Source organism: Miscanthus floridulus, chromosome 1 (assembly GCF_019320115.1).
Source record: "Miscanthus floridulus cultivar M001 chromosome 1, ASM1932011v1, whole genome shotgun sequence".
NCBI lineage: Eukaryota > Viridiplantae > Streptophyta > Magnoliopsida > Poales > Poaceae > Miscanthus > Miscanthus floridulus.
The window spans coordinates 58,682,962-58,754,806 of NC_089580.1; the positions used below are offsets into that span (position 1 = coordinate 58,682,962).

General features: G+C 49.0%; 4 protein-coding genes across 10 annotated transcripts; 3 read left to right on the top strand and 1 right to left on the bottom strand.

Annotated features, from left to right (window-relative positions):
* The first annotated feature begins 22,429 nt into the window (after positions 1 to 22,429).
* Positions 22,430 to 33,012, top strand: LOC136526386 (uncharacterized). Of its 7 annotated transcripts, none has more exons than XR_010776551.1 (6): positions 22,430 to 22,616; positions 22,734 to 22,795; positions 23,426 to 24,368; positions 24,438 to 24,636; positions 25,276 to 32,480; positions 32,621 to 33,012. XR_010776551.1 is itself a non-coding variant. In XM_066519304.1 (6 exons), the coding sequence occupies exon 6, from the start codon at positions 27,980 to 27,982 to the stop codon at positions 28,778 to 28,780; it is 801 nt and encodes a 266-aa protein (XP_066375401.1). In that variant the 5' UTR covers positions 22,430 to 22,616; positions 22,734 to 22,795; positions 23,426 to 24,368; positions 24,438 to 24,479; positions 24,542 to 24,636; positions 25,276 to 27,979; the 3' UTR covers positions 28,781 to 33,012. The 7 variants fall into 7 exon arrangements, 6 of the variants coding, with proteins under 6 accessions (XP_066375401.1, XP_066375224.1, XP_066375319.1 ...); XM_066519304.1 differs by having other exon boundaries at positions 24,438 to 24,479; positions 24,542 to 24,636; positions 25,276 to 33,012; XM_066519127.1 differs by having other exon boundaries at positions 23,426 to 23,641; positions 24,184 to 24,368; positions 25,276 to 33,012.
* Positions 30,617 to 30,949, top strand: LOC136457360 (uncharacterized mitochondrial protein AtMg00810-like). Its single transcript, XM_066457389.1, has one exon. It carries the CDS (start codon positions 30,617 to 30,619, stop codon positions 30,947 to 30,949), a length of 333 nt encoding a protein of 110 aa, XP_066313486.1.
* A 4,961-nt stretch (positions 33,013 to 37,973) lies between the features above and the next one.
* On the bottom strand, positions 37,974 to 39,827 carry LOC136484761 (uncharacterized). The gene has a single exon (XM_066481721.1). The coding sequence runs from the start codon at positions 39,738 to 39,740 to the stop codon at positions 38,400 to 38,402; it is 1,341 nt and encodes a 446-aa protein (XP_066337818.1). The 5' UTR covers positions 39,741 to 39,827; the 3' UTR covers positions 37,974 to 38,399.
* A 2,138-nt stretch (positions 39,828 to 41,965) lies between these two features.
* Positions 41,966 to 43,138, top strand: LOC136457369 (putative F-box protein At3g51171). Its single transcript, XM_066457399.1, has one exon. The coding sequence runs from the start codon at positions 41,966 to 41,968 to the stop codon at positions 43,136 to 43,138; it is 1,173 nt and encodes a 390-aa protein (XP_066313496.1).
* The last annotated feature ends 28,707 nt before the right edge of the window (positions 43,139 to 71,845 follow it).

Below are 71,845 nucleotides of genomic sequence, written 5' to 3' on the forward strand. Positions count from 1 at the left end.
CAGGGCTTTGGAAGGAGGATTACCAGACAAAAAAATAGAATCCAAATAGAGATCAGAGTTGGATAAAAAAATTGTGGCAGAAATTTTTCGTCTTTATTATTAGGTATAGATATAAATATAGATTAAAAGTCAGACATTGAAACTAAAACCTCAAGTTCTCATCTTTAAAATCTAGTGAAATTGATTAAAATTTGTTGAAAATAATTTTAGGTGATGTAAAGCTACTTGTGCCAATTTACGCGGCAAAGTCAATATGTGGACCTCACTAAAATTGAACATTAAAAGTAAAAATCATGTTCACATTTTACAATTTTAGCTAAATGGACTAAAATTTGCTAGAAATAGTTTAATGTAACACGAGTACATCGTGCTAATTAGCACCTCCATATGAGCATGTGGGTTCACATAAAAAACCGGACTTAATTTTGGAAATAAAAGCTCATTCACATCTCAAATTTTAGCCAAACTGACTCAAATTTGTTGCAATCGATTTAATGTAATAGGAAGCTACGTTGTGACAATTAGCACCTCCAAAATGAATATGTGGGTCTTGCAAAAAAAAACCCTCGAAGTAAAAGCTTGCATTCACTCTTTACAATTTTAGCAAAATTGGCTGAAATTTATTAGATATGATTTTATGTAATACTACCTTCGTTCCAAATTATAAATTATTTTGGCTTTTCTAGATATATAGTAGAAACTATATATATTTAGACATAGTGTATATTTAGATGTGTAATGAAAATTATGTACGAAGAAAAAGCCTAAATGACTTATAATTTAGAACGAAGAGAGTAAAAGGCTATATCGCGCCATTAACATGTACAGACGAATATGAGGATCCTACTTCAAATTAACCTACTGTCTATACATCGATACCAAACCAGTTTTAAACAAGTAGCAATATATACCCATACAATATACGTAAACCTAACATTAACCCATAAGTTCAACCCCATTCAAATAAAAAAGAACCTACTCCAACTCTATCAAATTTAAATCTCGGATGAAACCTACTGGCAGTTCATCTTCTATCCATTTACATGACGAGATATATAGCCTATATAAAATACTAAAAGACAGATTTCCAATCACCTCAACTGGCAAAATCTCCATCTCTATCTCTACAACTAAAACATTTATAATTATTCCGTCCACAGGTGCGACACCAAAGCCGCTCCATGCGATCAGATCAAGAAGGCATCGCACACTCACTCCATGCTATCAGCTCAATCCCCATAACAACCGTAGCAAATTAGGAAGGCAAAAATCAATATTCTCTTGATTGCTCCATCTAAAAATACGTATGGGTTTCATCCAACGACAGTTTGGTGTGCGTGCCCGACGTTCCACCCTGACGTAAATACCACACGGTCATCGCCCCTCCATATCGCTCCGCTCGTTCCCCGGTAAAATTCCGTGTCCTACGTGATCCCGTCGCCCCCTCCAACCCAACGAAAGCGACACAAAAGGAAGCCCGTAGATCACGCCTCCCCTTCCCCTTCCTTTACTTTTCCTTCCTGTATGTATCCACGAATCACGCTGGACAAGGAAACGGATCGTTCATCAGCCAACTTCTCTCTGTAGATACGAGGCCCAACGCTTCGTCTGCAAGGACCTACCGCTGCTCCGCCAGAGACACGCGGCTCTTCGTCGGAAGGACCTACCGCTACTCCGCAGAGATCCGCACCTCCCCGAAGGGAGAAGGAGCCACAGAAGGAGGATAGAGACATTACCGGGAAGCCATGGAGAAGCGGGAGTTCTTAACCTCTTGAACGCCACCGATGAGGTGTTCTTGCCTGCCTCATGGACCCTATGAAGGGAAAGGTGGACTTCTCGGCTGATAAGCAGGGAGGAGGATGGAGCCATGGCAGCATGCAACAACCTCAGGTGTTGCATCATTGGGCGCCGGCGGTGGGAACAACTTTGAGCTGAACCTAGGTGTCGGGTTCATAAATCCGGTGTCCCTCATGGACCTGCTTCCCAACAAAAGCTCGGCCCAACAGACGATGTTGCGAATAACACGCAACTTCTAGGCCAGCCTAAAAACCTAACGACAGGCCAGAAGGGCGATCCAATCTCCGACCGGAAGGCCTGGCCAAGGAGGAACATCGCCCACTTCCTACTCTGGCCTGCCTCTTCGACCGGAAGGCTTCGCTTCCGATTCCAGCCCGCCTCTCCGACCGAAAGACCTAGCCAAGGAAAACAATGTTCGTTCATCGACTCCATCCTACCTCTTCGACCGGAAGGCCTGGCCGAGGAGGAATAACGTTCGTTCACCGATTCTGGCCTGCCTCTCCAAACGAAAGGCCTGGCCAACAATGCTTCTGACTCCGGCCCACGTCTTCGACTAGGGATACACCGAACCTCTGCTTATAGCTCTTCTCCAACTGGCGCAGTCGGAGTCGACTGGGACCAACCGACCAGGGATGCCGGCTCGATGAGGACCAGGTAACGGGTGGAGTAGGTAAAATAGGACACTCAAGTCAACCGCAATACCGAGGACCATACCCTGTACACCTATAGTACCGACAGGACATGTCAGAAAGGGTGCCCTGCAACCTTCCAGGCATGTTAGAACCCAAGCAGTGTTGTGGGCGTTGACATTTGTTGTGGGCGCCATCAACTCCCATACCATGACAAGAACGGTAAGGCTCCCACCACATGCCTCTGGACACCAACGGTGTTGTAGGCGCCATCATTTGCCTACATGGAGAACACGGTAAAAACCTCCCACATGCGTTTGACATCAACAGTGTTATGGGTGTCTACCATCATCTTGTACCCGATGGCGTGGGCAACAAGACTTAGTAGCATACATACTCTCACTCTCTCTCTCTCTCACTTGTAAAGGCCGTCCCCTTCATCTATAAAAGGAGATGTGCTCTCTCCCAACAAAAGGAGAATCAGTTCACAACTCAAACAACACACACATGATCCGAACGACCAAGGATCCCAACGAACAACAGACGTTCGAACACTTAGCGCACAACGAAGCTCCCATCACTCTCGGCCCTTCAGACCAGAGTCCAACAGAACTTCTTCCACCCCCCATCTTTCTCCCTTCCTTTTGTAGCCCCACAGCAAACTTTGAGCACCTAGGCTCAGGAATAAAGTCACCGACCGACACAAACTGGATGTAGGGCATATTGCCTGAACCAATATAAACCCTGTGTCATTGAGTGCTAGGCCACATCTGATCATAACGTACGCAAAACTACAAATATTTGCATGTTGGTCACTTTCTGCACCAATAGTTGGCGCCGTCCGTGGGGAAGACGCTATACGTTCACACTTTTGGTCATCGGGTGGCCCACTTTTCCGCCATCTCTGCCGTGGCGGGCTCAAGCGATATGACTCGCTTCGGCTCACTAGAGTTTCTCATGCTCCCACTTGTTGGGATATGGGTTCCACCCATCTTCAAGTCGTCCTAGGCCTTCGTCTTCGGAAGCCTAGACTTCGTCGCCGATCGCATGATGTGCTGCACCTCCGTGAGGAGGCACTTGTTTCAGCGCCCGTTGGAGGTGGCGCGTCCTCCATCGGCTTCGGGACACTCGATGACTTCAACGGCGAGGCGCCTGCGCTTTGTTCTGAGCATACGCTCTGCTCAAACCCCACTGTGAGTAATGTACGCTTTGTTATTTACTCGCTATTTACTCTCTTTCGTCGATTCTCTAGAGGGACCCCGTTGTCCCTGTCGTGACCACCATGCAACCGGTTCCCCTATTGATGAGGACATCACTCCTTTGGATGTACCAGCTGATCCTCCAACCGTCATGCAAGGTCCAATGACCCGGGCTTGAATGCGTCAACTCAATTTACAGGTGAGCTCGTTCTTAAGCGATCCTTTTCATACTTTTGAGAATAGATTACTACCTAATGATGTTATCTTGCTTAGGAACATTGGAGAGGGTCAAGAGGGACTAAGAGGACGTGGAGGAGGTGATGATGACCAGCAAGGACGTCCAACACAAGCCGGAGGCCCAGTCCAACACGAATTCGAGTCTGCCTCGGCCTCCAGGACCAGTCTGCCTTAAACTGGTCGCCCAGGACGCATCCGGACTCCGTTTTCGATGATCCACATATGGATGGAAAGCTAATTTGATAAGGAAGCCAATCCAAGTGGTTTCACGTCAAAAGCTGTTCGGAATCAACAGGAATCGTCGAAACAAGTCAGCGTCCAGAATCTACCAGGGTGCTGCGACACCGTCTTTTGGTCCGTTGGACCGTGTATCGAGTTTGGGCCCATTAGGGGCGCGTCCAGGGGTCTTGCACGACCCTAGAGTCTTCATAAACAGCCGCCGCCCCTCCATTAGGGTTTGGGTTTTTGCTTAGATTATTCTGTTAAGAAACAGTTTCGCCGTTCTTCGGTTTGTGAGACCCCAACTCGTGAGATTAATCTTTCATCTGCAATTTGGTTGCGTTCTTTCTTGTTCTTGCTTGTGTTCTTCGTTGCGCAGGCAGGGATTAGCCTTCTTGGCGAGGTCAACCTGGTCCGTGACTTGGTTGATAACCAGAGGAGCTATGGTGCTAAGATTGCAGGGTTTGATCTTTCGATCTGAAGCCGGATCGGTGTGTCATTCTCCGCCACAACGATAGTTACCATCACCTGACGGAAGATCGGGACCCCGTCTCCATTACCTATGGCCTCATGTCCCCCATGGACATGTATGCCCAGGGGCTCCAAAGGATGCTGGCGCCGCCCCATCTCACATCCGAATTGGTGCTGATGGCGAGCTACGCTCCCACCTCTTTTCATGACCTCCTAGATGACGATGTCGAGAGCGACGGCTCCAACATCGGTGACATCGAGCCACCTTGCCACCGTTTGTCCCAGGAGTGCGCTATGGCGGACGCCCCGGGACAGCCGCCGGTGGTAGTGTAGTCTCTTCAGCCCACACCCCTCTGGACCTTCACGCGCATGGGGTCGTGCCTCGTGCCCGCAAGGTCCAGCGCAACATCATGGATGCGCCTCGTGCACGTAACTCAGTGAGCGGCGCCTGGGGTCATGCCCGCCAGGTCCAGCGCAACATCATGGATGGGGGGAACGATCCCCCATAGTTCACTCGAGCTGGCCAAAACATCGTCGCGATGATGATGCTTCTGCATGGCCTTCCCAAGCCAGACAACCCCAGGAATAGGTAATCCACCAGAATCTCTAGGCACTGGTGGAAACTGCCACCGTTCAACAGGTGGAGAGCTCTGCGTCGTGACACCGACTCACGGCCTCTCTCCCCACCAGGGGAGCTAGGATGCACCAGATGAATCGCTCCATCCGCTCGCCACTATAGCCACCAGACATGGAACATGAGGGTGCAGCTGCGCCACAGCCTGACCCAGCACCCGCTCCACACCGATTGCCTATGCATGAACGTCTTAGGCCGAACCAAGACGCTCGTAGCATCATCAGCAACAGGCGTCAGGCCCACCGTGATGATGACGTCCATCGGGCGACAGTGAGAGTAGATGACATAGGCTTTGACTAGACCATCGAGGAGACTGAGGAGATAGACCCCAGGTGTGGTCGCCTACCGAACGATTGGAGTCCTAGCCTAGGTGGCCTGGGACCACGGGCCTTTGGCCGGCGCATCTAGAGAGCATCGTTCCCATAGTGCTTCCGACCACCTACCAACATCACCAAGTATATCGGGGGAGACAAACCCCGGAATATGGCTCGAAGACTTTTGGCTCGCCTATCGAGCCGGAGGAGTGGATGATGATCACTTCAACATTTAGTACCTCCCCATCTATGTGGGGGAACATGTTTGAGCGTGGCTCGATTTCCTCCCGCACGACAGCATCTGCAACTGGGCGGATCTCAAGAGGATCTTCGTCAGGAATTTCTAGGGGACATATGTCCGCCATGGAAACTCCTAGGACCTCAAGAGCTGCCAACAGGAGCCCAACGAGACCCTATAGGATTACATCTGTAGGTTCTCAAAGTAGTGCAACTCCCTACCTGATGTCGTCGACATGGACGTCATCAGCGCATTCCTCTTAGGGACAACGTATGAGTCCCAAATCCACAAGCTTGGCTGCCTGAAGCCCCATACCACCCATGACCTGCTCGATGTCGCCATGAACCATGCCTTCGACGAGGAGGCGATCGGAGCGGTCTTAAACGGAGGCTAGGACAAAGGCAAGGCCAAGCACAAGGACTAGGATGAGGGCCCCTCCACACAGAGGGACAAGAAGAACACGAAGGATCGGCGCTGACCGGCCAACTCCATGTTGGTCACCGCAGCTGATCGTGTGGGCAAGCAGCCCCAGCAGGGCCTACCTGACCACTTCGACACGCTCGTGGATAGCCCCTGCACCAACCATGCTTACCCTATCAAACACCTATATAAGGACTACGAGCTCCTCAAGCGCTTCCTACAACAGGCCGACGGGCCAAAAGAAGGAAAGGGCAAGGAGGCAGCAACCAAGAAGGGAGGCATGGTGGGCAAGGATGGGGACGGCTTCCCCAACCCCGAGGAATGCATCATGATCTTCAGGGGATCCAATGCTATCTACTCTAAGCGCCAGCACAAAGTGCGCTACCGAGAGGCATGCATCATTGAAACAATCGTCCCCTCCTTTCTTCGTTGGTCAGAATCTCTGATCACTTTTGATCAGAGGGACCATCCATCCCACGTCACCTGACCAGGATGCTATCCACTCGTCGTCGACCCCATCGTCCATAAGAAGCGCCTAACCAAGGTGCTGATGGATGGAGGCAGCAGCCTAAACATCCTCTATGTCGACACCCTCGACGCCATGTGCATCCCCTAGTTGGAGCTCTGTCCGGCGAGCTCTCCCTTCCATAGCATAATCCCAGGAGCGCAGGCGTACCCACTTGGGCATATCGACCTGCCCGTCACATTTGGCGACCGAGCCAACTTCCGCTAGGAGGTGCTCACCTTCGAGGTGGTGGACTTCCTGGGGTCTTACCACACCATCTTGGGATGGCCATGCTACGCCAAGTTCATGGCGGTCCCCAACTACACCTACCTAAAGCTAATGATGCTGGGACCAAACGGTGTCATCACTGTGGGTAGCACCTTCTTGCATGCCTTCACGTGCGACTGTGAGCGTTACGAGCTTGCCACTGCCATCATCAACTCTTCTGAGCTCCCATGGCTCGAGGAGCTATCGACCCTAGTAGTCCCGGACTGCAACAAACCAACCTCCTCGACGGCTTTCCGCCCACTCGAGGAAACTAAGGCGGCGGGGATCGACCCTATACGGCGGCCAAAGTAATCCGATCGGGCGCCTACCGACAGAAGGATGACAACGGCGATGTTCTCACCGACACTTGGAACATCGAACAGTTACATCGTTTCTTCCGTTAAAAATTTGGTATTACCGTTTTTTCATTCAACGTTCGCTCCTACAGAGCACCCCGGCCTGAACACTTTCAGCCTGGGTCACTTGGGGGCTCCACGGAGGTGTGGCACCACCTCTCTTCTTGTTTACTATCATATGGTAAATACATTTTTACCCGAATGAAAGGGTAGTCCATTCCTTTAATTATCTTACGTAACTTTGCTTCAACATTCCGACCGATCACACCCCACCTCTACCTACGGTTACGAGTAGCTCAGCCTCACGGGCCACACTCGGGCTCTTAAGGTTGCAACCTATGGGATGAACAGGTAGGTGTGAAAAAGAAAGAATAAAAACAAAGCTATGCTAAGGTAAAAATAAGGAACGAACGGGACAAGCTTCCCTGAACAAAGTAAATTCATCACAAAATGAAAATTGATGTATTTGTCAATATGAACTGTTCACACGGAGGCTCCCCCAAAAACTTAACTTTTACATCTGCTAAACTACTTTTACTCTAAATTCCTACTGTGGCTACCTGACAGCATCGATTGACGGCGCGACCAGCGATGGTAGGGGCTGCTCACTCTCCGGCTGGACGACACTCAGCTTAGTCGGAGGCGGGGCGCCATACGCTTCTGACCCGGGCTCCACTCTATCCACAAGCTAGGTGATGTCCTCCTGGTGTGCGCCTTCGGCCGTGTTTGCACGACAGGCATCCATCACCCACTGCGTAGAGACTTGCTCGGCCACCAACTGTGCGTAAGGCAGCAAGCTTTCCCCGAGCGAATGGATGGCCTCCGGGCTCTAGCCATCGGCATATCCACTGTAGATGGCGGCGAAGTCTAGCTCTGGGTGGTGCATCACCATAGATGTCAGCAACCCTAACGTTTGATAGAACATCCTATTGGTGATGAGCGTCGTACTTTGTCCGGGACCTCCGCCAGTTGGACGGCGGGCGTGCTGGTGCTCGGCGTCGACCCAAAGACCTCCGAGATGATGACCTAGGTGATGTTGTGAAGCTAGTTGAGCTCCCCCTCAAGAGCACGTTGCTCTTCAAGGGACTTGGCCAGTGCCTCTGCATTCTGGCCAATCATCGCCCTAGCTGTCTCCAGGTCCTACTCCAGCGACCCAACCTTTCTACCTACCTCTAGAAGAAGGATGACAAGCTTAGAACCTGGCTAAAGGAAAAACCAAGACACCAAAAGCACAAAGGGTACATACCAAGGTGGGTGTTCTAAAAAATGGAGAGTCCCTCCTCCTGTCGAGTCACCTGCTCGCACAACCGAGAGTTCAACTCCTCAGTCCCAAGCACTCGGCCCCGGAGCACAAGCACCTCCTTGTCGGCCTCCAACCGGGCCTTCCGCTCTGAGTCTAGGGCCTTCTGCTCTGTCTCTAGGGTCTCCAAGGTACTTTTGAGTGCCACCTTGGTCTCCACCAGGGACTTTTACAGCACCGCCTTGGTCTCCGCCTAGCAGACCTTCGCCACATCAAGCCCCTACTTGGCGGCGGTCACCCGCTCCGCCACGAGCAGCTCCACCGCCCCTGCCATGGTCACCTCCTTCATCCGGTCTTGGGACTCACGACGGGTGAACTCCAGCTCACGCTTGAGCTCGATGACCCAGGCGTGCTCCATCTAGAGGAAACGAGACTTGCGGCTCGATATCTCCTCTAGACCCTACAAAACAAGAAGCAAGCGTGCTGAGGCAACCGACAAAAGACTAGGAGTCAAGGACGAACATAGAAAACTCACCTCTGTGACATGGGGCAGGTCGATCGTGACCGCCTACTGGATGGACTTGGCCCGCTCTAGGGCCTCCTCTAGCTTCACCCTAGTTTGGGCGAGATCAGACTCCATCGCAAGTCCTCTCTCCCCAAGCACATCCTAGAGCTGACACTCCTGCTCATCCCGAAGGATGAATCGAACCTTCCTCGGGTCCTCAGGGCAGGGCCACACTAGGTCGGTAGCCCCCACCCCGCTAGAAGGCCCAGCTGATGATCTGACCACTGCCAGCTCCTACGATAGTGCCGATGGCTCCACCCTATCACCTACCTCGCCATCGAAGGAGACCTCCACTATCTCAATCACACGGCCCACTGGCGGACCTTTTGCCTCCTGCCTGGCTGCATCTCCCCCAACACCTTCGGCTCTAACCGAGAGGGTGAGCCATGCGGCCCTCTGCTAGGCGAGGCAGGGAGCTCGGTCTCCATCCCCTCTTCCACCGCATCCGATGCAGGAGGGGCCGCAAGGGTCACCTCTGACATGGCCTCCATCATCACCACTAGGATCGCCACCAACACCATCACCGCCGCTGCCACCGTACTAGCGACTGACCCAAGGGGCGCCGCCCCTAGAAGAGAAGGACCCGCTACCACCATCCTGCTCTCCCCGCCACTCGTCATGGCACGGTGCAAGGTGGGCCTCCACTCCTCCCAAATAGAAGTTGGGGCGACGCTCAGTCCCATCAAAATCTAGCCGTTATCGAAAAGAACAGGTCAGTCACACTCCCAAAAACTCAAACTATGAAATCAAATAGTGCATATCAGGACGTAAGCGGTAGGGCTCTGAAGCCCCGACCCACCGGCAATGGGCCCACTGGGCGAGGACCGCTCCCGGGCCACGACCGACGCCCCCTCACTTCTATCGGGGGGAGTCGACCAGACCGGCTCTCGCTCGACCCGTATGTCACCACGACCGACGGCTCGAGACGCATCGGCCAGAGCAGCTGGTGTCGACGAAATATGGTCGGCAGTCCATCTAGGGGTATGCCCATGATGGTAGATTGTTGGTAGACGGTGCATGTAATCAGGAACCAGATGGTTACAGAGGCACAAGACACAAGATTTATATAGGTTCGGCCACCGTGTTGGCGTAATACCTACGTCCTATGTCTTATTATTCTGTATTGATTGAAGTGTTGGAGATCTGTTATGATCTGTATGATCTTGTCCGTTAGGGGACCCTTGCCCCTCCTTATATATTCCGAAGGGACAAGGTTACAAGTAAAGTATCCAATTTGGTACAATTACAATATAATGTCGTGCTCCGCACGTCTTCACCTTGCGGGCTGGGCCACTTCTAGTGGTGCGGCCCATGTATACCCATGAGGGTATAGGGGATCTATTCCCCCATAGCTAGTCCCCGAGCGCCTTGTATCCTTCGAGTAGCGCCGTTTTGAGCTTGCTAGAAGGATGTAAGGGGCTCAAGATAAAATTTGAAAAATATTTCCACCGAAGTGTGCCCACTTTGACTCTGAGTCGAGAAGAGACACCATCGTCCTTGTAGAATCAGAGGCGTTTGATCCATCAGATCGAGCACATTCACCGCAAGGTGAAGTGTGCCCACTTAGTCCCCGAGCCTGGTAGTAGGTGACGTAGGCACGTGGTGCCAGGGTCTAAAAAGAATTCCTAGTTAAGTTGAGAATCCAATCATCGTACAGGCGATACAAGATGCACTGATAGGTGCATCATACCGATGTAGTCCCCGAGCTTGCTAGAAGGTGAGGTATGAGCCTTGTAGCAAGGTCTAAACAAGAAAGAATATCCCAATTGTATGCGAGTCGCCAGTCGCATGTAGTTGAGATGCAAAGTCCCTGAGCTGTGGTTGGAGAGTGGTCGAGGCAGTCCCCGACCATAGGTTGAGGGGCGAGCAGCGAAGTCCCTGAGCTATGGTCGGAGAGTCATCAAGGCAGTCCCCGAGCACAGGTTGAGGGGCAAGCAGCGAAGTCCTCGAGCTGTGGTCGGAGAGTGGACGAGGCAGTCCCCAAGCACAGGTCGAGGAGCGAGCAACGAAGTTCCCATGCGTAGCTCGAAATTCCTGCAATATAAATATGTAGAATGGTAGTACATGATGTATAAAGTAATAAATTATGGAGAAAAAATCAGCGGTGAAGAAATAGCATATGATGCTCAGTAGTCATTTGCAAATGAGCATAATGTGATAAAGCAGTTGGTGCTTTGTAAACATCAGTGTTAATGTGAAGTTTGTGTTTATACTTAATATAAACTGCCTGGCCAGTTAGTGTGTAGCTAAGTCTCCAGCCCTAGCTAGCCCATAGTCCATAACGTCGAGCACGGAGCCCATGCACGTGTAGGAGAAATAGGCATCGCTAAGGAGCCACTGCCGACCACCCATAACGCAAAGGGTAGATGCTCGTGCACGTGTAGGGAGGAGCCAGAGACAGGGTTGTCTCTAGAGGCATCGAGCGTCAACATGGCTGGTCGAGGATTTGCATTAAGTATAGTTGTATGTTATATTTAAGATGGTATACATGGACAAACGTTATTTGAAGAATAATCATGACGAGGACGTTTGTGGAGAAACATCGTAATGAAAATTTATATTAAATATAAATATTAGAAGTGTACTTATCTTTGGATAGAAATCTGGCCGATGGCCATAAAGTTGTCCAATCCTCGTATTTTTTGGCCTGTTGTGACGGTGGTCGCGGTTGTCATAGCGTCGTTCTTCGTGGCGATCATCATTGCGACGTGGTCTGGTGGTCAAGGTGGTCGAAGCTCAGTGGAGCCGCTCAGGACGTGGTCTGGTGGTCGAGGTGGTCGGAGCTCGGCGGAGCCGCTCGGGACGTGGTCGACGTGGTCTGGGTGGTCGGAGCTCGACGGAGCCACTCGGGACGTGGTCTGGGTGGTCGGATCTCGGCGGAGCCACTCGGGACATGGTCGACGTGGTCTGGTGGTCGAGGTGAGCATTGAGTAGAAGCGACTGGCGACGAAGTCCATGAACCTAGCGGTCCGACTAGTTGATCGGTAGAGAAGTCCGAGCACTAGGTGGTCCGATCACCTGCACGATGATCCTATAATACAAACATGTAGAACGGGTAGTACATGATGTAAAAATAAATGAACTCTAGAGAAAAGTCAGCAATGGTGATGAAACAGCGTATGTAGTTTGGTGATCAGTTGGCGTGAAAATATATTTATGTTTAATATAAACCGTCCGAACAATTAGTGTGTAGCTGAGTCTCTAGCCCTAGCTAGCCCATAGTCCATAACATCGAGCGCGGAGCCCGTGCACACGTAGGAGGAACAGGCGTGACCAAGGAGCCGCTGCCGACCACCCATAACGCAGAGGGCAGACGCTCGTGCACATGTAGGGAGGAGTCGGAGACAGGGCCGTCTCTAGAGGCGTCCGAGCATCAACGTGACTGTTCGAGGGTTCGCCTTAGACTTAGTTGTATGTCATCTTTAAGATGGTATACATGAAAGAAAAACATTTGGAGAGCAAACATAGAGAAAACAGCTCAGAGAAACATTATGGTGATATACGGAGATTAGAGAATATTTAGAAGAATATTAAAGCGTGACTTAGCTTTAGACAGAATGTCTGGTCGGTGGCGTATGGCATTGTCTGGTCGGCGTTGACGGTGAGCACCCGGCGAGCGGTGAGTTTTTTATCTAGGCTGTTGATCTTCGCACGACGACTTGAGTTCGGCAACAAATCTCCATGTCGATGTCGCAGGCAAGATGGAAGTCGATCTCGCCAGGACGTAAGTCTTGAGATCCCATCTGGTTCGCCATGGATCAGCATGCATAGCCCCTACCTGGCACGCCAACTGTCGACAGAATATCGTCGGCAGTCCTCTGAGGGGTATCCCACGAAGGTAGATTGATCGGTGGAGGTGCACGTAATTAGGAACCAGATGGTGACACAAGGCGCAGAGACAGCAATTTAGACAAGTTTGGACCGTCTGATCGACGTAATATCCTACGTCCTGTGTCTTTGGTGTATTGTATTGAGTATGAGATGTATGTAGATCTGATGACTAGGGGACCCCTGCCTCTCCTTATATACTCGGGAGGGGTAGGGTTATAAGAAAAGTATCCTATTTGGTATTATACAATATCTTGCGATACACATCGACCAGTGCCGTGCACGCCTTTATCTACAAGCTCAAGACGACGCTACTTGAAGGATACAAGATGCTCGGGGACTAGCTGTGGGGGAATAGACCCCTTATACCCTCATGGGTATACATGGGCCCCACCACCGGAGGTGGCCCAGTCCACAAGATGAAGCGTGCAGAGCACGCTATATTGTAATTGTACCAAATTGGATACTTTACTTGTAACCTTGTCCCTTCGGAGTATATAAGGAGGGGCAAGGGTCCCCCTAGAGGACAGATCATCTAGATTATACAGATCATAACAGATCTCACCTCAATCAATATAGAATAATGAGACATAGGACGTAGGTATTATGCCAACACGGCGGCCGAACCTATATAAATCTTGTGTCTTGTGCCTCTGTAACCATCTGGTTCCTGATTACACGCACCGTCTACCGATAATCTACCACCACGGGCACCCCCCTCGGTGGACTACTGACCATATTTTGTCGACAGCTAGTGGGGCGTCCCCCAGTTGCAAGTCATGCGCCGGTGCTGGCCCCAAAGATGCGTAGGTGTGAGCCCGCTCCTCCGACAACCTTGTCGGCCACACCTCCGAAGGGCGCAGTGACCGCATCGGCTTCCCCTCCCGCTCACCGACGGTGTCCAAGCTTGTGGCACGCTTCCTCAGCATGAGCACATTGTTGCACCTCTCTGCCTCCCGCCCACCGATGCTAGACGCGGCCTCAGGCTCACAATGCTCCACTGAGGTTTTGACGACCTCCCGACCCCTCTCATCCTCGGAGGAGATCACGTCATCACCCATCTCCGTGGGATCCTCCAACTCGAGCTCTGACTTGATGTTGCTCCTATTTTCCCTAGCCTGCACACGTCGGGCGATCTCCATCTCCTTCTCATGCTTCCATCGAGCCTTCTCGGCTTTCTTCTTCCTCTTAGTCGTCGCCTACTTTAGGGCAGCCTGCCGGGCCACGCCGTCCGTCCCCTTTGAAAGATGCGGCCGGGACTTGTAGACTCTGAGTCCCTACAAAATGGATGACTTGAAGTCAAGATACAGGGGAGCAAAAGGGGAAAAGAACACATAAGTAAAGAGAGGGGAGCATACCACATTGGACTGCTTCACGGCGTTGAGAGCTTTGGGCTTTCCATCAAGGGTCTCTTTTGCCCTCAACTGCAGCACCTAGTCAAGATGACTCCAGACCTCGTCATTCGCTAGCTCCTCTAGCAATGCACGGTCAGGGTCCATTGGGCCGCTGTACATCCACATCAGCCGCGTCTTCTCCGCCAACAGAGCGACCCGATGGCGGAAGAAGGTATGGAACACCTGCACCCTATCAAGGCTGTGTTGCACTAGCTTCTAGAGCTCCGCCCCGGTAATCTCCAGCTTCTTCTTCTACCGACTGGCAGGGCCCCATGACCAGCTCTCCTGCCTCTTCGGCCTCCTACGGTAAAAGGTGGGAATGGCGCCTCCGTTAGGTTCTTGATGTATAACCATTCCCTATGCCACCCCCAATTGGAATCGTAGGGGGTGTACAAGGGGTACGAGCCAGGCGCGCTTGGTTTCTTCTACAGCATGAAGGCCCCCACCGGTGTGACCCTAAGAGGCTTCCCCTTCGATAATGCTCACCTAGGGAACATCTACCAGAAGAAATCCACATGCGGCTCCATCCCGTGGAAGGCTTCACACACGGTGATGAATCCGACGATGTGCAGCAACCCAGTCAGATTGAGGTGCTGCAACTCTAGGCCCCACTCATTGAGGAGCCCATGCAGGAACCAGTGTGTGGGGTATCCTAACCCACGCTCATGGAAGGCGAGGAAGGAGACAACCTCGCCATCCCAAGGTCGCAGGAAATCCTCCCCCACAGGAGCCCTCTAGTGCGCCACCTCCTTTGGTGACAGCATCCCCTTCTCAGTGAAGGCGGCCAGCACCGACTCCCTCACAACGAATGACCTCTAGCTCAACATTATGCTCTAGATTCGTGAATGGATCTATGAGCTTTCTCCTCTCCCTCGCTCTCCCCTTTTCTCTCCTAGGAACCACCGCGGCACTCAAACGCTCCTGGCGAGAAGGAAGAAGGAGAAGAGGCGGTAGATGAGGAATAGGCGAAGGAATGGAATGAAAGCCCTCTCCCTTCCCCTATTTAAAGAAGAAGCAGACCAGTTGAGGAAAGGCAAAAGGATTGGGGCGAAAAACCCTCTCCCTTCCCACATTCAATTCGGATGGGAAATGACGGGACGCGCCCTGACCGATGGGATGCACCCTACCCGATAGAACGGTGCCTAGTCAGACGGGACGTGGCCTAGGTATGGCCCACCACTACCACACACCGAGCACGAGAAACAAGGTGCCACTGCATGTAGGTAGCCCTCTACCTTCCCAGGCGGGACTTGGAAAGGCCCAACTACGGGATTTCTGCCCAGGAGAGACCAATAGGCTTCCTGAGTTGATCGAATGGCTCAGGCAAACGCCGGGAGATAGGTAAGGAGTAGAGGAATGCCCCATGTGGGCCATGTAGACTCCATCACGAACGACGAGCGTAGATCTAAGTCGAACATATCTGATAGGAACTCCTCAAACCCTATCACTCGAGTCATCAAGGTAACATTATGAACCCCCACTATTTCTTTATATTTTCATTTCATTCATTTGCTGTCATTCATACATTCATGCACGCATTCCTCCCATATATCTGAAGCATCGCATATGTAGTTAAATGCATCATAACGCTCTATGTTGCGTCACGAAGCGACAGTTGTCTCATTCAACATGAGCAACGACCGATCGGGGTTCAAAGGCTGGCCCACGAAGGGCTCGAGGCCGCCTCGCGTCAAATAGAGCTAGGATAGAAAACACAGATGAGCCCCAAGCGGCCCTCGCTCAGTTTGCCCCGAAGCAGATAGGATCCTAAGCGTGAGCCATCCCATAGAATCTCCATCGAGGGGAGGCCAACGGGCCACCTGGGTCGATCTCTAGAATGACCCAAGCATCTGCCCGGACGGGGGTTAAGGAGCAGTGGAATGCCACATGAGGGCTATGCCAACCCTGTCACGAATGATGGACCCGGATTTCACTCGAACGTGCCCATTAGCGAGCTCACCGAGCGTGTCACTCGAGCCATCTAGGCAAGCGACGTTAGCTCAGCCCCTCCTGTTGCGAAAAACCATGGACGGGGTAACGCACAAAACTCAATCGACCCCTACCAAGCCCAATAGGGCTTAGGGGCTCAAGACGCCTAATGCCTCGGCTGAGCCTGGGTCTGTGACTCTAACTCACCTGATCCCATGGTGCGCCCAATGCCTAGATCTGCGACTCTGACTCTCTCAATCCCACGGCACACCTGACGACTAGATCCATGACTCCGACTCACCCGATCCCTCAGCACACCCAATGCCTGGATCCACGACTCTGACTCACCTGATCCCTCGGCGCGCCCGATGCCTAGATCTACATCTCTGACTCACCTGATCCCTTGGCGCACCCGACGCCTAGATCCACGACTCGCTTTGATCCACGACTCCGACTCACCCGATCCCTCGGCATGTCCGATGCCTGGATCTATGACTCTGACTCGCCTGATCCCTCGGCACATCCGACACCTAGATCTGTGACTCTGATTCACCCGATTCCTCGTTGCGCCCAGCGCCTGGATCCATGACTCTGACTCACCCGATTCCTCGGTAGTCCCTCAGCTGCGCCCAACACCTAGGTCCATGAGCCCATCTCGCCCAATCCCTCGGCTGTCCCTCGGCCTAAACCAAACGCCTAGAACCATGCTCCTAGAAATGATGGGTCAGAAACTAGAAAGAAGAAGTTGCGCCCACCAAGATGTACGCACACGCGCCCGCTGACAAAAACCCCCCAAGCGATTCTGCCCGAATCACCTAGGAGCTCGGGGGTGCGCTCGTGTGCACCTGCTGTCAAAACAAAAAAAATCCCCCACTAGCAACATGGAAACCCCCTGGACGATTCTACCCAAATCACCCGAGGGCTCGGGGACTACACCCATGGGTGCGCTCACGTGCACCTGCTGTTAAGACAAAAATCCCCCAGACAATTCTACCCGAATCACCCGGGGGCTCGGGAGCTCCTATCGGGTTCATAAACCTAGGGTCCCTCATGGACCTGCTTCCCAGCAAAAGCTCGGCCCAACAGACAATGTTGCGAACAACACGCAACTCCAGGGCCGGCCTAGAAACCTAACGATAGGCCAGAAGGGCGATCCAATCTTCGACCGAAAGGCCTAGCCAAGAAGGAATAGCGCCCATTTCCTACTCTGGCCTGCCTCTCCGACTGGAAGGCTTTGCTTTCGATTTCGGTCTGCCTCTCCGATCGGAAGGCCTGGCCGAGGAGGAACAACGTTCGTTCACCGACTCCGTTCTGCCTCTCCGACCGGAAGGCCTGGCCGAGGAGGAACAACGTTCTTTCACCAACTTCGGCCCGCCACTCCGACCAGAAGGCCTGGCCAACAATGCTTCTGACTTTGACCCGCGTCTCTGACCTGGGATACATCGAACCTCTACTTACAGCTCTTCTCCGACTGGAGCAGTCGGAGCTGACTGGGACCAACTGACTTGGGACGCCCGCTCGATGAGGACCTAGTAATGGCAGAGCAGGTAAAAAAGGACACTCAAGTCAACCGCAATACTGAGGACCATACCCTGTACACCAATAGTACCAACAGGACATGTTAGAAGGGTGCCCTGTAATCTTCCAGGCATGTCAGAACCCAAGTAGTGTTGTGGGCGCCAACATTTGACCTATAGTGTTGTGGGCGTCATCAACTCCCATACCAAGACAAGCATGGTAAGGCTCCCCTATAAATGTCCATGCAGCCTGAGGCACGACGGCACGACACGAAGCCCGCTTTTTTAGCCCAACACGAGCCCGGCCCAACCCGATGACGTGCGGGCGTGGGCTGGCCCGGCCTAAGGGAGCAGGCCATGCCTAGGCCGCTGCTCAGGCTCGTGGGCTAGCATGGCATGGCTCGGCCTGCGTAGGCCGGCCCGATGGCCGCCCGGCCTCCCTCCTCCCCCTCCTCACTCCTCCTCCCCTCCCCGCGGCCCAACATGGCCTTGTCCCCTATGGCCCACTAAAGGCCCATCGGCCATCGCCCCTAACCCTAACTCCCCCTCCCGACACCGACAGACGGTCGTGCCTCGCTCCTCTCACCTTCGCCTTGCTCCCTCTCTTCCACACGGCCGCGCCACATCACCTCTCTCCCTCGCCCCCTCTCCGTGACCTGCCGGTGGGATGCGCCACTGCAGGCTCCTCTCCTCCGTGAGGACGCGCCTCGGGAGCGAGCGCGGCATGCTCGAGTTCCATCCCGCCACTGTCTCAAGCTCGGCCCACCGAATCCCCTATGCCTGCCTACTCTATTCGCTAGATCTAACATCGAGGGCCCTAAGGGAGAGTGCTCTGGCGGCCGACGCCACCTCCTCGCCCCCCACACCAATGGCCACATGCTCCTCCTCCGTGGTCAAAGCCTCCCGTAGTCCCGCGTGGCCGGACCGCAGGCGTCGGCCTCGAGCGCGACAGCCTCAAGCTGCCGATCTAAGGCTGCTGCCGCCATTGGAGCACGCGGCCAATCTGAGGCCGCCGCCGACCATGCCCGGTGCCTCTACATCGCCTCATCATCACGCCTCTGCATCGCCTCCCTAGCCTCCTCCACACGGTCACGTGCCTCGACGCCATCACCGCCTCCGCGTTGTCCTCCACGTCGTCGCCTCGAGCGCCACCATGGCCTTAGGACAGCGCCTCAACCTCGTCCACCATCCTCTGTCCCTTCCCCTGCTAATGCGGGCCTTGGGCTGGCCTAGCCTGCTAAAAAGGTCGTGCTTTCTAGGCTGGCTCGGCACGGAAAGTGGCCCAACGGGCCATGCCTAGGCTGTCGGCTAGGCATAGTGGACTGGGGCGGCACGGCCCATCGTGCTCTACCGTGTCGTGCCCTACAGGGCCGGGCAGCCTGAATGGACATTTATAGGCTCCCCCACATGCCTCTAGACACCAACAATGTTATAGGCACCATTATTTGCCCTACATGGAGAATACGGTAAAAACCTCCCACATGTGTCTGACATCAATAATGTTATGGGCACATACCATCATCTTGTACCCGACGGCGTGGGCAACAAGACTTAAGCCCCCTTTGGCACGGCTCATCCAAAACGGCTTCACCGGTGAAGCCAAAGCCGGTGAAGCCAGAAAAACTGGCTTTTCCCGGCTTCTAGTTTATTTTAACCCCGGCTTACAAAATGGCTTCACGCTACAGTGCCTCGATTTGTGCAAAATAGATGAAGTCGAAGCCGGCATAAGCTGTGCCAAAGAGGCCCTTAGTAGCATACGTACTCTCACTCTCTCTCTCTTACTCGTAAAGGCTGCCCCCTTCATCTATAAAAGGGGATGCGCTCTCTCCCAACAAAAGGAGAATCAGTTCACAACTCAAACAACACACACGATCCAAACGACCAAGGATCCCAATGAATAACAGACGTTCGAACACTTAGCGCACATCGGAGCTCCCGTCACTCTTGGCCCTTCAGACCAGAGTCCGACCAGACTTCTTACACCCTCATCTTTCTCCCTTCCGTTTGCAACCCTACAGCAAACTTCGAGCACCTAGGCTCAGGAATAAAGTCACCGACCGACTAAAACTGGACGTAGGGCACGTTGTCTGAACCAATATAAACCCTATGTTATTGAGTGCTAAACCACATCCGATCACAACGTACGACAAAACTATAAATATTTATGTGTTGGTTACTTTCTGCACCGATACTTACTATATTTCCTATATGGTGGGAGGACTCAGAAGAGAGCAAGAATTAAAGCAATACGAGATAGGGAAGAGATGGAGGCACCGAGCAAGCAGGCGAGCTCGCGTAGGAGCAGGTTGTCAAGCAGCAGCAATTCCAGATTTTGATGCCCATCTGCTACATAACAAGAGCAGCAGCCAGCAGAAGGGGAAAGTGGAACGACCGAAGGAGACAGACGCCAGGCGAGCAGGATAAAAAATTTCATCACGTACGCCACCAGCAGTTGATTCTTTTGGTGCTATTTCTTTTAGTGTTGGCCCTGGTTAGTTTTTTTACTGTATTGCTTCTAATTTTAGTTGATTTATTCGTGCATCTAGCGCAGTTGCAGCAGGAACTACTTTTGCTGCTTAGCAGCAGGTCCTTGTGTTCCTCTGAGCTTCTAGCAGCTCTGCCGCTTTGGTGCTTATTTTCTATTGTATCTTCAAGCGATTCATCAGCTTTTCATCAACGCAGTGTAGGATGAGGAGGACGCGAGTGTAGGTGTACCGGCTCGGTTGGCATGCGGTGTAGGTGAGCACGCTGTCCACCAGCGTTCAAACCTCGGGTTCGGCGCTGGTGTTCTCACTGGGATTTATTCCTATAATAATTTTCAGTGAAGCCTCTCAACGCGTGGTGCCATAAAGGGACTGTAACGTTTCCATCGCCTACAGAGTTTATTGGTTTCTGGTGATCTCTCTAGGACGCGTCTTCATATCTGTGTATAGTTGTAGGTCTGCTCGTGTACAAGTGTGGTGTTCATATGTATGTGGTGTAGGTGTGTGTCTGTATGCGAACAGATGCTACAGCTATATCCAAATGAGAGGTAACAAAAAAAAGTTCTGATGCTTCTTTTCAGCATGCAGGTGAAGCGTGACTAACAACGTTAGTTTTTAAAAAAAACAATATTGGTTATTTTTTAGCCTAAAGATTCGTGAAAGCTATAAGCATGTGCAGGGCTGAGCATGTGCGTCGTTATAGGCATGGCAAAATTTATATCGCCCTTATATTATATACAATTAAAACATTCATAACTATTCTGTTCATAGATGTGACACCAAAAAGCTCTATGTGATCGGATCAGGAAGGCAACGCGCACTCGCTCCATACGATTAGCTCAACCCCATAACAGTCACAGCAAATCAGGAAGGCAAAAATCAATTCCCTGCGATAGACAATTTTTTGGTGCCACAATCACCACTTCGGGTCGTCGGTCTGCCCTTGCGATCCCCGCCTGCTTTCACCGTGCTTCCCCCGCGCGATATAAAAGGAAACCGCCATCCGCGTCGCTCCCCCGCGATTCGTCCGCCACCATCCGCGTCGCTCCCCGTGATTCATCTGTGAGAAAAGGAATCGCCATCCAGCTCGCGCCCTAAGATTCGACCGCAGCATACAATTGCTCTCCACGCATGGCTGCTGTCGTCCTCATTCGCCGCCCCATCGTCGTCGTCACCCGCCAGGATCTTGCGTCGTCATCACCGTCGTGCGCAGTCCTCGCAATCATCGCCCTCGCCTTTGACGTCCTCCATCTTCCTCACCAGTCGATCCATCCACTGCCGGCTGTCACGGGAGGGACTAGAGGACCTCGTGGAATATGCCTCCTACCCGTGCTGCTCCGTGCCGCCTGGAGGACGTGCGGTTCCGATCCTGTTGGCTACAACTACCGCTTGCACGGCGCCTGCACATGCTGCTCCGGCCCCAAGACGGCGGGGTCGGCCACCAAAGAACCCTGCCCCCGACCAGCCGTCGGACAGCCCGGCGTCCCCGCTGGCGATGGCCGAGGCAAAGGTGATTGGGGACTACAAGCGCGAGTGGGCCGCAAGGATCCAGGAGAACATGGAGCGGATGCAGGAACTCGGCATCCTTGACCTCGCGCAGACCCTCAGCTACTCTGCCGCCGCCTCAGGTCGCGGTACTGGCAGCGTGCGGTGGCGTCGGAAGCCCGTGGAGCCAGGGTTCGCTGGTAGGGCCAGGGTGAGGTCTGCATCGCCGGTGCCCTCGCAGAGGTCGCTCAGGTATTACTTTCTTTGATGTGGGTTATCAGCCACCATGGTATTCGTGCAAAGCACGTTCTCTTGGTCGAACTATTGAGAGATTAGATTCTTAATTGTAGAATAGATTCTAAAACATGTATTGTGAAACACAAACTTGTTATGATTATTTTTTCATAGCACTTGATTTCTAAAGAAGTGTAAGCTTATATTTCGTGTATCATAGGCATGAAGTGATGCGACAATTGAAGTTGATATTTTAGTTTTGCATTCAAATTTAGAGTTATATTTTAACTATCTATCTTTTGTGAAGACTTTTGTAATATTGATTGGAACATTATGATTACGGTATATATTTTAGATAACCGTATAACACACGCTCATATATATATATATATATATATATATATATATATATATATATATATATTATCGTGGTATTATGTGTTCTCGTTGTAACGCACGGTAGTTTAACCAAGAGAGTGGCAAATACTAAAATACCCCTGCACGTGCAGACCTCCAATCCTCCGGCCGGCAGCATCGCGCCGGTGCGCAGCCCGCTGCCTGATCGACCCTCTGTCTTCTGCAACCTGCAGCGCAGCGGCCACCGGAGACGGCACCTCCACCACCTGCAGGCGGCGAGTGGTCGGCGAGCTGCGCGGTGCGTTCCCCCCGCTTTCTTCCTGCCTCTGCTCTTCTTTCTTCTCCTCAAGTCCGGCCTCCTCGCCGCGTTCCGCAACCACCTTCTCCGCTCATCGTAGCTTAGCCCACCTTGCAGATCCAGTGGCGGCTACCTTTCTCTCCGTGATCTCGAGGAACATTCCGCTTCTCGAAGCCATGGTTAGCCTCTCGTGCTTCTCCTCCCCCTTCTCTCCAGATCGTTTCCTTCCTTGCTGAGACCACCTGTCATCTGTTTTTAGAACGCAGAGGAGGACGAATTGCTCGATTCAAATGCAAGTATTTTTGCCGGTAGTACAATGGAATCTACGCTAGGGCTGAATCTTATTTGCTTCAAATATCGAAGTTTGGAATTAAAGCGAGCCCACATGTGACAGCACCTATCCTTCGATAACTTCGAAGTGAAGGAAACGACTAAAAAAACTTTAGGTGGAGGATGAACCAGAGTGCAGGCTGTGCTACTAGTTAACAGCTTCTTGCTAGTTATCATGGCTTTTAATATGTCATAAATTCGAGACTTGCACTATATTATATAATAAAAAACTTAAATAGAACACATGAGCAACATATTACTGTTTTTCAAAATAGTGAAGCGTATCTGTGTACTGTTTTTTCAGGGAAAATAGCATAACCCTGATATCCTTATCTTTCTGATACAGTGTATCGGTATTGCATAGCTGCATACAGATATTTCTGCTTAATGGGTGAACTGCTCTCGATATTTTTTTCGTACTGTCACTGTGGATCCGATTACATTTACATACATATAATTAATCACTTCATTTTCTGCAGTTCAAGCTTGGATTCTGGATCTATGGCTTTATTCGTTTGGAGATTGTAGTTCAGCAAGTGCTGAATTGAATTGTTATGAAAATAAAGATGAGTTCTCTAAAGAAATCCGACAAGAAAGCTGTCCTTGATTTGCAGCATGGAGTTTCAATGTTACTACATCAGTTGGAATCATCATGGTCAACAAATCTTTAATGGCTACTCATGGATTTAGTTTTGGTATACTAGTGTTTTTGTGAAGATTTATCTATAATTTTATAACTATTTTTTTTAAAAGAAAAATCATTCCTACGTCAATAATCAATATGAGTGATGTATTCTTGTGTCAATAAAACTTTAACTGCAAATACCAATTTGCACGAAACCTCTGAGGGCCTGTTTGGAACGCAGGAATTTCATAGGGTTCGCACAGGAATTTCACAGCAATCAGTTCACATTTGTGGTTGTAAATGAGCGAACAATAATTATAGAACAGGTTTATAAAACTTCAAGTAGTGGAGGTTTCTGTGAAACCTAAAACAGTGAAACCTATTCTGTTCTATGTGCTAACATTAAACTTCCTTGGCATAACATGGTAATCCTTCTTTTGAGGGTTAGTGGCCTCTATGGAAGCAATAGAAACTTCTGGTCGAATTATTTAATTTCTTGCCATATGTTAGGTAGTTGCAAATTCGACCAGATTTCTACACCTCAAACAAATGTGAATGGGAACTTGGATATGTCTCTTTCCAGGCCATTAATTGCATTTTTTTTATCTGCAGCCACAACATTAACCGGGCTTCATTTTGTGACTACCACCTTGATGACTATTGTATTTTGATGGTTAGGCCTGAGCCAGCCCTCCCACTTACCGCTAGCAGATCTGATTAAATTTGTTACATTTTCAAACTTGTCAATTGTTGGGATGAATGTGAGCTTGATGTGGAACTCTGTGGGCTTTTATCAGGTTAGTGAACTTTTATTAGCTAAACTCTTTAAATTGTTAACAACTAAATTTATTCTGTTACCTTGTCAGATAGCAAAGCTGTGCATGATACCTGCATCCTGTCTTCTAGAGGTTGTCTTTGATCATGTACATTATTCCCGAGACAAAGCTGAGCATAATGGTTGTGCTTATAGGAGTTGCAGTCTGCACAGTTACTGATGTCAGTGTGAATGCAAGAGGTCTAATTGCGGCTGTTATAGCTGTTTGGAGTACAGCTTTGCAACAATATGTACGTCTGACCATCTTAGTATACTGATTTCTTCTATATTGGATCACTACTAAGATTGCTTCCTGTGACTACATCTATGCTTCTGTTTTCAATTAGCTGCAAATTCTTTGGCATATTTAAAACCTTTTCAAAGAGCAAAGTATTAAAATATGCACTATTCAGTGATGCTTGTTCGCTGCAAGGTTTATGGATGATTAGCAGCTATTGAATCATTTGTTGGTATTGCCGCTGCTTTAGGATGTAGCTCCTTTGGTTAAACATTAGGATATAGCTACTTTAGAACTCTAAAATTTGGATATAGCTATTTACCATGCAAACACTTGATAGTGTAAGATGATATTTGTGAACTGATATAGGCATATAGCTACTGTAGAACTCTTAATTCGGATATAGCCATTTCGTGAACTAAAGACTTGATAGTGTCCTCATTATGTTACTGCTTAATTTTTGCAAGTTACCATTTCATTTCCAGATATGGAACATGAAATTTTATTTAGTGTAACAATTTGTCAAATTGTCCACTATTTGATTATGCTTACTGCCCAACATCTTCAGTAATCCTTCAATTAGCATTGCATGCGTACATCGGTCCTGTCATAAAAAGGGTGATTTTTTTTGTATTTTTTGCTCATTTTGCAGTACGCTCATTTTCTCCAAAGGAAGTACTCACTGAACTCGTTCAACCTCCTGGGCCACACTGCTCCAGCCCAGGCAGGTTCCCTCTTGCTAGTTGATAGATAAGCCTAGTGCTAAAGCATTTGTATCTTACTTTCCCTGTATTTTTATTTTTCTTGGCTTCCAAGTCTAGTGTTAGGAATATGCTCAGCATCCACTTTAGTGGTTAGAATATGTTGTAGCAAGTGGGAGTTCTCCTGTCTATAAAAGGCAAGGGAGTGTCATTGTAAAAAAAGCTAAGCCTTTGCGTTTCGTTTCAATCCAAGCAGCCAAGGCCAAGCTGCCCTCTGGTGGTTCCCCAAATTTGAATCTGAGATCTATTTTGGGCCAACAATTGGTATCTAGAGCCTTAGGGTTCTTGAGTGAGTGAGCGCCATGACCACCGCCAGCCAGATCGAGAGCGCGCGTCGTCGCTGTGCGGTGATCAACCCCGGCGGTGACGTAGCAGGAGCCGGAGGCGAAGATCACACGACGCGCCTTGCTGCCGCAGCAGCTGTGGCGGTGGCCGAGACGGACAGGCAGGCTGCGGCTGCGGCGCTGCGCGCCGAGATGGAGTGGGAGCCGGAGCCAGCTGGAGGATCGCGTAGCCCGGTCGGGCGCCGCCGCCAGTCACTGTCACTAGAGCGGCGGCGTGGTCGCCGCGGGCGCTCCCCGGTGCTGCAGACGATCTACCGCAACTCCAGAGTGGGAACGCCATGGCCGATGCTCACCAAGGCGAACTACCACGAGTGGGGCCTGCTGATGAAGGTCAAGTTGCAGGCTCGACGGTTCTGGGAGGTAGTACATGTCGGTAGCGTCAGCTACGATGACGATCGCCGGGCGCTGGAGGCCCTATGCGCCGCCGTCCCCACCGAGCTCGGCGCCTCCCTCGCCAACAAGGCTACGGTGAAGCTGGCGTGGGAAGTGATCGCCGTGGCGCGCGTCGGCGGAGATCGTGTGCGCCGGGCAACGTTGCAGCGCCTACGAGGGGAGTAGGAAGGCCACGCCTTTCAGCCAGGTGAGCCAGTCGAGGACTTTGCCCTTCGCCTGACCAACCTGATGGAGCAGATGGTGCGCAACGGCGACACCGACCTCATGGAGGATTGCACGGTGGAGAAATTCCTCAGCTGCATGCCGAAGAAGTACGCGCAGATCGTCATGTCGATCGAGATGCTTCTCGACTTCGAGCAGCTCACCGTCGAGGATGTGACCGGGAGGCTCAAGGCAGTGTAGGACCGCGAGGAGGGGCCTCACGCTAAGTCGGGCGCCGCCGGAGGCAAGCTGCTGTACACGATGGAGCAGTGGCACGCCTTCGAGAGGAAGGAGGAAGGATCCGGACTATCCGGCTCCTCCAAGGAATGTCACTGGTGTCCACGCAGCGACAAGGAGGAGAAGGGGCCCTGGGGTCAGGCAAGCACTGATGGCGGCGGTGCCGGTGAGCGCAAGGCGACCCGGGATGACACCTGCAACAACTGCGGCAGGTCTGGCCACTGGGCTCCATGCCGCGGTGGGCAGGCTCACGTCGTGCAAGCAGGGGAGGAGGATGTTGCTCTGCTCCTGGTGCACGGGTGCATCGAGCTGCAACAAGCAGGGGAGGGGGTGAAAGGTCCAAGCTTTCCTCTTTCCGCGTCGGTTGGCTCTGCACATCTCCACCTCGACGAACCGTGCGCCCACGCCTTCCTCGGCAAAGACGCCGACGATGACAAGATCAACGACTGGTACCTCGACACCGGTGCCACGGATCACATGACTGGTCGGCGCGAGTTCTTCTCCGACCTGGACTCCGGCGTGAAGGGCTCCGTCAAGTTTGGTGACGCCTCCGTCGTCGAGATCAATGGAGCCGGCTCGATCATCTTCAAGCCAAGACGGGGGAGCACCGCCTCCTCACAAGCGTGTACTACATCCTGGCCTTGAGGAACTCCATCATCAGTGTCGGGCAGCTGGACGAGAATGGCTCGCGGGTGGAGATTGAGGACGGTGTGCTGCGCATCTGGGATAGAGGCCGCCATCTTCTCGCCAAGGTGAACAGGGGAAGCAACCTCCTTTACGTACTTCATGTGCAGGTGGCGCACATCCTTTGCCTTGCCACGCGCCGGGATGATGAGGCGTGGCGCTGGCACGAGCGCTTCGGGCATCTTCACTTCGAGGCCTTGAAGCAGCTCAGCAAGGAGGAGATGGTCCGCGGCATGCCCTGCGTTGACCACGTCGAGCAGCTCTGCAACACCTGTGTGGTGACCAAGCTGAAGCGTCGGCCATTCCTGCGTCAAGCCTCCTACCGTGCCACCGAGCAGCTCAAGCTGGTGCACGATGATCTCTGCGATCTAGTGTCACCAGCCACTCTTGGAGGTCGGCGCTACTTCCTATTGCTCGTCAACGACGCCACCCACTATATGTGGGTTGTGCCGCTCGATTCCAAGGCGGTAGCTGCAGACGCCATCAAGGGCCATCAGGCAGCCTTAGAGGAGTGCGGCCGCAAGCTCAGGGTGCTCCGCACAGACAACGGCGGTGAGTTCACGGTGGCCGAGTTTGCAGTGTACTGCGCCGACGAGGGGATTCAACGCCACTACTCCGCGCCCTACTCACCGCAGCAGAACAGCGTGGTCGAACGCCGTAATCAGACGGTGGTGGCAGCGGCACGTGCCCTCCTCAAGCTGCGCGGTATGTCAGCGGTTTACTGGGGGAGGCAGTGATGACCGTCGTACACCTGCTTAGCTGCTCGCTAACTAGTGCTCTTGACGGCAAGACATCGTATGAGGCCTGGCACAGGCGCAAGCCGGCGGTCAGCTACCTGCTCATCTTCGGTTGCCTCGTCTTCGTCAAGGAGCTGAACCACGTCGGCAAGCTCGATGATTGCAGCTCGCCGGGGGTCTTCATCGGCTACACAGAGGGGGCCAAGGCCTACCGCGTACTCGGCTCGGCGACACGGCGCGTGCGCGTGGCGCGCGACGTCGTGTTTGATGAAGGACGCGGTTGGGCATGGGACAAGGCGGTGGACGACGGGTCGGCAGCCGCGCTCAACGACTTCACCGTCGAGTATGCGTGGGCGGGAGGTGCTGAAGGAGCACAAGGTGCATCCTCATCGATGACTGGGTCTTCATCACCAGCGCCGACCTCTTCATCAGCTCCGCCGCGCTTGCCATCACCAAATCCGGGGGAGCTCGGAAGCCCATCGGCGGCGGTCAGGAGCTCATCGGCAGCAGCGCCGACCTCTCCGGCGCACCAGCTCACCTTCACGACATCTTCTACCTCGTCCGCTGCGACACCAGCGCACGCAGGGTGGCCAGAGGTCGAGTACGCGACGCCACTGGAGGATGATGAAGACCGCCTGGACGCCTACTACGACGATGAGCCCCTCCGGTACCGCACGGTGGCGAACATCCTCGGAGAGCAGTCTCCACCGGACCAGCCCGAGCGGCTCTTCGCCCAGCTATATCTGACGCACGTAGGTGAGCCGACCACTTATGCTGAGGCACAGGGTGATCCGGCATGACGGGCGGCGATGGAGCAGGAGCTCAAGTCCGTCGAGCAGAACCGCACCTGGGAGCTGGTGCCACTGCCTGACGGCCACCACCCCATCACCCTGAAGTGGGTGTTCAAGCTCAAGGACGAGCTGGGCGCGGTGATCAAGCACAAGCCGCGGCTGGTAGCGCGCGACTTCATCCCGCAGGAGGGGATCGACTACGACGACGCTTTCGCCCCCGTGGCGCACATAGAGTCAGTCCGTGTCCTCGCGCTGGCGGCTCAAGAGGGGTGGTAAGTCCACCACATGGACGTGAAGTCCGCCTTCCTCAACGTCGACCTCAAGGAGGAGGTCTACGTGCGCCAGCCACCTAGCTACGCCGTCGCCGGAGAAGATTGGAAGGTGTACCGCCTGCCCAAGGCACTCTACGACTTGTGCCAGTCACCGCGCGCCTGGAACGCGAAGCTCGACGCCACACTCAAGAAGATGCGCCACACTCAAGAAGATGGGCTTCAAGCAGAGCGCGCACGAGGCGGCGGTGTACCGGCAGGGTAGCCGACGCAACGTCCTACTGGTCGGCGTCTACGTCGACGACCTCATCATGACCGGCGCTAAAGAGCAGAAGGTGGAGGTGTTCAAGGCGCAGATGAAGAAGGCGTTCGACTTGAGCGACCTCGGCCTCCTCTGCTTCTATCTCGGTGTCGAAGTACGCCAGGACACCAGCGGGATCGCCCTCCGCCAAACTCACTACGCCAAGCGTATCCTCGAGCTCGGTGGCATGACAGGTTGCAATCCGGCCCACACCCTGATGGTGGAGAAGCTCAAGCTGAGTCGAGAGAGCATGGCAGAGGTCGATCCAACCCATTACCAGCGGCTGGTCGGGAGCTTGCGCTACCTGGTCCACACCCGGCCAGACATTGCGTTCGTCGTCGGGTACATGAGCCGGTTCATGGAGCGGCCGACGAGGGAGCACAAGGTGCATCCTCATCGACGACTGGGTCTTCATCACCAGCGCCGACCCCTTCATCAGCTCCGCCGCGCTCGCCATCACTAAATCCGAGGGAGCTCAGAAGCCCATAGGCGGTGGTCGGAAGTCCATCGGCGGCGGTCAGGAGCTCATCGGCAGCAGCGCCGACCTCTTCGGTGCACTAGCCGACCTCCACGGCATCTTCTACCTCGCCCGCTGCGACACCAGCGCACGCAAGGCGGTCGGAGGTCGAGTACGCGACGCCACTGGAGGATGATGAAGACCGCCTGGACACCTACTACGACAATGAGCCCCTCCGGTACCGTACGGTGGCGAACAATCCTCTGAGAGCAGTCTCCACCGGACTAGCCCGAGCGGCTCTTCGTCCAGCTACATCTGACGCACGCCGTTGAGCCGACCACTTATGCTGAGGCGCAGGGTGATCCGGCATGGTGGGCGGCGATGGAGCAGGAGCTCAAGTCTGTCGAGCAGAACCGCACCTGGGAGCTGGTGCCATTGCTTGACGGCCACCGCATCATCACCCTGAAGTGGGTGTTCAAGCTCAAGAAGGACGAGCTGGGCGCGGTGATCAAGCACAAGGCGCGGCTGGTAGCCTGCGGCTTCGTCCAGCAGGAGGGGATCGACTACGACGACGATGGAGTCAGTCCGTGTCCTCCTCGCGCTGGCGGCTCAAGAGGGGTGGGTGGCAAGTCCACCACATGGACGTGAAGTCCGCCTTCCTCAACGGCGACCTCAAGGAGGAGGTCTATGTGAGCCAGCCACCTGGCTACGCCGTCGCCGGAGAAGAGGGGAAGGTGTACCGCCTGCACAAGGCACTCTATGGCTTGCGCCAAGCACCGCGCGCCTAGAACGCGAAGCTCGACGCCACACTCAAGAAGATGGGCTTCAAGCAGAGCGCGCACGAGGCGGCGGTGTACCGGCGGGGCAGCGAACACAACGTCCTACTAGTCGGCGTCTACGTCGACGGCCTCATCATCACCGGCGCTGAAGAGCAGAAGGTGGAGGTGTTCAAGGCGCAGATGGAGAAGGCGTTCGACATGAGCGACCTCGACCTCCTTTGCTTCTACCTCGGCGTCGAAGTACGCCAGGATGCCAGCGGGATCGCCCTCCGCCAAACCCACTACGCCAAGCGCATCCTCGAGCTCTGCGGCATGACAGGCTGCAATCTGGCCCACACCCCGATGGAGGAGAAGCTCCAGCTGAGTCGATAGAGCACGGCGTAGGAGGTCGATCCAACCCATTACTAGCGGTTGATCGGTAGCTTGCGCTACCTGGTCCACACCCGGCCGGACATCGCGTTCGCCGTCGGGTACATGAACCGGTTCATGGAGCGGCCGATGGTGGAGCATCTGCAGGCCGTCAAGCGTATCCTGCGCTACGTGGCGGGCACCCTCGACTACGGTCTTCACTACGGAAGGGCCCCCGACACGGCACGATTCGTCGGCTACTGCGACAGCGACCTCGCGCGACAATGTGGACACCAGCAAGAGCACAACCGGGACGATGTTCTTTCTCGATGATTGCTTGGTCAGTTGGCAGTCCCTCAAGCAGAAGGTGGTGGCCCTCTCAAGCTGTGAAGTGGAGTACATCGCCACCACCACTGCAGCAACTCAGGCGCTATGGCTGTCAAGGATGCTGGCAGAGCTCCTTGGCAGAAAGGTGGATGTGGTTGAGCTGAAGGTGGACAGCAAGTTTGCTCTAGCTCTGGCCAAGAACCCTGTCTTCCACGAAAGAAGCATGCAATCCGTATCAAGTACCACTTCATCAGAGATTGCTTGGAGGATGGAAGCATCAAGGCTAGCCACATTGCCACTACTGATTAGCTGGCTGACATTCTCACCAAGTCGTCGGGGAAGTCTAAATTCCAGGAGATGAGGGAGAGGATTGGGCTACAGCAGATCACCTCCAGTGCTCGGCACAAGGCTTAGGGGAAGAATTGATAGATAAGCCTAGTGCTAAAGCACTTGTATCTTACTTTCCTTGCACTTTTATTTTCAAGCCTAGTGTTAGGAATATGCTCAGCATCTACTTTAGTGATTAGACTATGCTGTAGCAAGTGGGAGTCCCCCTGTCTATAAAAGGCAAGCGAGTGTTATTGTAAAATAGCTAAGCCTTTGCATTTCCTTTCAATTCAAGCGGCCAAGGGCCAAGCTGCCCTTTAATGGTTCCCCAAATCTGAATCTGAGATCTATTTTGGGGCAACACTAGTGGGACCATTTGTGGATTTCTTGTTGACAGGCAAAAGGGTGAATCACTTCATTTTCTCATCTCTAGCTCTGGTAAGGGAACTTTCCCAATAATGTTTTTGTTTCTATGAGCATATGGTAATTTGTGCTCTGTTACTTTCCTTGAATAATTCGTCTCTTTGTTTGCTTAGAGATAAAATGGTGATTAGCCTGCATTTAGCTGGTTGAAAATTTGCAATATGATAGTGGCTGAAGTTTCTCCATCTTTCTGCTAGCCCTCTTGTCAATAATTTAGAGCAACTTTAGCTTCATTTAAGTGCCATCCTTTGTTGCATCAGGAGTTTTTATTTGAATGTCATCCGTACAATACTGTACCCTTATTCTGCAGTTTTTCCTGACCCTCTCATGCTTCATTGCCATTGGTGTCAATCTGAGCCAATTCATCTGCATTGGTCGGTTTTCTGCTGTATCCTTCCAAGTCTTGGGCCACATGAAGACTATTCTTGTGCTGTCCCTCGGGTTTCTTTTCTTTGGCAAGGAGGGCCCGAATCTTCAGGTAGTTCTTCGGATGGTCCTTGCATCACCATGTTCGCTTGATTGTTTTTGTGGCTTATAAGTCGGCTGATGTTGTTTTGTTATGAGAGAAAAACACTGTATCATGACTGATAAGCATGGCTGATACGATCAAGCGAACAGGGTGGTATGGGAATGCATCAGGTAAACCAGGTGGCAAAGAGCGGCGTAGTGTCCTGCCAATGAGGTCTGCCAGTCTCAAGGGAAGCTCAGATGAAAATGAAAAGGTTGGTGCCGAGAAATAGTCACTTCATTTGAGCGGACCATTTTTGCTTTGAGGTTAAATTTCTGGTAGAGCAAACGTCACAAAAGTGGAATGCTTTGTGTTTACCGCGGAAGCTGAACTGTTCCCGTCTAGAAAGTAGAAACCCAGTTACAGGTATACAGCGCCTCATTTTTGGCTTTCCCAAGTCCCAATCATATACAGTGAGGGGGGATGACAGATGTTTTACAAGACTTGAAGACATTTAACATAGTGTAATTGTTTGTGAAGCATTGCTTTTTGTATTTGGTGATTGGTGCGAATTTGTGGTGGCCTAGTACCTTTTTTTGACGACTCATTTAAGTGACGAATTTGTGCTCACCCTTAGGGCACCAGTGATCTTTACGGATTAGCCACCGCCATCTCCTCGATCGGATCGAAGGCCAAGACATGTGCAGAGCGGCCAACAGCATCATCATGCTCTCCCGGCCCGGCCGCATGGTGAACTGATTTACTTGGACACGTCTGTGAGACTGACAGAAGAATAGTTGATTCTGAAATTTGACAACGAAACTTGCATCGTTAGCAGCGTACAAAGGCCCTGGTCGCTTCTTTTATATAATTCGTCTTTTTCAGCTTGTTTTTTCAGCTGGAATAGTGTTTTTTTCTCACACCAAATCAGCCGGAACAGTGTTTCGGCTTTTTATCAGCGAAGCGAACAGGGCTAAAAGAGCGCACTCAACAAAATTTCAGAATCTTTAGTTTAGCACTCAAAATTAAAATGCATCTAAAAGAGTTAGAGCTCAAACTAAACTTGGAAATATAGGTTTGAAGTCTGCAAAACACTTGCACTCACAATCACGCACGGCCGGCCAAATAAATCGAGTTGAGAGCACAAATCAAAACAAGAACTCAAAAGTAAATAAACCTAAGTGAAGGCATAGGGATTTGTTTCTAGTTAAGAGCACAAAATAAAAATAAGAACTCATAATTAAATAAACGAAAGTGAAGACATGGTGATTTGTTTCTCGAAGTTCAGTTGGTTTCTGAAGTTTGGTTCCTTCCAAGTAAAATCCCACATTGAGGAGTTCCCTAGGAAGCAGGATCTTTTCCAACGACACTTCACTATACTTCTTTTCTTGTTGTGGCGAAGTCGAAGTGTTCACAAACTTCTATAGCACACCACAAGCTTGGGTGATTGTCGTATGACACATATCCATCTAGGGGGCTTGACCTATAAGAGTAGCGAATGTTTGAGAATTGCTTGATGAAGTCCACAGGTGTTCAAAGATTTGAATTGTTTTATTGTGCTCACAACAACCAAATCTCTGAATCTAACTCATCGGATTGCTCACAAATCACAGAGTCAGCCCAGCTTCGTCTCCACTACCCTCTGCCACTGCTAGCCAGCCAAGCCGCCTGAAACTAGTAAACACTCCCTTGCTCCATATGACTATATATATACCAGTGTTGAGCCCACTCCTGAGAGCATAGAAGCAAGATGGAAAACTCGGAGTATGTGGCGAAGACATATCACTTTAGTCATAGAAAACTGGGAGAGAGTGAGGGAAAGTTTAAGGAGTTGGGGTTGTCGATGTCGGCTTCCTCTTCAGGCCAAAGGACAAATCTTAATGTGATCCTTTTAGTTCTATGTTTCAAACATGCAAGGTGTGAGTAGAATAGCATAGGCTAAGATTAGTTGCACTAATTTTTCAGTGCCTAATTTACCCCTCCTCTAGGGCCATTTAGTTCTTTCAGCTTACCTACATGAACATGACCGCGAGTTGAGTAGGTGTGGACGTAGACAACCTAAGCAGTGGCTAGCGCCATCGATGATCGTCCTCGTGTACATTAGGAGAAACGTTGCTCCCCGAACAAGCAGAGTACAGGTAAGCACCGGACAACGGCCACAGAATAGATCAGCAGTACAATTCTTGGTTTTTGCAACCTGTCGATAGTCTCACAACAGAGTTCTTTGATAACAGGACACTGAGTGTACGCTTGACATAACTCAATACTAGATCAGTGACAATGCCACTAAAAACATGAACTCGGCATGTTATTACCACACAACGTTGGCTTTTGAGTTCTGGAACAGGAAACACATGGGCAACAGGAACATGACTTCGCACAGAATGCAACTACCTTTTGCCATTATTTTCAATGAAACAAGCACAGCAGAACCCCTGTAGTGACCAAAAATACACAAGGCAAGATCAGTGGCTGGACAAGTAAGGTTGTCATCTATAGCCAGGTGCTTGCTCCCAAAAAAAAAAGAGAATGCATAGCACCTGTGAAACAAATACCAATTCCATTTCATCACAGAAGAGTTAACAATTCATGAACCTGAGGTTGGGCAGAAACATTTTGCTTCCCACAGAAGTGAGAGAAACATACAAATGCTGCGCTGGACTTCAGATATGGGACTACACCAAAGTCCACCTTGACAAAGTAAATATATCGTTCTGAGTAGCATCTTACAAGTGGTACAGAGTGAATAGCATAGTGTTTTAATTGAAACTAGACTATGATTTACTCCCTCCGGCCACAAAAAACTTGTTTAGGGCAAGAGTTGGTCAAACCTTGAAAACTACCAACATCAATAACTATTACATTATTTAGTTTGGAAACATGTAAGCTATATGTATAGATTTGGATTCAAAATACTTGCAGAATCTCTTCAGGATTTTAAGAATATATGAGAAAAAATTAGTGGTCAAAGATATGCATTGAAAACCATGCAAGTCAAATATGTCAAAAATCTTTGACAAGAGGGAGCACCCTTTATGTTTCTGAACATGAAATGCCAGCATCAACAGTCATTACATAAAAGAAAACAGTCAAAAAAGAGACAGCATGATGATATGTGATGTTTTGCCTTTGCATAATCGATTCTTCATACTATATGATGCAGGTGAGTATGTATAATTTTCCAGCTGGAAGGCTGAAACCACTTGATAAAAGTGCAACTAATAAGATTTAAGTAAGTAGCAAATATTTTGTCACACTTATGACGGCCTAAAACTCATCTTGTAGTCTTTTCATGCATTGCTAAAGCCTAGCAGTAGCTGATCAATCAATCTAACAGAGTAATGAAAGGTAAATAGACATATGCAAAGGGAAAAAGAACATGACTGGAGCGTAAGTAGCAGCAATATATAGCTGTCTTGCATTTGACACATGTAGTTGTTTCGACCTTAAGTAACTGCATACAGGTGATGAACCAGCACAAACAAAAGAGGGCCAACGCTCAGGGCTTCAGATAGTAGTTTACATACACTTGTGGTATAGTATAAATACATTCAAGACACAGAACATGAGTTCTGGAACAGGAAACACATGGGCAACAGGAACATGACTTCACACAGAATGCAACTACCTTTTGCCATTATTTTCAATTAAACAAGGAATACACAAGGCAAGATCAGTGGCTGGACAAGGTTGTCATCTCGTAGCCAGGTGCTTGCCCCCCCCCCCCCCCCCCCCCCCCCCAACCCCAACACACACACACACACAAAAAGAAAGAAAGAAAGAAAGAAAGAATGCATAGCACCTGTGAAACAAATACCAATTCCATTTCATCACAGAAGAGTTAACAATTCATGAACCTGAGGTTGGGCAGAAACATTTTGCTTCCCACACAAGTGAGAGACATACAAATGCTGCGCTGGACTTCAGATATGGGACCATACCAAAGTCCACCTTGACAAAGTAAATATATTGTTCTGAGTAGCATCTTAACAAGTGGTACAGAGTGAATAGCATAGTGTTTTAATTGAAACTAGACTATGATTTCCTCCCTCCGGCCACAAAACACTTGTTTAGGGCAAGAGTTGGTCAAACCTTGAAAACTACCAACATCAATAACTATTACATTATTTAGTTTGGAAACATGTAAGCTATATGTGTAGATTTGGATTCAAAATACTTGCAAAATCTTTTAAGGATTTTAAGAATACATGAGAAAAAAATTAGTGGTCAAAGATATGCATTGAAAACCATGCAAGTCAAATGTGTCAAATATCTTTGACAAGAGCGAGCTCTCTTTATGTTTCTCAACATGAAATGCCAGCATCAATAGTCATTACATTAAAGAAAACGGTCAAAAAAGAAATAGCATGATGATTTGTGATGTTTTGCCTTTGCATAATCGATTCTACATAGTATGTGATGCTGGTGAGTATGTATAATTTTCCAGCTGGAAGGCTGAAACCACATGATAAAAGTGCATTTAATAAAATTTAAGTAAATAGCAAACATTTGTCACAATTATGACGGCCCAAAACTCATCTTGTAAAGTAGACTCTTTTGATCTTTTCATGCATTGCTAAAGCCTAACAGTAGCTGGTCAATCAATCTAATTGAGTAATAAAAGGGAAATGGACATACGCAAACAGAAAAAAGAAGAACATGACTGGAGTGTAAGTAGCAGTAATTCATAGCTTGTCTTGCATTGAACATGTATAGTTGCTTTGACCTCAAGTACATGCATACAGGTGATGAACCAGCAGAAAGAAAAGAGGGCCAAGGCTCAGGGATATACTATTTTACGCACACTTGTGGTATAGTATAATTACATTATTGCACGAAAGGCACAGAACATGAATTCACAGCAAATAAAACATAATTCACTTGTTTGGTGAAATAAAGAACCATGCCCCCATAAATAAGCTCTAAATACTAGGTCAGCCAAATATCATCTTTTAAGTCAATCTTATTTTCTGAATATATCTACATAAATGTGTAGTCATGTATAAACTTGAACACACACAAACCAAAATGGAACTGTAACAAAATAATAAGAGCACCTATTTGTTTGGGCTCGGTCAAATGATTTGTTATTAGTATCCCGAACCCGGACACGACAGGGGAGCCCCTGCACAATCAACTGCAAGGGTCTACAAGGTTGTAACTAACATGACAATACTCTTACAGTCGATCCAAGAATGTGCATGTACCTTCTAACCTCCAGTTTTATATTGCCAATTTTAGGTCCATCAATCAACTGTTGCTTAAAATATGGACAGAATAAAGGATACAGAACAGGTGGTATGAATTAGCCAGGTGGCTAAAAAGATATAGGAAAACATGAAACCATTTACTGGTCCAGGACTTTGCCTATAAATAAAATGCCCAAGACATTATGACCATGCATTATACATCAATCAGATAAAAGTAATCATTATATAGAGGAATTCAATCATGAGCCAACCACGTCTACAAGAGGGTTATGAGATGGGATTTGGAAGGTTTTTATAAACAGAAGGGTGGATATATATCAACAAAGTATACCCATGATTGGATGTACATCACATGTTTTGACCTATTACCCAGAGAAATTTTGCTGGAACAACACAGGTACATAAACTTCACAAATCATGTTGCAGCTACAACACCTATTACCAGGCATCTTGCTTCTAACCTTCCATGGAAAAGGGGACCAAACAGCCTTTCTTTGTATGCCATGTGGTGTGACTATAAGCAGATTGCCCTGAGGCAAAAACTGTACATACAACATTGTCAAATTCTCTTTCTCTCATCCGAACCATTTACCATCTCAGCAAGATTTAGAAGATTAAGATAACTACAAAAACCTCTACTTTGCCAAGACCAGCAGCGTTTCATCAATAAGCACTATGGGCCATGAAATATACCTCTCTTCAAGTAATGATGATCCAAGCAGCAACCGACAACTGGACACTACCTAAATCCATCAAGAGCAGCTGCAACATCCTCCAGTCCAAACTGACGACCACCCAACCGCACCTCCTTACACCTTGCTGCAAAGTAGAACAGCAGCCATACCACCATGAAGTAGACCTGCGCAATCGAATGCAGGAATCCACCAAAAACCTTTCCACCAAATGTCACCATGATGAGCCGCCCCATGCTGCCACACATAACTGTTTCCCAGCACTTGAGCAATGTGGCATCAGTTGCCATGAGAGACACAAGATAGCACCCTTCCTTCACAGCATTGCGCCCAGGCGGCCGTGGATCACGGTCCATGACAACCACCCAAGGCACCACAGTGAACAAAACCGATACAACTGCATCAAGAACAGCCCAGGCAACAAAGAAACCATCGAGCTCTGGGCCTGCAACCGCTGCACCAAGCCACGGGTTAACAGACGCGGAGAATGGCATGAGTTTGGCGACCACAAAGAGCCTGAACAGCTGGGCCTGGTCGTGCACATCAGCAAAGAACCAGAGGCAGAGCATCTGCACAATGGCGTCCCGCGTGGCCCACCGGAGGAACGTGAACCCTGTGAGTCTCTTAGCGCCCCTCGCAGCACCGGTGAGGAGGAATACTAGACGCCGCCCAGGTACGTGTTGCCCAGCCACGGACGCAAACACTGCGCCCAGCGCGGCGGAGTGCACGGCGATGTACCCGAGGATCGCGAAGATATGCGCGGAGGAGAGCAGCGCGATGAGGTTGACGATGGCCGCTGCGTCGCGCCTGGTCAGGTCAAGCAGGCCGAGCTCGCTGCCTCGCGGTGAGGCGGGCTTCGGAGGCGCCGTCTCATTGTAGACGGCGAGGAAGAAGGGGGAAGTGGAGGCCGGAAGCGGGTTGGGGAGCGGCAACGGATAGGGTTTGGGCGCGGCGGAGTAGGAGGTGAATAGGACATGGTGGTTGGAGGTGTTGCGGCGGCGGGAGGGGGCTGAGGCGGCGGGATCGAGGGGGCTGATCAGGATATCGTCGTCGGAGAGCGAGGACGAGGGGGAGGTGAACGGTGAGCGGCGCCGCGGGAGGTGGTGCGGGGGAGGCGGCGGCGATGGCGGGTTGGGAGGGGAGAATCGGGCGAGAAGGGAGCGGAGGGCCGGGTCGCGGTCAGCGAAGGAGGCGAGGCGGAGCGTGCCGGCCAGGAGAGCGGAGCGGAAGAGGAGGAGGAGGAGCGCCGCGAGGAGGAGCGGCGGGAGGGAGGCTGGGTGGAGGAGATGCCCTGCCGCGCGGCGCAGGATGCGGCCGCCCGTGCGTGCGTCCAGGATCGCCGGCGGTGGATGCGGTGCGCGGGCAGGCGCGGCGGCGGCGGCCGGCATGGCGCGTCGTAGCGTGGATCGGCGTTCAGCGAGGGGATCGAATGGGGAATTCGGGCAGAAGGAGGTTGACGCGCGCGTGACGAAGGGGACTGGAAACGTGGGTTTGGGGCAGCTGGGCTAAAGGGTGTTTGGTTGTCCCTTCTAAATTTTAGTCGTTGTTCCATTGAATGTTTAGATACATGTACGAAGTATTAAATATAGATTAATTACAAAACTAATTACATAGTTTACGATTAATTTACGAGATGAATCTTTTAAGACTAATTAGTTCATGATTTGATAATTTTTGCTACAGTAAACATATGCTAATAATAGATTAGTTAGTTTAAAAAATTCATCTCGTAGAGTACTAACGAATTATGTAATTTATTATTTTATTAATATCCAAACACTTTATACAATATTTTTCCGATATATCTTCTAAATTTTAGTAGCAAGACACAAACACCCCTAAATGCTACCGGATCGATCTGAGATACGAGCTGGTGCGGTGCAGTCGAAGCCCTGGTCCTCCATTTGCCAATTAAGGTAGCGTTTGGTTGCGCGGATCAAGCCGTGTATGTACAGCTGCATCCTGGATATCCGTATGGGGCCCACCTATCCCATTGTTTGGTTGCCGGATTGAACAATTCCATACCAGATGGAAACATCCAGATACCTGGAATATACTTTCTAGATGCTGTATAAGTCTGTGCGCTGAAAACGACCGAACGACGCCGTTCAGGACGCACTCTCGCGCTCACATCTCGCCTCCCACCCGTTCAGTGTCCTCGGTCCTCGGTCCTCGGTATTTGAAGTTTGTACAGTATGGTTGATTGATGGATTACGTACTGCTGCCAGGTGCATCTCCCTGATTTTGCATTTAGTACGGCTCTCTTATCTTGCCTTTTATTTTCTTCCGGGTATGCGGCTCCTGAGAATAAAAAAATCATTTATTGTGAAGTAGACAAAATTAAGCATTCAAGAACCAAGTCATGTTTAGTAAAAAAAAAAAGAACCAAGTCATGTTTTTATTGTTCCTATTCTTAGGATGCTAATTTCTTCAAACTTTTAACTATGCAACATCATCTTTAATAATATGAAAGAACGGTTCAGTATTACTGTACTAAACTTTGCAACTTGCTTATTCATAGTATATGAGCGCAGATCGATTATATTCTCTTCGTCAAATCCGAACTTACGCATACGTAAAATGTTTGGATGGACCCATACAACTAACCAAACATGATCTCGTATACCATCCATACAACCATCCAAAAATCATGTATCATCATGTACAGATAACCAAACAATCAACACGTTCAATCTCATCCTGCCTTGTCTTATTCGTAACCCATCTATCCAGGACGATCGATCCCATTCATCTATGTTCGTCCAACCAAACACTACCTAGGAAACCCCCGAAACTTGGTTAAAAAAAAGAAGGAACCCCTTGAAATGCAAGTCTTTGCGTTGTTCCTTGGAAAAAGATTGCAAGTTGTGCTGACAAAGGATGGTCGGTTGTATGGCCTATGGGCTATGGCGAATTGGTGATGGGTCGTGCTGATAGGGCTCCATGTGTCGTCCCATCCCGGTGCTTATCATCGATGTGGCACCGGTGTTTATCCGGGACTAAAGTTTAATCCATATCATATCGGATGTTCGGATGCTAATTAGAAAGACTAAACATGATCTAATTATAAAACTAATTTTAGAAGTCGTGGCTAATTAGCGAGACGAATTTATTAAGCCTAATTAATCCATCATTAGCATATTTTTACTGCAGCACCACATTGCTAAATCATGAACTAATTAGGCTTAATAGATTCATCTCATAAATTAGTCTCAAACTGTACAATTAATTTTATAAATAGTCAATATTTAATACTCCAAATTGGTATCAAACATCTGATGTGACATGACTTTACTTTGTGGAACCAAACACACGTGGCCGCAAGCAATGTTTAGCGCGAAAAGGCCGGTCAGTAGACACGCGCGTGCGTATGAATTCTACGATCGTGACTCGTTATGCACCACTTTGCGCTACTGCAGATCCACGATAAAGATACGTAGGTACAACATGCTTGGACGAGATACTGGGTGTATGAAAGAGGGAGGGAGTCCGGATTTGCGACGTGTGCTAGCTCCTGGTGGACGTATATCTATATATACGCGTGCATGTACTAGGCCGTAGCATAATATAAAGGAAATCAATCGGTCCAAGACCCGCGAGAATAACGGCGATCATGGCGTTTCAACCGGAAGAAGCAGCGCCGCAAGATCTGAACGACGACGTGGTCACCGAGATCCTGCTCCGCCTCCCGTCCGCCGCCGTTCTCCGCTTCCGTGCCGTCTGCAGGGCGTGGCGCCGCATCGCCAGCAGCCCAGCCTTCGCCGCCGCCCACGCCCGCCGCCGCCCGCTGGAGCTCATCTTCCAACTCCACGGTCCGAGCGGCGCGCTCGAAAGCATCCCGGCGGCCGCCCTCGACGAACCTCAGCGCCGGTGCCTCGACGTTGAGTACCCCAAGGAATCTTGCTGGCGAGGCTACAATCTGATCGCTTCGTGCGACGGGCTCCTGCTGTTCCAGCGAGGTCGCGGCGGCAGCAGCTACTACGTCTGCAACCCAGTAACCCGGCAGTGGACGGCAGTGCTGCCTCGTCCCGCCGGCATCTTCACGCTGCCCTGCGGCTTCTACGTCCACAGGCCATCCCGCGAGCACCGCCTGCTGTGCCTCACGAGCGACCACCAGGGATCGCACTACGTTTACTCGCTCGAAGCCGCCCAAGCCCGGCGGCTGGGACAAGCGTTGCCCGTCATGCGGTTGTGGCTTGACCAGCCCATCTGTTCCCTCAACCATCGCGGCAAGCTTCACTGGCTGCGCCATCCCCGGGTCATCTTCTCGACAGATGAGAACGTGCAGCACCTCATGGCGGGAGACGACGACAAGGACAAGATCTTGGCGTTTGACACCGTGTCGGAGACGTTCCGGCGGATCTCCCGCCCGCCGCTGAGGAGGAGGGACGGCGTCGCCGAGTTCTTCCTGCTGGAGATGGATGGGATGCTGGCCATGGCGGATTTTCTCGATGGTTCGATGCACCTTTCGGTGCTGGAGGACTATAATGATGACAAGACCTGGACACGTCGTCTCCAGGTTTATTTGCCGGCACCGTTGCAGCATGCATGTTGGGCGGTCAACGCCGACGTGGAAGCAGCAGGGCAGGATGTGATTCTTCTAGGAGACAGCAGGACATGTTGGGTGGGGCTATACCATGTCAAGCAGAAGAGGGTGTTAAAGAAATTTCTACTTGCTGACAATGAGAGGCGTGGGAGCCGCAATCCCACGCTGGTGCATGCCCTCTTATTTAGGGACAGCCTTGAGCGACACAAGTTCTTCCATCTTCATCATAGTCCACAATAACATGGTAATTATTCTCCCATCTTCAGGTTCCAAATATAGTAAGTGCCTGCGACTGTCATTGCACATTCCTCACAAAAATCAAAGAATTGTGCTACTTATGGGTCAAATGTTTTCATTGAGAAAATCTATCGAATTCCTAGCCTCCTGATTATCTATGAAATTCGTGCTCGTAAACTACTGCTCCGCCTCCGGCGACCTCCACGAACTCCTCTCCAGCGAGGTATAAGGTTAGGGTTTCGGATTGAGGTTTGGGAGCTCCGGAGTCTAGAGAGGTGGTTGGTAAGGTTGCCATGTCTGCGTTGGTGATGGTTATGGGAGCGAGGCGACAAAGGCACCAAAAGCCGGCTAGTTGGGCAAGGGTAGTTGTGGAGAAGTCGTGGTGGAGTGGTTATTATATATGGATATGGAAGACAGCTCCAACGGGCTAAGCCGGTACGGGAGACGGGGGAGCACATGTAAGAGATGGAAAGGAAACAACGACGTGTAGCCCAATCTCGACAGTGGCGTCAAGTCACGAAGAAGTGAAGGAAAGAGATACAATTGTTTGAGAGAGGAAAATTTGTAAAAAAAAAAACAGATTTCTAGGATGAAGTTTACACCATGCGCTCACCATCGGCGGTGCCGTTATTGCCACAGTGCCACATCACCATGCCACCACATTCATCAGGAAAGTGTATGTTTACTATTATTATTTCAACTAACCAAGGGGGTGGCAAGTGCATGTTTATGTGGGGCCTACTAATTCGCGCGCATGCGATTTTCGACTTGTGTAATCAGCCTCCTCTATCCCCACCAAATTTCTGTTTTCAGAAAAATTTATTTCCTATGCTTTTCCTTTTTTGGAAAGTCATACAAAAACTTTTGTAGAAATTTTTTCAGGACAACTTTTATGAAAAGTTTTTTAGACGAAGACAAAATTATATTATATTGTAGTTGAGTACATCATATTATAAGCATTCTGGAATATAATACATATGTCTAGAAACTAATTTCATCTACATTGTACCCACGCTTTGTGTAGCTCCAAATCTCAATCTCAAACTCAAACTTGTATGATGATCGTATGGATGATCACATAGACAAACATTCGGCAAAAGGTCTAAGAACATATGCCCAACGAACGACGACCAACATTCCTATAGGCGGAGTTGAGAAGCTTCTTCTTTCTGGTGTTTTCCTTCTTTCTACACGAAGAATAAGGAAGACAGACTAATCTGAATCTTCCCAACTCAATACCACTAATTGGCTTGAGGGGGCAGACTTATTCTCACTAGTCCTTCATTGTGGTTAGATCGAACCACAACAAAACGGAGAAGAGACCGGAGAAAATTATTAATTCCATGGCGCCGCAATTGTCGCCCTTATCTTCATCAGAGCCGCCATGGAAAAACTGAAACCATCCTACCCCCTCGCCATCGTCTGTAAGGAGGAGGAGATAAATCCTCACTATCAAGAAACTTGGCACGGAGATACCATAACCCTAAAAGACTCGATCAACTAGAAAAACTTATCAAAATGATGGATCCTCGCTCCCTCTGGCCTCCGGCGAGATGCTTGAGGGGGAAGGGAGGAGGACCAGCGGGGGGCGGCGACGGCTCCCTAGGGCAAAACTCGAGAGGGAGGAAACAGGTCAACAAGGTGAATGAACATTTCTAACTTTTATGAAAAGTTTTGGAACAACCTTTTTTTTGCTGCTAAACTTTTCAAACAATTTTTTAGATAACTTTCCGTACATATTTTTTTGTGCACTTTTCATACAACTTTTCGGACAAGTTTTACATACAAACTTCTTCTACTGCAATTTTTCTATAACTTTTTGACAACTCTCTGCACAACTTTTTGAATAAGTTTATAGCCAGTTTTTTTCACTGTGATAACAGACACTTTTCACGAGGACACTGTGAAAAAAAAGAGTGCAACTTTTCAAATATATTTTTTAGACAACCTTTTGGGTATAACTTTTCACGAGGACACTGTCAAAAAAAGAAAGAAAAAGAAAGAAAAAAAAAGAGAAAAGAGGGGGGGGGGGGGGGGGGGGGGGGGGGGGGGGGGTTGGGGGGGAGGGACATCCAACAGACAAGCCATCGTGTAGCGGCTCTTCGAGCGCTCGCGCGCAGATAAGGATCTCTGTGTTTATGTTGTGCTTTGTTTGTCCAAGTGTATGTTTATAACTGTCTTTTCAATATACATAACTAGAAGGAAAGGTGCCAAAGTTGATCTTGCTTAGGTACTTAAATTATGCTTATGCATCGTGTTGTGATGAAAAAATAATTACAGAGTGTAAAAATCGGTGTCATTATAATTAGTCTTTCCTCGATAATTCTTTTGACGGAAACTCCAAAAAATCTCAAGATTACACTCGTAGAAGTATATGACTTGTCTTTTAAAAGACGAATCTTGCACCATTGAATCTGGCGTCTCATCCTGCCACGTGTGCCCACGTCTTCAGCTCTTTACCTGGCCACGCATCGTTCGAATCCATGCTGAAAGCATCTAGGCCTCTAGTTAGATTTCGGTGATTAATGACACTACGTGATTACTGTGACTAACGTGTGTTTTGCAGAGGCAATTAAGTTAGGTCACGGTAATGGAGATCGATTATCATGGTGGTCATGCCCCTACGATGGAAATCGTTTCGGTTTTCAAAGGATGGACGACAAGGTTAAGGATGGACTAGTTCTAAGTGTCGATTGGAGTTGAAGAGACACTTAGAGTAGTTTAGGACTTTGTTTTTCCTTTGACCGTACTATTAAGGGGGGTATGGACGGATAGCTTGACCTAAGTGAGTCTAGTGAGTTAGGTGTGGTGCACACTTGCTAAATCTAGCACTAGGTAGCTCCTAAAAAGCCTTTAGATCCGTTGGAGCAAACTTCATTCACATATGACCGAGAGTTGAAAGTGAATGGAGGGTCAAATACTGATCGGACGCTGGCTCCAGGGTGACCGGACACTGGCACAGAGTCTGGTCAGTTCATTTGATCAAGGTGAAATCATCTGGTGCGACTGGACGCTGAGTCCCAGCATCCGGTCGACTCCAATAAGGTTCTAGAGAGGGAAAATCACGACCGAACGCGTCCGGTCACAACTTAAATACTGGAGTTCGGGAAGAACTGACTAGAGTGTCCGGTCAACATGACCGGAGCGTCCGGTCACCCCGCAGAGGCACATAACGGTTTATTTTTCAACCATGGTTATAAATACTTCCTCCATTCGTGTGTGGGGGTACTTTGGCTTATTTCAACAGCTGAGAAACACCTTTGAGAGTGCCAAAAAGAGCAAGATCCTAGTGAGGTGATTGAGATTTGAGAATCCCAAAGAGAGCCCTCATTAGTGAAAGCAAGAGTAGCAAAATATGCATCCATCCTTCTTATTAGGCTTGTCGTGGTTAAGTGAGAGTTCGTGATTGTTACTCTTGGTGATCGCCCTCACCTAGACGGCTTGGTGGTGATTGAGAGCTTAGTGATCATCCGGCGGAGCTTGTGGATGATTCAACTTAAGTTGTGAGCGGTTGTAGGTGATTCACCAAGACGGAGTGTCAAAGAATCAACCCGTAGAGAGCAATTGATCCTTGCGCGGATCAAGGGGGAGCTACACCTTTGCGCGGGTGCTCCAACGAGGACTAGCGGGGAGTGGCGACTCTCCGATACCTCGACAAAACATCGCCGCGTTCCTCCTTCTCTCTTTACTTTGAGTAATTCAATTCTTGTCATTTATATTCATAGAATGGTCATGCTAGAGTAGGATTGGAACATAGGTTGCTAAACTTTTGTGCGGTAGATCAATAGAAACACTTTCTAGGCACAAGAGGTTATTTGGGCTAACCGTAGACTTAATTATTATAAAGAAATTTAGAATTAGCCCAATTCACTCTCCTCTTAGGCATCTTGATCATTTCACACGCCTAACTCAAGTGGAATGCTGCAAACCAAGAACGGGCCAACGGATCAAGCAACGTCGCCCACTAATCTATTAACCGTCAGATCAGGCAAGCTCATGACATGGACTGTTAGATTGTGGATCAGTTTGTCTTCTGCCCGCTCCCGGACCCAAAATTTCTGGACTCTCTCGACTCATCCGCCTGCGTCCTGTGGTGCCTGTCAGCTCAACGCGAGCGCGGCATCTGTTAGCCAAACAAGTCACTGATTGCTTGGAGCTCATTCAGCTATGGGAAAAGCGTGTGATGCAGCGCACTACATAGAAAACGATTTTTAGCAACGGTTTGAATTTTTTGTAGGGGCAGCTGGTGATGGAGCCGCCCCTACAGTGGCGTGCTAGGGTGCCCAGACACCAGCCGCCCCTACAAACGGAACAGCAGGGGCGGCTGGTGTTACGAGCCGCCCCTACAAATGGGGTCTGATTTGTAGGGGCGGCTCAAATACCAGCCGCCCCTGGAAATGGTATTTGTAGGGGCGGCTGGTGATTGAGCCGCCCCTACAAATGGCCCCGTATTTATAGCACCGATTTATAGGGGCGGCTCAATCACCAGCCGCCCCTACAAATGCCCCCCATATAAAACAAATGCAGCTCCTTCTTCCTCCTCGGGTCACTCACTCCAACCCATGAAAAAAGGTGGGGAGGCCTTGGGCACCTCCCAAAAATTGCTCTACTAAGGGGGGAAGGTTTTGGTCTCAAATCCTTTGGTGGAGAGGTTGTAGAAGGTAAGAAAATTCTATTCCAAACTTTTTTTGAAGTTTTAATGGTTGGTTAGTGAGTAATTAGAGTTTTGTTTTTCTCTCTCTTCTATGATGCTTGAGCTATTTATGAGCAAATTAGACCCAACTTTTAAATGTACTAGGATAAATTAGGGAGGGGAACAAGATCATACCCTTATTTGGTCCATGTTTCGTGATTTTAGTGAACCATTAGTTAGTTTTATGGATGTTTCATGTGCATGTGATCTAGATCTAGGTTTTGGTTTTTTTATTAATTTCGTTTTTGTAAATTTATGTTTGATAAAATTGGACTAGGGTTTGTATGAAAGATATTGGGTAAAGTATAATTATTGCTAATTGTTGTCTTTGAAATTGTTTATTGTAATCAATAAATATGTATTTTAATTATTTATGGATAAATGGGCCATTAATTAATTTTTCTCTACCATGGTGTGTTTGTATGCTTCATGTAATTATATTAGATTTATATTCATATATATCTGAGGTATATACAATTATTCTCAAATAATTATTACTTTGATTCATTTTTATATATATCTAAATAAGTAGTCCTTTAATGTTTGTTTTGTTGTTGTTGTAAAAGATGGAGTACAGGAACTCTTGGATGTATGGTTCGTTAAGGTTCAAGGTAGGTTTCCGTGAAGAGGTGGATAAATTTATTGAAGCCGCAACGAAGCATGCAACGACATTGAAAGAGAATAAGGATACAATTATTTGCCCCTGTAAAGATTGCAAGAACCATATGGCATGGACAGATGTGACTATCATCAGATCACATTTGATTATGCAAGGATTTGTTGAGGACTACACAGTGTGGATTCATCATGGTGAAACGGTTATTGTTAACGACAAGGATGAGGAGGAATACGACGACGAAACCATAGAATCCCTATCCCAATATTCAGCAGAGCTTGATGCACGAATGGATTTTGAGTTTGGCAATGAACAAGGTGGTGATGCTGGTGGTTGGGATGGTAACGACGAATGTGGTGCCAATAATGATGGTGGAGCACGTGTCGGAGTTGAAGATGATTTAGATGACATGATTCGAACCCTTGGACCAGAGATTTTACTAAATAGCCCAAAAGGTCTAGAAAATTTAGAAAGAGTGACAAAAGCATCGAAGGAGACTGTGTATGGTGTTGAAAAGGGTTGTCCGACACATTGGACATTACTACGTTTTGTGCTTGAGCTGCTCATCCTGAGGGCCAACACATTGGACATTACTACGTTTTGTGCTTGAGCTGCTCATCCTGAGGGCTAAGTACGGCTGGTTAGACTGTAGTTTCAATGATCTATTGCATCTCTTGTCATGGGTGCTGCCACAACCAAACTTAGTTCCTGCCAACACGTACCAAGAGAAGAAGGTCATAAGTCCATTGACAATGGGGGTTGAAAAAATACATGCATGCCCCAACCACTGTATACTTTTTCATGGCGAAACGTTCAAGTCATTGGATAAATGTTCCCGGTGTGGGGCCAGCCGGTACAAGAACAATGACCTTTACGGTGGGGACGAACCATCCACGGGGAAAAAGAGGAATAAGAAGGGTACAAAAAAGGTGGTACAAGAATCTCAGCCCCTAGAGGACACTCCATTAGGCAATGATGCAAAGCAGAGAAGAATTCCTGCCCTGGTAATGTGGTACCTGCCAGTGACCGACCGCTTGAGACGTATGTTCCTAAACCCTAAAGAAGCCGCACTCATGACATGGTGGGATGATGAGCGCAAGGTGGATGATGATAAGATTGCACACTCGGCTGGTTGTAGTCAGTGGCAAAGGTTTGATGAGAAGCACAAAGAATTCAGCGATGACCCAAGGAATGTACGGTTTGGCCTAAGCACCGATGGAATGAATCCCTTCAATGAGAGGATGAGCAACCACAGCACATGGCCAGTGATCTTGACCATGTACAACATTCCAACATGGTTGTTTCAGAAGAGAAAGTACCTTCTCCTCACTATTCTTATTTCTGGCCCTAAACAACCAGGCATTAATATAGACGTGTTCCTCGAGCCCTTGATGCAAGAAATGGAGAGGCTATGGAGGCATGGGGAGCAGGTGTACGATGCATTCCGAAAGGAGGACTTCATATGTAGAGCAATAATATTTGTTACTACCAATGATTACCCCACGTTGTTTGCTTTGTCTGGACAGATCAAAGGGAAGACGGGATGCTTGGTTTGCTTGGATGGTACTACATGGGGTATACCTGGATGCATCCAAGAAGATAGTTTACCTAAGGAATCGACGCTTCTTAAAGACAAGTCACAAGTACCGCAGTAAATTATTCTTTAGATTTTATGACAACGCCCTAGAGATTGAACCCCCTCCGGAGAGACGTCATAACGGAGAACATGTGTACAGAATGGTGAAAAACATACGCGTCGTCTATGGAAAGAAGAATCCGGATGGGACCAACAGAGATAGAAGCACACCTCCTGTCAAAGGCGTACCTTTCAAGAAACAATCGATCTTCTTTCAGTATCTGCCTTATTGGCCAGACTTGGAGGTCCCCCATGCCATTGATGCTATGCACGTGTAGAAGAATGTCTTTGAGAGTCTCATTGCTACCTTGATGGACACAGGCAAGTCAAAGGATGGTCTGAAAGCACAGAAAGACATGGTGCAGCTAAATGTGATGCCACAGCTTCACCCGGTACCTGAGGCTAATGGAAAATACACTCTGCCTGCGGCGTGCTTCAACCTAACACCAGACGAGAAGAGAGCTATATGCACTTTCCTGAGGGGGATCAAAGTCCCGACTGGGTTTTCAGCAAATGTGAAGAAGCTAGTGTCGATGAAGGACTTGTCAATAACACACTGCAAGGCTCACGATTGCCATGTGATGCTGACAGTGTTTCTACCTATTGCAATTAGGGCTATAAAGCCAGAGTTCTTGAAAATGGCCATCACCCGCATGTGCTACTTCTTTTCGAAGATCTCACAGAAGACGATTGGCAAGGAAGAGCTGAGTGACCTACATGAATTTGTGGTGGAGACACAAAACCAACTGGAGATGTGTTTACCTCCTGCTTTTTTGATATAATGCCACATCTCATGATTCACATGGTTCATTAGATACAGGCGCTTGGCCCTTGCTACTTGCATGAAATGTGGTCATATGAGCGGTTCATGTCGATTTTAAGTCGATACATGCATAATCGAGCATACCCAGAGGGCTCCATGATAGAGGGTTACAGTACTGAAGAAGTCGTCGAGTGCTGTCAAGAGTACCTAAAAGTACAGAAAGGGATTGGTAAACCCGATTCTTGTCACAAGGGTAGGTTGGCTAGGTAGGGCACCTGTGGTAGAAAAGTGTTCATCGACCATGATTACAAAGAGGTGAGTCGGGCGCATTACAGTGTCTTGCAGAGTACACAACTAATGCAACCGTATATTGATGAACACTTGGCTATCATTATGGCGGAGAGAAATGGCCGTTCGGATGATTGGGTCATGAAACAGCACAAGCAACGACTAACTACATGGTTGAAGGACCAAAACATACCGTCTGAAGAAACCATAGACTCTATTACCATCAGTAGGTTGGTGGAGAGGCCATCGAGACAAGTGACATCTTGGAATGCTTATGACATCAATGGGTACACGTACTATACCCACGCAAAGGATAGTAAATATGTGAACCAAAACAGCGGCGTTCAAATAGAGGCTCTCGATGGATTAGGGTGAAAGATCCAATACTTTGGCATCATTGAAGAGATATGGGAACTTGACTATGGAAGGGATATAATGGTGGCCCTGTTTCGATGCCGCTGGATCAAACAACACCAACTGAACGAGATCGGATTGAGAGTCCTGGACCTCGAGAATCTAGGCTACCAAGATGACCCTTGGGTGCTCGCTTCATGTGTCGCATAGGTTTTCTATATGTCTGACCCACAAAGTAACCTCCCCCCGAAGAAGAAGACAAAGCACGTGGTTGCCTCCGGGAAACAACACATTATTGGAGTCGATGGCGTGGATGATGTTGAAGCTTACAATAAGTACGATGAGATGCCGCTATTCACAGACTTTCCTAAGAAGATCAGTGTTGTGGAAAAGAACCCCCCCAAAGACATAATGCCATGGGAACGAAAAGGTGTCAAAGGGAAAGTCGTTACAGCGGGCTAGCTAGTTGTTGAACGTGGAGTGTTTGTGTAAGTGTGTGTTTGTAAGACTTCATTTATGTATGCGTGTGAGACTATATATTTATGTACGTGTGTAAGACTACATATTTTTGTATGTGTATGAGACTACATTTTATGCATGTGTGTGAGACTACCCTTTGCAACATCCAGATGACTCTATTTGAACATCCACTTTATTACTACAAAATTTTATTTGTCAAAGTTTGAGCACTTCAAATTTTCAAATTTAAAAAAATGACAAGTTCAAACGAGATTTTCAACCACTAAATGTTTTTGAGCTGAAAAAGTGATGAATACCAAAGTTGTATAACTCATCAAGATCTATAACTTTTATTTTGATCATTTCTTTATCTGACAAAGTGATAGTAAACGTTGTTCACAAATCAACATGTTTCTCGTATAGTTCATGAAACTATGAGTCATGTGAATTTATGAACAATGTTTACTAATACTTTGTCACATGAAAAAGTGACCAAAATAAAAGTTGTAGATAGTGAGGAGTTCAACAACTTTTTTGTTCACGACTTTTATTGTTGAAATCATTTAAGGTTTCAAAATCTTATTTGAAGTTGCCATTTAGTGAAATTCAAAATTTGAACTGTTCAAATTTTGTCAAATGAAAATATGATCAAAATAAAAGTTGTACATATTGATAAGTTCTACAACTTTGGTACTCATGAGTTTTTCATGTGAAATCATTTACTCTTTCAAAATATTGTTTCAAGTTTAAATTATTTGAATTTCAAAATTTGAATCGTTCAAACAAAGTCACATGACAAGATGACCAAAATAAAAGTTGTACATGTTGATGAGTTATACAACTTTTATGTTTACAACATTTTCATTTTATTTCATTTAACGTCATAAAATTGTATTCAAAGTTTTAAAATTCAAATTTTTAATTTTTGTTTTTTTGTTTTCTATATTGTTTTGACTACAATTGTTTATATATATTTCTTCATATATAGAATAATAAAAAATATTATATTTGTGTATATACACAATTTTTTATATTACTTTGTGTTTTTATGATATAAAAAATATAGAATTTATAATTTAAAAAAAATATTTGTAGGGGCGGTTGGATCAGGAACCGCCCCTAAATATTCATTTGTAGGGGCGGCTGGATCAGGAACTGCCCCTACAAATGCATTTGTAGGGGCGGCTGGATCAGAAACCGCCTCTACAAATGGTACCTAGTATAAATAGGAGGGAAGCGCACGGGAGTCATCGTATGGGCGCTGTCTTCTTCCTCCGACGCCGTCAGGCTGCCTAGGGTTTCCGCCGCCGGTCCCGTGCCCGCCGACACCCGCACCCGGTCCCCGGCGCCCGCCCCCGCGCGCCGACCCCCGGCGTCCCGCGCTCGGCCCCCGGCGCCCTCCCCCGCGCGCCGACCCCCGGCGTCCCGCGCCCGGCCCCCGGCGCCCTCCCCCCGCGCGCCGACCCCCGGCATCCCGAGCCGGCCCCCGGCGCCCTCCCCCGCGCCGACCCCCGGCGTTCCGTGCCCGACCCCAGGCGCCCGCCCCCGCATGCCGACACCCGCCACCCGGTCCCCGGCGCCCACCCCCGCGCACCGACCCCCGGCGTCCCGCGCCCGGCCCTCGGCGTCCTCCCCCACGTGCCGACCCCCGGCGACCCGCGCCCGGCCCCCGGCGCCCGCCCCCGCACGCCGACGACCCGCGCCCAGCCCTCGGCTCAGGTTTGTTCCGTCCCTTGAACCTTCTTCTTGTCTTCAGTTCCTTGCTATATTTTTTCACTGTCATGTGAAAAAATGTGGGTATCACTGATTCTTATATAGGGCAATGCTTATCAGTCCTACGTTAGTCCTTCTAAAAGCAGCTTAAAATTCTTCCTGTGCTTAAAAGTCTTTGAAGGCTTCATCCATGCTATCTCATTTATATAGGAATATGATATATTACAAAGTTGACCTTGATGTGCTATGCATACATTTTTGGTGCTCGGGCTCTGCTACCTTGATTACTTTGCTTCCACCGGTGCAGTTCAGTACATGTCTCTAGCACACTTATGGTATTCAATCAGTTAGTGAATTGCCTGGAATTTAATCACAAACATATCCAAGGGGCTAGTGGTCTGTACTTGTATGACACATGGTCAGTTTGTTGGTTTCCAGGTCACTTCTCTGTCATGATGCATCTATAGGACTATTGGTGGGTTTTTAGTCGTATCATTGAATTGATCTCAGCTTTTGTTCCAAAAAGTAAATTGCTGCCGCATGTCCTATGTTGAAAGAGATTTCCTAATTTTTACTGTCTTTGAAGTATGCTAGTTTACTAGTTAATGGTGCTCTAGCAAGTCTGCAGTAATTTCGTGTTTCTGTTGATCACCCAAACTTGGTTTGCTTGGTTTTGTACTTGTATTTGATCCGAATCATGTTATTTATGAGCACGAGAATGGTCAGACACTATAGGAAGACATGGTCTTTCCAGATTAAGTGTGTGGAAAGCTTAAAGTTGCAGTGCATTTGTTTCATGTCCCTTTTGCGTCTTCTTTTTGTTTTTTGAAAATAGAAATAATTAGCCTATCTAACTGAGTAGTGGATGTTAGAGCTTGAAAAGAAGCCTTTTCTCCCCCTGTAGGCCTGTACTGAACTACTAACGAACTGAGTATGGTTGTGAACCTGCTACTGTTAGTAAACCTCATCAGTATATTCATGTTGGGCATCAGGCCCAACATGACAAGTACTGTAGAAAGAGACCTAGAGTTTTCGGCCCATCATGGATAGCAGGACTTCTTAGTACCACTTCACTCATAACTAGAAGAGTTACAGCAGTGAAAGCAAAAGCAACATCACAGTAAAAAAAGAGCTTTCATGACAAACATGAACACAGTTAAAAACAATGGCGCGCAAGTTGCAGGATTTGCAGCAAGCAATTAAGAAACCATAGAAAACTCATAGTTTTGCATAATTAAACAATCGAAACAACCCACAAGGCACGATCAGGGCAGACGCCGATGTCGTGGACATGGAGGAGCCAGCGGTGCTGCCTGCTGCTGCTGCTGACACAGCGGTGAAGCCAGGCACCACCGAGATGGAGCTCACCTCACCACTGTAGCCGACGACTGCCCGACTACAAAGTTTCTAGCTGGTGTTAAAAAAGGGGGCACAACAGAGCAGAAGCAAAGCAGTCAGATAGATTTTGAAATCTCAAAGCCTTGCTAACCTATTTGCATAATTATTGGTAATTTGCATAATTACTTGGCTTATCGGCTTACCGATAGTACTAGTAAATCTATTCATGCATTGGTACTGAAAGTAACTATGCTAAGTGTCTGTAGTGTTGTGTCAGTACTATTAAATTTCTAAAAACTGGATAGTGGTCATTTCAGCTAAGTGTCAGTGCTCATTTCAGTTAAGTTTCAGTGCTCATTTTAGTTAATTTTCAGTGCTCATTTTAGTTCAGTTTTAGTGCTCATTTCAGTTCAGTTTTAGTGCTCATTTCAGTTTCAATTTCAGTGCTATTTTTTGAATGTGAACTACTTGATGCTGTGATCTACCTAATGTTGTGATCTACCTGGTACCTAAATGCTGATGGCTGGCTGTAATCGGGCTTGCTGGCTGCTGGCTCCTACTACTACTCAACTTATTAGGCAGTATCGGGCTGAGATCGGCCACTATAAGAAATTAATTGTGTTGGTTGTAATGTGCTTGCTGGCTGCTGGCTGCTGGCTGCTGGCTGGTACCAGTGGCTGCTGGCTGCTGGCTGGTCTCCTACAACTCCTATTACTACTACTTGCTACTCCTACTACTACTCTACTACTATACTCTCCTCTACTCCACTCTACTCCTCTCCTCTCCTAAGTAGCTTTTGCTACTTCTACTACTACTCTACTACTTCCCTAATACTACTGTTTACTACTTCTACTTCTGTCTTCTATCAACTACTGGCTGCTGGCTGCTGGCTGGTCTCCTACAACTCCTATTACTACTACTTGCTACTCCTACTACTACTCTACTACTATACTCTCCTCTACTCCACTCTACTCCTCTCCTCTCCTAAGCAGCTTTTGCTACTTCTACTACTACTCTACTACTTCCCTAATACTACTGTTTACTACTTCTACTTCTGTCTTCTATCAACTATTGGCTGCTGGCTGCTGGCTGGTCTCCTACAACTCCTATTACTACTACTTGCTACTCCTACTACTACTCTACTACTATACTCTCCTCTACTCCACTCTACTCCTCTCCTCTCCTAAGCAGCTTTTGCTACTTCTACTACTACTCTACTACTTCCCTAATACTACTATTTACTACTTCTACTTCTGTCTTCTATCAACTACTTGTACTTCTGTCAACTAATTCTACTACTTCCCTACTACTACTGTCTACTACTTCTAATTGTCCAATCTGCCTATTAGGTTCAGAAGATATTAAGCATATGATGTTCATGTGTGATCGAGCAAAGTCAGTATGGCAGCTGTTGCTTTTTTGGGAAGCAGCACCTGCTTTTTTTTGCCAAATCTCCCCTCTCCTCTATTTTTGCCGCCTTTCCTATCCTCTATGTTTGGGAAGCAGCAGCTGCTTTTTTTACACCTTTTCCTCTCTATGTTTGTTAAGCAGCTGTTGCTTTTTTTTTTGCCAAATCTCCCCTCTCCTCTCCTCTCCTTTGTTTTGCCGATGATGAAATTGTCCAAGTCCATACATTATATGGAATATGAGCTGATGATCAAGAACTTGTGAGGAACTTGGCATCATTAGCAGCCGCCCCTACATTACCTTCTCCTCTCTTCTCTGTTATGATGCCTTGATGCTCCAAGTTCAAGATCAGATGATGATTGACATGTTTTTGAGGCCTCTACCACTGCTACTTCTCGTTTTTTATATTGTTGTTTTATAGGACTACTTTGGTTTATAGACCTTTTTGATTTCTTATACCTTCTCGCGTACCTAAAGCACACTTTCTTGCATCTTTTAGAACAAAGCGCGAAATAATGTCGCGGACAACATACAGTGCAGCTCGATGCCTCGAGCATGATGAGCAGCCAACCCTTGAGGAGCAAGCACTAGAGGATCAGCTTACTCAGGAACAGTTCGATAACAAGGTAGAAAAGGATCTAGAAGTGATGCTTACTCAGGAGGAGTGTGACGAGGAGGAAGGCCCCGAAGGAAAGGCTGCTGAAGGCGAAGAAGAAGAGGATGATGAGTCAGAAGAGGGATATGAAAGTCCCGAGGATCCTTTCCCACCTGAAGCAAGAAGGAGGCCAACGGAGGAAGATTTGGATAAGGATTTTGACCCAAACGAGGAGGTAGGGAAGAAGCCTTAGCATGTAAATTTTGCTAAAGCTTTGGCTGTGTTACCTCTGCTAACACTTTGACCTGTCCTATATACAGGTCCCTCCTGAAAATCAGAAAAGACGACGTCGACATCCGCGACATCTCGCTAGACAAGACAGAGTAGAGGAAAGGAGAGCAGAGGCAACAACCACAGAGACGGATCACGATGGCTCTGCTCAACAAACTCAAGACACAACCATGACTACCAAGCCTAAGAGGAAACGAGGGGATAGAAAAGGAAATCTATATCCAGATAAGGCTTGCTATGTGATAACGGAGGTTGGGCCAGTAGGGGAGATCCTTGAGCCGAAGGAATTAAGAGGACGATTCCATAATGCGACCGGGGCCCTAGTAAGAGATAAATTGAACCCAGCAATCCCTAACTAGAAAGAGGTACCAGAGAACATAAAGAATGCACTATGAGATAGGCATCTGAAGGTCAATTTTCGACGTTGGAGGTCGGAGCTCAACACGAAGTATATCCAAAACGGGTTAACTCCCTTCAACGAGTTCGGCAAAATAACTCCTAGTCAATGGGAGGAGCTTGTGGCTCAGAAGACTTCAGCGGAGGCATTGGAGCTCAGTGCTCGTAACATCGAGCTGGCGAAGAGGAACAAACACCACCATCATCTAGGCCTCGGTGGCTACTATGCCAAGGAAGAGCAATTTAGGAAGATGGATGAAGAGGCCGCAGCTGCTGGGAATATCGATGTGACGAACTTGAAGGTACGCTCAAGGAACTGGATATATGCGAGGAGTACAGAACCATCCGATAGTAATCTTAAGTTTGATAAGCCAGAGACCCAAGAGGCGGTATCAAGGATACTGAAATATGCTGAAGACAAAGAGACGGGCTCATTCAATCCTTCCAGAGAGAGGGACGAGCTTAGCCTTGGCTTGGGAAACAAGGAGCACACAGGCCGCACCAGGGGGCTAGGGAAAAGGATGACCTGGAAGCAAGGATTCAAAGAGGATAGGCACATGTACAAGAAACATGGTCAAGACCAGGAGACTAGTCTTGAGCTCCAAGTGAAGGCTCTAGTTGCGAAGGTGCTGGAGGAGCAAGGAATGTCTACGGAGCCACGTATATTAGTGACGCCACCGGGAGAACTGGCATTAGTTGGTAGCCCTCCGAAAGTTCCTAGCAGCCAAGGTTCCACTGCAGCCACAACCCTAGTCGATCTCATATGGGAACCTACTAGTTGCACCTTGGTGTTTCTCAGCGGTCGGCAGAACACTGTGATGGAGGTGGCAACGGGTGTGGCACATCCTCCCGGTGGCTTACACCACAATAATAAGATACTGTCGGAATATACTAGGGTCGAGGTGCATATAGTGAAGCCCGAGTTCATGTAGTGGAGGATAGACTACGCAACTCCTGAGGGACTGGTGTTACTCGGAGACGTTATGGGGCAGTTCATCCTCTGGCACAAACGGGACATTATATTGACTGCTTCTTCACCGCCTCTCCCTCTCCCAAATTTGGAGCGAGTTGTTGAGGACGGGGAGATATTTTCACCGTCTCGTGACCCCCACATTCCTGAGATGCCACATTCTTCCCTGCCTCCTATCGAGCATGTGCCTGATGAGATGCCACAACCTTCTCTAGCTCGTACTAGGCAAGTGCATCATGAGATGCCATAGTCTTCTCAACAAGCACAACCGATACATGAACAATGAGTGTCTCCTGAAGAAGGTGATGCACAAGAAGATGAGGACGTGCCTGAATGGGAACTCTGAAAGAAGATTCCAATCAACATAAGGTCAGTTTATGTTCCGATCAAAGACGTCTCGTCGGTGTCCAAGTGGTATTCCCATGATCAGTTCAAGCCTGAAAACCAAGTTAAAAAAGTCCTATCACGGGGTTCTGAGGAGGCCGTCAGTAGCAAACTCCACCAAATTGCAAAGCAGTATCCAAATGTTGATGCCATCGAATGGTCAAAGGATTGCCCAAAAAAATATGAAAGAGGCAAGCCCTTCCTACCAAACCGGGACATCCAGCGCCTACCACTTGGAATGAGAAGGTTCCATGATTGGTACTTGCATGTTCTCCCAACGAGCATAGATATCATACAAGCATGCTTTCCCACCGGCACATTTGGAAGCCTAGCCGGGAAAATTGCCTTTGACTTCAATGACATGCACACATGCTTTCACCTAGGAGAAATGGAGATGAATCTAATTCGCACGTGGTGCCTATAAGTCCTTGTCCTCCCGATATGATATGAATGTAATCTTTGAATTATGTTGTAACTAACCCACGCCGTGATTTGTAGAATGCAAGTGCACATTGTCAAACAAATGCCAAGTGTGAAAGCCGGGTATGTAGACCCTCAAGCTATAGCCCAAACAAATTTTAATTACCCTAAACGGTGGACACTAGATGCCAAAGAGCTAGCAGCTGCAAAGACTCTTCGGGAGAAAGAGCGCATCCGTAGTGCGAAGCTAAGGGAAGAGTCCCTTAAGGTTGCAGCATACATTGCCTTGGCTTTCAAAAATCTCCAACACCACTCTACTATATGGCTACCATACAACTTCAAGTAAGCTCAACTCTATACTTAAAGCTTTGTTCGATATATTTCATTCGATGCAAAATGGCTTATCTAGTTCTATGATTAAATCCATGCAGCAACCACTGGATTTGTATAGCCATCGATGTCGAGAGGAGCATGGCATGGGTCTTTGATTCATTAGATAAGGACACTGTGACATACAAAGACTTCATATCGATTCTCAAGACGTATACATATCGACAATCCTCATTAGCTTATATGTTTGTATACATACTTATAACGTTCACTTTTGGATACTAACAAGTTGTATTTGCTAAAATAATTCGAACAGGGCATTTAGGTTCTATGTCACTAATCATCATGGAAGGCATGATCCAGCAAGGAAGGAAAAGCTAGCTATAAAACCACTATGTGCGGTAAGTGTAACTTACTTCTTCAGTACTCCATTACATGGCTGTCAAAAGCATTACTAAACATTTTCATATGCGAAACACACAGTGCCCCAAGCAGAAGCCTGAGAGTGTACATTGTGGATACTATATATGTTCTATGATGGGTAACACCGGTGCCTACAGGAGACACCCCTTAAGGGTAAGTTTGAACCTCTTCACCCATAGTATAAAAACTTCATAAATGGTATGAAATACTAAACCGAAACTTGTTTTCTTGTAGTGGAGAGAAGAGAAAGGAATGAAAAGAGACCCATATAAGGATGACCAACTCTTAGAGCTCGTTGGCGACCTTTGCAACTTCATATTGGACCAGATTGTACACGTCAAAGGCGCCTACCATGACCGAGAGTCTAAGTTAGGTACAAATCCTCAGTACCAACACCTTCGTGAGACAGAAAGGCTAGCTCTAGGACGTTGATAACAATGTGTATGGAATTTGTATATTTAATGATGGATTGTATATATTCATGTGAATTGGACTTGTAATTGTAGTTTATAGAATACTCTTATGTTTGTAGTCGCGGTCGCGGGGTGTTCGGCAACGCGAACGCTGGTCACGGGGCGTTCGGCAACGCGAACGCGGTTCGGAATGTTGGTTGTGGGATGTTCGGCAAAGCGATTTTGAATTGAAAAAGCGATTTTTTTGGCGGGAAAACATACTGTAGGGGCGGTTCTAGATTGAACCGCCCCTACAAATACCCGTTGGTAGGGGCGGCTGGTACTATAGCCGCCCCTACAAATCGATTTGTAGGGGTGGCTGGTGTTTCCAGCCGCCCCTACAAATCGATTTTTAGGGGCGGCTGGTAATAAGAGCCGCCCCTACAAATAGATTTGTAGGGGCGGCTGGAAACACCAGCCGCCCCTACAAATCGATTTGTAGGGGCGGCCTGGGAACCGCCCCTACAAATGCATGATTTGTAGAGACCCTTGCGTAGGGGCGGCTAGGTAAACCGCCTCTACAAATGGTCTACAACCGCCCCTACAAATGCTTTTTGACGTAGTGGCGGTCTGTCATTGCACTGATCCTCTCCGAGATAAATGAGCTCATGCTTGCCTCTACGAAGTTCGTTTTTACCTTTGCTAGTAGATCTTGTAATAGAGTTGCACATCTGTTAGCCAAACAAGTCATAGAACACACCAGTCGGAACTGTGGCATGTAACTCCGGCTTGTGTTTGTGACTTACAACCTGTTGGCTTTAGCCGAAGCTTATCAACCAGCCAACAGTATTTTTTTTCACAACAAACTAGCACCAACTGGCCTTATCAGGCTAGGAACCCACCAGGGAACAAGCCGTTAGTTATATCTAAAGCTCCGGAATGATATGAATAGAGGTAAGTTTATCAGAAAAAAATACGAGCGCGGCACCGCCCGAGTGTGGGCCACCTCGCCGGTCCTGCCACGGCAAAACCGGTGTTCGCTACCGCACTGCCGCGTGCATACCCTACCACACGGTCACTGCCGTGCCGCCTAAAGCTTTCCCCTTGGGTGGCACCGAAGTACCGAACACGTCCACCCAGGCACCACAGCCTTCATGGCTATGGCCACCTTCTTCGTAGGCAAGGCCGTAGGGCCACGCTTGTGGGCGACTCGGTGAAAGCGGAGGCAACTAGTGGGTGGTGGCGCCCGCAAAAGCGTTCGGGTCCCGCAGCCCCCCGTGTCCCAGCCGGCCAGCCCCACCTCATGGCTCGAGGCTGCGCAGGGCCATCCTTCTCCATGTGCAACGACAAGCCTGGGCACGCCGCAAGAAGGCCAAGATAGAAACACAAATCCAATGCACTGCCTTTCTAGCTCTAACTTCTTATCGATGAAGATATCAGGTAGACATGGTGCATGCATGTACATGGTTTTATGTTGGCTTTGATCCATTAGAAGAAGCTAGCATGAGTTCCATGCATGTTGATGGCCCCCCGGGCCAAGGCCGGCCCCCAATCAATAAAGGTAGGTTCCTAGCACCAGTATGTATGAATAAAGCTCTTCATTGGTCCGATTCAACATGCAATACTACGATAAGGTATGAAATATATAGATACTTACAGCACTAGCCCAGACCCCAGAGAAAAACTTCGTTTCACTCTGCATTTGCTGAATGTCAGATATTTAGCAAGGGAATTCAAGATGATTGGAACCTTGAGAGCTAACCGATATTGTGCTATGGTGCTTTGCTGAAACTGAAAATGCAGGCGATAGAGGTCCTCATTCCTTTAGCAAGGGAATTCAAGATGGTCACAACCTTTGAGGAAAGTGCTGGCCAAGTTACAGCATAAATTGACAGAAGCTCACAATCAAGCATGACACTAGAATAAGATTAATAATGGTGCCAACAGTTCTTTCAATCAAAATGTGCTTGCATGGGTTTTTTAATACGCCAAATTCAGCTCTTCTCCCCAAAGTGAATAGTTATTATATATGAAAATACGAAAGGTTAATAACTAATGGAGTTTACTGAACTCCTCTTTATTCTCTTGTGATGATAAATTTGTTTACTAACAATAGCTGATGAACTAAGCAACCGGTCAATGCAAAAGGCAAGTGTCCACTGCTTATAACCTAAAGCTCTGATTATCAAAACTTCCTTATCTTTGAATAATCACATTTTCCGGTAGTGGAACTTGGCAGTAGTTGTATCAGTTGTATCGTACACTACTACAGAAATCTTAATGGAGGCGGGCATTGCAACCACCTCCAATCAAAGGTCATGGTTAATCGTGACTTTACGGAGGCGGTTGCCCTGCCCGCCGCAGTTAATCCTTTAACGGATGCCCACCTTCGTTAATCAATTTAAAAAAATAAAAAAACCCTAGCGAGCCCAATCGAGCCCGCTGCCGTCGTCGCGTCCGCCAGATCTGGGCACCCCTCCTCCGCGTTGGATCTGGGCATGGCCGTGGGAAAGCTCGCCAAGCTGGACCCACGCTGGATCTGACGAACCTGCACACGCCACCATGGTGGAGAGAGAGAGGGAGAGAGGCCGCCATGATGGAGCCCACGCTGCCACTGTGGTGGTGGAGACCACGCCACCGCCGTGGGAGCCCTATGCAGCGCAGGAGATCCGCACCGCCCGCCCAGCCATGCCGGCCACCGTGCCGGATCCACCGTGGGGCCGTGCACCACCGATGCCTGGAGCCGCATGGGAGATGGCCGCCACCGGGCACGCGGCTAACATCCAGGCGGTGTCGGGGACCTAATACTGGGGTACCCAATGAGATGGAGCTAATAACCATCAAGCACTGATGCTCCCGAATAGGTAAGAACACAACTACACTTCTTGCCCTGCGCCTCGCCCGCCCCTAAGGGTTGGCTCCGCCTCGCTCGACCCCCGAGGGCTGGACTCTGCCTTGCTCGATGTCTGGGGGTAGACTCTGCCTTGCCTGACGGCTGAGGGCTGGCTCCGCCTTGCCCGACGGCTGAGGGCTGGTTCTGCCTCGCCCGACATTTGCACCTTGCCCCTTCATGTTGAAGAGCACAAGGTAAGACATGACACTCTGGTCAACAGCAATATCGAGGACCATGCCCTGCGCGCCTGCGAGAAAGTATCATTAGGGTATGATGGAATGGGCGCTTTAAGCCCTACCAAGCATGGCAGAGCCCGAATAGTGTTGTAGGCGTCGGCTTTTGTCCTACAGTGTTGTGGGTGCCGCCATCAGCCCTCGGGCGTGGATCCTGACACAAGCATACAACAACCACTACAATCCAAGAGAGAACTCACATCATCTACAATGATAGACGTATGGTCACTTCCCCGTCTACTCCCCATAGGGTCACAGCTCGGCTCCCTGGCATGCTGCACCATCCACTGGTGTAGGATGGGACATACCCACTTGCTGAATGAGGCCAGGGCATGGCCCTATAAGGATCAGCAAACATGCCATCCCTAATACGGTCTGCCATGTCAGTAGGGCAGGCACAAGGGGAAAGGAAGACCCGACTCATTCGAAGGACCTTCTCTACCCTCTGGTTTTTTCCTCTTTCTCCCATCTGTAATCCCTGCTCCCCCTTGTCTATAAAAGGGAGGGTAGGGCACCCCACTAAGATGACGGATTGATTCCACACGCAACACATAGCCAAGTAGCAACCGAGCTCTTGGCATCCTTTCAACCTTTCCATCAGAGACTTGGGACCTGTCCCTCTCTCGACCGTTTGTAACCCCTACTACAAACCTTTTTCGGTACTAATAATATGAGCAACAACAAACTAGACGTAGGGACATTCTGCCTAAACCAGTATAAACCTTGTGTCCTTTAGTACACCATTCGAGCCTAACGCGCAACAAATATAAATTTACTAGTTGGTGTTTGTTCGAAACACTGACAGTTGGCGCGCCATGTAGGGGCCTTTGCGTGTTTCAAATTAGGCCTCGGATGGCTAGCCACGCAATCAGCTGGGTCCCGAGCGCACACGTGCGTTTCGGTGACCTGGACTTCATCGTCATGGTGGGAGGAGAGTTGGCGTTGGCCCACGCCGCCATCCAATCTCTCCCTTCCATCGGCTTCAACTATGGGAGGCTTGAGCGCTAGCTCGGTGTCTCCCTTGGACCCCAGCCATCCAGGGAGGACCCGCGCCGCCTCACCCTCTCTCTAAAACACTCCACATGGAGCGCCCCGACAGCGCTTCCGTTCAGTCTCCGCAACACCACGGTGATCGTTAGCCACCTTGTGGTGTAGCGCACGATCCCATCCCCCACGAACAATGAGTTCATGGGGATGATCGAAAGCATCATGAAATCCCTCCATAGCCTCCTCACGGAGGGGCCGAGTCGCACTCTAGCTCTAACTCTAGCAGGGGCAGCCATCACCCCTCCCGGGAATGTTTCATGGTAGGTACCCTCGAGGGACACGTCAAAAGCATCTCCACGGAGGAGGCAACCTCGGCGATGGAACTGAAGGGGAGACAATGGCCCCACCTCATGTAGGGGTGGAGCAGCTAAGAGCCTGAAAGCAGAAGATCGAAGAAGCCAGAATCTAGCTTGTGCGGGAATGCACGGAGGTCAATCGGGAGATCGAACGCCGCGAAGACGGTGGGCGCGCACGCGCCAGGGCCCATAATGGGAACCGAAGGATCATCACCGACGATGAAGCCCTTCCTTGCTTCGCTCGGGCAAGCCAGAACATCGCTGCCATGATGACCTTTCTCCATGGCCTTCCAGAGGCCGCGATGCCCGAGGATCGTCAGGCCCACCATGAGATTCGCATGCTACTCGAGCATGCGGCGGCGTAGCAGGCGGAAAGCTCGTTGTCTCGGCGACGCGAGCTCAACACTAGCCAGCGTATGCCCTCAGTGCACCCCGCCAGGGACGCATCAGTCCACCAGGCACCACAAGGCAGCAGGCAGCGTGCTGCGATCCTAATACATCAATGTCTCGGCTGCAACCGCGACACACACAGCACTCTTGATGCCTGTAGACGCACCTACAGCGACCCGAGAGAAGGAGCCCGCTATGGCTATCATCCTCATCATGATGGATGCTACGACAGTGGTGAGGACTGGAGCCTGAGCCCCGGCTTGCTAGGCCCTCAGGCCTTCGGCCGACACATCCTCAATGCTGCTTTCCTGCCAAGGTACCGACCACCTACCAATATCCCTAAGTACTCTGGGGAGGCAAACCCCGGACTTTGGCTCAAAGAATATCGTCTTGACTGTCAAGCCGGTGGTGCAGATAATGATGACTTCATTATCCGTAACCTTCCACTGTTCCTGGCCAATTCGACATGAGCATGGTTGGAACACTTGTTGTCCAACGCAATCTAGAGTTGGGCGGATCTAAAGGAGATCTTTGTGGGAAACTTCCAGGGCACTTACAAGTGCCTTGGGAACCCATGGGACCTCAAGAACTACTGTCAGAAGGCCGGTGAGATCCTCCGCTAGTACATCTGGTGCTTCTCCCAATAGTGCAACAAGCTCCCTAACATCGTCGACGCTGATATGATAGGAGCCTTCCTGTCCAGGATGACCTACGAGTCCTTGGTTCATAAGCTAGGACGCAAGGGCCCGCGAACCACCAAGGAACTCCTAGACATTGCCACCAGACATGTCTCAGGAGAAGAGGCAGTCAGAGTGATCTTCGATCACCTCGAGGGCAAGGCAAGGCGGGACGAGGGTGCCGGCAAAGGCACATCCAATCATTCCGCCAAAAGGAAGAATAAGAAGCAACGGCGTGAGGACTCGCTCGTGGCCGCTGCTAACTGCAAGGGTGGTCAGAAGCCCATGAAGGGCACTCTGAACCACTTCGAAAAATTACTCAAGGGGCTGTAACACCTAAAATTTTTTACTACAAATTAGCAATTAATTCTTAGCATTTATTAAATTTTCTAGGTATTTTAACTTAGGCCAAATAATAAAACATTGGTTAATAAAAATAACTATAAGGTTTAGAAACATGTTTGTTGCATTCATGCCGAAGCATATTATTTTTGGTTGAGTGTAGGGCTAGATGATTTAAAGCTGAATTCAAATTCCATTTGAATTTGGCTTAGAATTGAAAAAAATAGATTTGGAAAAGAATTTGATTTTGAAAAAAATACCTTTCTTCATTTTCAGCCCAGCTCTAGATCTGGCCCGACCCTCTTTTTCCTTTCCCTTCCTAGATTCGGCCTGCTAGCGGCCCAGCAGCCCTCCCTTTCCCCTCCTTTCTTTTTCTCCTACGCCGGCCTATTCGCTTCGGCCCATTCGTGTCTTCCCTGTGCCAGCCCACTCCGCTCCCGTCTGCATCGCTTGGCCTGCTCCGCTCGGCCTTCATCGCCCGCATGCACCCGCTCGCCCTCTCTCTTTTTCTCTCACTACGCTGTTGGCCCCGTCTGTTAGTGCCTTCCTCCTCCCTTTCCTTTCTTCTTCCCAGCGCACCTTCCTTCTTCGGCGCCCGCCGTTGGTGCGGCCATGCAGGGCAAGCGGCCACCGTCGCCCACACATGGCAGCAGACCAATCTCGCCTGCTCCCCTTCCTTTTTCTGTGCACTACCTAGCCTATAAAGCTCCACACTGACCCCTTCCCTCTCCCATCCTCTGCTCTCATTTTATAGTCGCCGCCGCCGCAATCCATCCTCACCCGCGCCTCAATCGCTGTCGACGTCACCACTCAGAGCTCCATCGTAATTCCCCGCACCCATAGGTACCATCAATTTGAGGTTTTGGTCATGGTTTGATCAATTTCATCCTCACCCGCGCCGTCATCATCTTTCCAGTTGCCACCGCCATCGTCGACCCCGCTTCCAGAGCCCGTACCAAATGCCGAGCTTGCTTCCTACTGACTCGTGGTGACATCTTGATCCTCCCCGTGCTTCCCATTCATCTTCTGGCCCAGTGGAATGCCGTATCGGTGACCTCCAGACTAGCCAGCCATGGCGCTGCTATGGGCTCAGCACCCTACCATGTTTCCTTGCCTCGATGTACATCCCACTGTGTTCGCAAGGTTCTGTAGAGCCTCCCTGTGCATTTTGTTTCGATCAGGGAAGTCCAGAGCGCCATTCTGGCGATCGCCGCCGTGACTATCTCACCACCGGCCATGGCATGCTCACCGGCGGTGCTGTGCAGTGGTGCAGGTCTCAGCCGTGCCTCCTATGCCATCAGATCAGCACTGGACGACCTAGATCCAACCATACCGGTTGGTTCATAACCAGTCCACCATGGACCCGTAGACCCAGCCACAGTGCCGCGTTAGCAGGTCCATCGAGCCATGTGGTGCACCGAGCGATTCCCAGCTCACCACATGTCGTCCAGTTAGCGCTGTGGTCAACATTCAGTCAAGTCACGTATAGTTTTGCACAAAAGCCCTTCTATTTTTGTAGAATCAACCTACCGTCCAGATTAATTCAAAGTAATTGTATATCACTCCTGTTTTTATTCGTTTAGGCCCCTGTATTTTCCAAAATTAGTACCCATAGTCCTATAACCGTGTATATTCATATTTTTAATTGTTTTAATTCAAAAATAGGTTCAATTTATTTACAGAAATGCCATTACATCTTATTTCATGCATAACTTTCGCGTTTTAAGTCCGATTTGAGTGATTCTTTCGCTCACGTGTTCGTAGCAATACGTAGAATAGATTTACAAGCTTTTCAACTTATGTTTTTACTGTTTGGTGTACTGTTCTAATAGAAGTCTATCTTGCATGCATGTAATGATTGGAATGATGCTTGATTGGTGATTTGAAACACGATTAGAGGGTGAGCCATTTGAGGTGACTGAGGACCCACAGCAGGATCAGCAGTACTTCTAGGACAACTTTGAAGAAGGCAAGTGTACCAAAAGCCCCTTGTACCTATGAATAATTACTATTCATATTCATGCATGTGTTTAATTTGATATACCCTTAAGGACTTTACCTAGATGAATTCTTATACCACAAATCCTTGTTACCTATGGTTTGGGTATGCATTTTGGATAGATGCTGCAGCGTTGAATATAGAATAATAGTTAAACATGACTAAAGACATTATGCAATATGATAACATGAAGCTTTTTAGCAATAGATAGGGGGCTGGAGTACGGGGTTGAGTACTCTAGTGCCTCTCCATAAGGACTTAATCCTAAAGCGGCAACCTAGGAGGTTCTGTACAATCCTGAGTGTCATATGGCTCTGACTTTAACCTATTAACTAGATTGTACTAGCTCGTTTGTAGCTTCCAGTAAGGGTAAGAGGGTATCTTTCCTTTTTCTGCTAGGATGTGTGTACCGTGCTGTGATGCCCACGTGTGCCACTCCTTAGTAGCTATGACTTGTTAGTGCAACTAGCTAAGGGTTTCATAGTGAAACCCTACCACACTTCCTAGGTAGAGGTGTAGTGGGCCTTGCAAACCCTAGCATTGGGAATCATGGCTCGGTGGGTAAAGATGTATAATTTCTATAGAAATATTTGAACTGTTATAACAGCCATGCTCACGGATATGAGCGGTCTAGATCCTTCAAGATTAGTGGTTACTGTGGATGGTGGATGGCGGATGGCTGGGAATTGAGATAAACTTGACTATACTTTAATATCACTTGGGAATTGGGATTGTTCACTAAAGTAGTGATACAGGATGCTAAAATTTGATCAACTAAAATTGCGAACCGCAGTCAAACAGTGTCAAGCCTTTTGAGCCTCATAGATCCCTTTGATATACTTGCTAAGCATGGTGAGCTTACACTTGCTTTACATCCAATGAAAATCCTAGATGGGTAACAGATAATGGATATGAAGAGTTCCCGGAGGATATCCAGGACTACTAGGGAGACGTTCACCAGTTGGAGTCCTTGTGGCAGTTTGGGCTAGTTATTCCGCTGTGATTGTAATAATATTACCATTGAGCAAACTTTGTATTAACTTTATGATGTGATATACGATGTAATAAGTACTTTACTTTGATACTATTGCAATTTGTGATATATGTGTGTGTTTGGACATCCTGGGCGCACATATATGAGTACTTGTTTTGCTATGCAAAATTGGGTGCGACAAATTGGTATCAAAGCTCCATGCCCGAACCACGCCTTTTCTGTTAAGCATCTGCTCAAGGACTATAGCCTCATGCGGTGGTTCTTGTCCAGAGGCTCCAACAAAGGGGAGCAGGGAAAGGACCCTGCCCCCACCATGGATGACGCTGAGGAGAAGGACGATGGCTTCCCAATGCTAGACGGCTACCTTATGATCTTTGGAGTGTCAACGGCCTATGACTCCAAACATCGTCAGAAGGTCGCACGTCGCGAAGTCTACATGGCCCAACCGACCACACCTCCCTTCCTCCGGTGGTCGGAGTCTGCCATAACCTTTGATTGGACCGACCATCCAGATACCATCCCACACTCGAGGAGATATCCATTTGTGGTCGACCCAATCGTCGGCCCAAAGCGACTCACCAAAGTACTGATGGACGGAGGCAGCGGCCTCAACATCATGTATGCCAAGACACTCGACGAGATGGGCGTCGACCAGACGTGCCTCTGCCCAACCTGAGCTCCTTTCCACGACATCATGCCTAGGAAGTAGGCCAGCCACTCGGGTAGATCGATCTACCCGTTACCTTCAGGGATCAGTTTAATTACAGGACTAAGACCATCACCTTTGAGGTGGTTGGGTTCCCTAGAACTTTTCATGACATCCTAGGACGTCCATGCTACGTGAAGTTCATGGCCATCCCCAACTATACATACCTCAAGCTGAAGATGTTGGGCGCCCACGGGGTCATCACCATCGACACCTCCTTCCAGCGCGCCTATGAGTGTGAGGTCGAGTGCTGCGGCCACGCCATAGTAATCGTTGTCTCCAGGGAACTCACCGCCCTCAAGGAGGAGGTCGCCGAAGAAGCACCCGACACAAAGAAGTCGACCAGGTCATTTGAATCGGCAGAGGGCTCCAAGGAGGTCCTCATAGATCCTAGCAGCTCTGAGGGTAAAATGGTACGCATTGGTACCACGTTTTCCTCTGAATAGGAAAGCACGCTCGTTGACTTCCTCTGTGACAACAAAGGCATCTTTGCATGGAAACCCTCGGATATGCTAGGCATTTCGAGGGAGATCGCTGAGCATACCTTGAAGATCCACCTAGGCTCCAGGCCGATGAAGCAACGCCTGCGTCGCTTCAATGAGGAGAAACGTAGGGCCATCGGCAAGGAGATAGCCAAACTTTCGGCAGCCGGATTCATCAAGGAAGTATACCACCCAGAGTGGTTAGCTAATCCTATTCTTGTACGAAAGAAGAGTGGAAAATGGACGATGTGTGTTGACTATACAGGTCTCAACAAGGGGTGCCCAAAGGATCCATTCCCTTTACCACGCATAGACCAAATAGTTGACTCTACCTTGGGGTGCGAAACCCTCTACTTCCATGATGCGTACTCTATCTACCATCAAATCATGACGAAAGAGTCAGACTAGCTCACGACATCTTTCATCACCCCCTTCGAATCGTTCTGCTACGTCTAAATGCCATTCGGTCTGAAGAACGCTGGGGCTACGTACCAGCGTTGTATGTTCAAATGCTTCGGGGACCTCACCGGGCAGACCGTTGAGGCATACATTGATGACATCGTGGTTAAGTCCAAATGGGCCAACCATCTCATTGCCCATCTTGAGCAAACCTTTACAAAACTCTGAGCGAATATCATCAAACTCAATCTCGAGAAATATGTTTTCAGGGTCCCGAGGGGCATGCTGCTTGGCTTCATCATCTCCGAGCATGGAATCGAAGCCAACCCAGAGAAAATTTCAGCCATCACAAGGATGGGCACAATTTAGAACATAAAGGGGGTTTAGCGAATCACAGGGTGCCTCGCCACACTCAGCCGATTCATCTCGCACCTCGGTGAACGAGGTCTCCCCCTTTATCGACTCTTGAAGAAAGTCGACCGCTTCGAGTGGACATTCAAGGCCCAAGAGGCACTTCACATGATCAAACTGCTTCTAACAAGGCCCCCGATCTTGGTTCCTCCAACCATTGGAGAATCCCTTCTGCTATACATAGCAGCCACCATGCAAGTGGTCAATGCCGCCCTGGTAGTGGAGCGGGAAGAAGAGGGGCACACCCTCAAGGTCCAGCGCCCTGTGTACTTCATTAGTGAGGTACTATCTGACACCAAGACCCGCTACTCCCAAATCCAGAAGCTCTTATACGCCATCCTCATCACCAAGAGGAAGCTATGCCACTACTTCG

Bases quoted from the DNA above. Each gene is read 5' to 3' on its own strand.
- LOC136457369 (XM_066457399.1), top strand. From the start codon at position 41,966: ATGGCGTTTCAACCGGAAGAAGCAGCGCCGCAAGATCTGAACGACGAC.
- LOC136457360 (XM_066457389.1), top strand. From the start codon at position 30,617: ATGGGCTTCAAGCAGAGCGCGCACGAGGCGGCGGTGTACCGGCGGGGC.
- LOC136526386 (XM_066519081.1), top strand. From the start codon at position 27,980: ATGACCGTCGTACACCTGCTTAGCTGCTCGCTAACTAGTGCTCTTGAC.
- LOC136484761 (XM_066481721.1), bottom strand. From the start codon at position 39,740: ATGCCGGCCGCCGCCGCCGCGCCTGCCCGCGCACCGCATCCACCGCCG.